The following is a 71,548-nucleotide window of genomic DNA, read 5'->3' on the forward strand; positions in this document are numbered from 1 at the left end:
CAGTTATTGTGTTTTTATTGTTGAGAATGAATGAATCAGGGTAGGAGCGGGGGAGAAAGGAGGAGAAGAAAGAGGGGGGATAAGTCAATGAGAAGTGAGAAAGAGGGGAGAAAAAGAGAGTAGACAGAGAAGGCGGGCAGAAAGTGGGAGGAGTGGGTGAGAGAGGGGGCATAGAAGGAGAAGTAAGAGGGTAAGAAAGGGAAGAATGGTGTAGAGTAGGGGAAATGTTTTAGAGAAGGGGTAGAGCTGGGGGGAAGGGAGGTGAGGGTTAATGAGAGAGGGGGAGAGTAGGAGCAAAAGGGGGTGAAGAGTAAGGGAAGTGGGTGAGAGAGGGGGCAAAGAAGAAGGGGAAGTGAGAGAAGGCAAGAGAAAAAGTTGTAAAGAAGAGGAGGAACAAGAAGGATGTAGAGTAGGGGGAATAATTTAGAGAAGGGGACAGAGGTAGGGGAGGGAAGTGAGAGAAGGGATGAAGAGAGAGGGGGCAGATAAAAAGGGAAAGTGAGAGAAGGAAGAGATGGGAAGAAGTGGATGGAGAAGGGTGTAGAGTAGGTAGAATGGTTTAGAGAGAATGGTAGAGTGGAGGGGGTGCTAGTAAGAGAAGAAGAGATGATGAGAGAGGGGCAAAAGAGGAGGAAAAGGGAAAGAAGAACAGGGGGTGGGGGAGAGAAGGGGCAGAGAAGAAGGGGAAATGAGAGAAGGAAAGGGGAAGATACGGGCAGAAGGGGAGGCAAACTATGTAGAGTAGGGGGAATAAGGTGGCCATAAGTATTAATAATTTTGCTGCCTTGAGGTGCAATTGGACATTTCCTTCCTCCTTTCCTCTCTTATGTCACCCTTGGGGTGAATTTTCAGGCAAGAACTACGGAATCTAAAAAACGGAAACCTAAACAAGGCAACAAGCAACGCCAGGCTCTAAATACGACCAGTGACAGGGTCCACCAAAGCAATAACAGGATTTATTGTACTGAACTCTCACATCCTTGAAAGATCATGTGCTTGTATATCCACAATCGTGCAGAAGACACATTGATCTGAACTTTGCTTTCAAACATTGTTGCACGAACCTCCGCCAATATTAAGGATGACCAAGTAGATTCCGGATTGGGTTGAGTATGACACCTTTATAACAACCTCTTTTTCTATACCAAGGACCAAACAGTGGTCAAGGCTGAGTTGATCGCCACCATAATTGAAAAGGTATCTCCTGCTCATTAATGGCCATTATTTGTACAAAGGACTACGCTCTGCCATCAGGCATCCTTAAGAGAACCTCTTCTTTTTTGCCAAGGACCAAACAGAGGTCAAGGCTGTGTTGGCCTCTGCCATAATTGCAAAGGTATCTCCTGTTCGTTAATGGCCATCATTTGCACAAAGAACTGAGCTCTGCCATCAAGCATCTTGATGAGAACCTCCTCTTCTTTACCAAGGACCAAATGGTGGTCAAGGCTGAGTTTACCTCCACCATAATTGCAAAAGGTATCTCCTGCTCATTAATGGCCATCATTTGTACAAAAGATTGAGCTCTGCCATCAGGCATCCTCATGAGAACCTCTCCTTAGCCTTTGACTACCACGTAAAAGATATAGTGACCTCAAACATTCTTCAAATGTCTTCCATACCACGCTGTTGTTAGAAGCTTGGTAAAACAAATTCTTTGGACTTCAGTGAACAGGAAAAGTTTATCACTTTATCCACCATTGTGGAACAGAAGTACAAGAGCACAATACTTTATGGGAACGGCTATGCCCAGAGTAAGGCAGATATGGATTCTAAAAGGAGATGGAAGGTTCTTATGGTGAACGTGTCATCATAGAACTTTCATTGGTGGTACAAAATCAAACCATGCCCAATATTAGGACTCCCACCAAGCCATAGTGGCAAAATAATTATGGCAGCTATCCTGCTGTACAAATAGCAAAGAGAAGCTCTGAAGAGAGTGCACAATTATAAAATGTGTCAGTTTCCTGATTTGTACCACCAATAAAAGTTCCTTGATGGCCTTTACACCCACCATCTATTGGATCCATTACTAACTAGCTGTGGGCATATTCTTTCCCATAAAAAATGTCTCTTCTGTTCTACACTAAAGGACCTTTTACTGTCCCTGTGCTCAAGATGAGCATCCCATAGGCACAAGGACTTCTTCAGCTTTTCTCACAGACTAAAGCCTCGTACACACGCAACGAATTTCCGCCGACCGGTCGTCCATCTTTTGTCCAGAGTGGTGTCTGTTGGTTGGAATGTGCTCTAGACTGCACACAAATTTTCCCGCACGACAGAATTCTACTTCAGAAGTGATGTCATGTGTTGGATTGCTTTGTGTTCTTTCGTCTCTGAGCATGCCTAGTCTTGCTCATAAGATTTTTCCCTGTCAAAATCTGTACCGACTGCACGAAAATCGGACGTGTTTTGATGGAGGACAAACATTTTATAGCCTGCACACCAGGATTTTTTCAGCCGAAAAGTCGGAGTCGGTTGTCGGAAGCATCATACTAACAAGCTGAAAATCGGCAGATCGGACGTCGGACAAAAATTCCCAAACCGAATTTCGACTCGTGTGTGTGAGGGCTTAAGTTAGCACCTACTGGCATCTTTTGCCTTTGCATGCTTTTGGTGTCAGATTAGCACAATATGGCTACAGCCATAAATCGAACAATAATGCTTCATATATTACCAAAGAAACAGGTCTTCTTGAAAGCTTCCCCTTCCCCTCTACCCACCCACTGGTATTCACCTTTGCCAAGGTACACTGTTCACTCTGTCCATCTATATATCAAGTGCAGAACTCACAATATATAGCAATGGTGCTAATATAAATATTACTAATCGCATTATTAGGTTCTTGAAAGTCTCAAGTGTCAAAGTCCAAAGAATGTGAACACCTCCAAAGTGTCAGAGAAGTAAACTTGCGTACGTTATTCACACACCATCCACCAGTAGTGAACTCACAGCTTCTTACCAGAATAATTTGAACCCCATTAAACTGAGTGGTCAAAAAGCACTTGAACCACAAAGAGACCTTCCAGACCTCATTTGCACAGCCAGTTCAGCAAGGCCACTTTCACTGAGCCAAATCCACACCACTAGGGAGGCCCGTAACCATTCAACCTTCACATGTACTCCGCTTGTAAAAGGCATAATTGAACAACCTCATGGTGGATAAAAACCCCAACTATTTCTTTAATAAAGTTATTCACTTACATTGTGATAGAAAAGATAAGCATGTCATAAACACCAAATGCAAATTCCCGAAAAGCTTGCGTGGTCTATAGCTCGATGATGTCACACGTCACGTAGACTTAGCCCCAAGCGTTTCGTCATATAGTGACGTCATCAGGACTGTGCATATGTTGGAACTCTAGGTCTAAACCCTGATTGAAAGAGGAGTCCATCTTTCCTGTTAAACCCATAATTGGGTTGTCAGCAAGCCCCCATCCCACCCCCATACTGAGTCCAGGGGTTCTTCCCCTGTGGGCTCCTTTCATTTTTCTTTAAATTTGGCATGGCTGCGTGTGGCCCCTCTCGCGCAGCCTCATCATTCATTTACAGGATTTTATGAATGAAAAAACTACAAGTCCCTTCTGCCCTCACAGTAGAGGGACCCATTATGGAGCACAAGCGTGGTGGCGTCACCTCCCTCGTAGTCCATTGATACCGTATATGAAGGTCTGTACCCTAATACTGAACATCAACTAGAGGAAAAGTCTTCAGGATCCTGCACATTGCACCCGCCATCCACTTATCAAAGTTGCAAGCAAAAAAAAATGAATTAACCACTTAAGCCCCAGAAGATTTTACCCCCTTCCTGACCAGGCCCTATTTTGCGATTCGGCACTGCGTGATTTTAACGGACAATTGCGCAGTCGTGCAACGCTGCACCCAAACAAAATTGATGTCCTTTTTTTTTCCACAAATAGAGCTTTCTTTTGGTGGTATTTGATCACCTGTGCGATTTTTTATTTTTTGCGCTATAAACAAAAAAGAGCGACAATTTTGAAAAAAATAATATTTTTCAAATTTTTTTTATATGAAATTCTCAAAAAAAAAAAAAGTAAAAATCAAAATGTTTTAACATTTTAGACCAATTTGTTTTCTGCTACATATTTAAAAAAAAAAAAAAAAAAAAAAAAATCGCAAATCTCAAAAAGAGTTAAATTTAACTTCATGAAAAATGAGAGCGGGTAGGAGGTGGGGAGCGGGCGGGAGGAGGTGGGAGAGCGGGTGTTAGAGAGGGCGGGAGGAGGTGGGAGAGCGGGTGTTAGAGAGGGCGGGAGGAGGTGGGAGAGCGGGTGTTAGAGAGGGCGGCAGGATGGGGCTCCTCTCCCGCCGCCCATAAAAGTGATCCCGCAGCGAATCCGCCACTGGGACCACTTTTCTCTGAAAGAGGACCGTCAGCCCAGTAATCTGCTGCCATAACCCCAATATTTAACGTCAAAGTAGCGACGTAAAACTGGGGCGGGCGGTCCAGAAGTGGTTAAGGACACACCTCAGACCTTCCTTGAACCTCACACCGGCATACCCGACCAGGACAATCTCACAGCGTTACCCAGAGGAGCACACAGATGGACCTGAAGATCCTCCATTGGTGAAACAAGCCGGTGCGGTGTGGAGGAAAGGCAATACTTTATTTCAGAAAAATTCAATAAAATAAGAAATAAACATCTCTAACCAAAATTATATTTTTACATTTTTGTATTGTGTTTTCTTTAATGGAATTGTAACTTTCTGCCGATATAAAAATCGCTCGGTGACACAAAGGGGGTCACCACAACACACGGGTGACACCAGTCCATATTGTCCAGGACGCAGGCGGAGGATCCTTCTCACAGGTTGAGGAGCTTCTCATTGAGAGCAATCTGAGATTGGGTGAGGTTGGCCAGGTAAGTGACCATGAGCAGATCCTGCGGGGAAGGAAAGAGACAAGACAGTTAGAGGACGGCACACACCGACTTATTACAAAGCCTGCCACATTAATAGAAGAGAACCTGTCATTCTGTCCTAAAGCAGTGGTCTCCAAACTGTGGCCCGGGGGCCAAATACGGCCCTTTCTGTGCCTTTATCCAGCCCTTGCGGAATATTCCTCCCAATGATAGGAGACACTACACCAACAGACATCAACAATGGGCACTATTCTTCCCACTGATACCAATGATGGGACACTATTCCTCCCACTGACATCAATGATGGGGCACTATTCCTCCCACTGACACCAATGATGGGGCACTATTCCTCCCACTGACACCAATGATGGGGCACTATTCCTCCCACTGACACCAATGATGGGTCACTATTCCTCCCACTGACACCAATGATGGGTCACTATTCCTCCCACTGACACCAACGATGGGACACTATTCCTCCCACTGACACCAATGATGGGGCACTATTCCTCCCACTGACACCAATGATGGGTCACTATTCCTCCCACTGACACCAATGATGGGTCACTATTCCTCCCACTGACACCAACGATGGGTCACTATTCCTCCCACTGACACCGATGGGACACTATTCCTCCCCCTAGTACCAAATGTGGCAATGTTTACTCCCACTGATGCCAGGAAAATTTCCACTCTTGCTGGCCACTATCTGGCCCTCCTAAATTCTTAAGGACCATACATTGGTCCTTTGTTTAGAAAGTTTGGAGACCCCTGCCCTAGAGAAGGGGACCGACAGGACCCAGGCTGAAGACCAATTCCCCCGGCTGTATGGTGACAATAGACGGGAGGTGGCGCTAAGCTTATTAGATTGGTGATAAGCCTGCGCTTATCTGTGACTGCTGCCCTGTGCACAGGCTTATCTTCTCACCAATCTAACAAGCTTAGCGCCACCTCCTGGCTGGTATCACCATGAAGCGCGGGTTGGTCTTCAGCCTGGGTTCTGGTCTCCATTGTTGACTTTAAGAATCCAGTGGTCCAGTATACAGCACAAAGTTTACTTTGAGTGATAAGAGAATAGGGATGACAGAACCCGGGCTGAAGACCAACCCGCGCTTCATGGTGATACCGACCAGGAGGCACCAATCTAACAAGCTTAGCGCCACCTCCTGGCTGGTATCACCATGAAGTGTGGGTTGGTCTTCAGCCCTGGTCCTGTCATCCCTATTCTCTTATTACTCAAAAAGTAAACTCTGTGGACTCCAGTGATGACTTTTTAAGAATCCAGTGGTCCGGTATACAGCAGAAAGTTTACTTTTTGAGTGATAAGAGAGGAGGGACGACAGGACCTAGGCTGAAGACCAACTCGCGCTTCATGGTGATACCAGCCAGGAAGTGGATACCAGCCAGGACACCAACCACCTCCTGGCTGGTATCACCATGAAGCGCGAGTTGGTCTTCAGCCACGGTCCCGTCATCCCGATTCTCTCACTCAAAAAGTAAACTTTCTGCTGTATACCGGACCACTGGATTCTAAAAAAGTCATCACTGGAGTCCTCAGAGTTTACTTTTTGAGTGATAAGAGAGGAGGGACGACAGGACCGGGGCTGAAGACCAACCAGCGCTTAATGGTGATACCAGCCAGGAGGTCGCGCTAAGCTCGTTAGATTGGTTTCTCCTGGCTGGTGTCATCATGAAGCGCGGGTTGGTCTTCAGCCCGGTCCCGTCGTCCCTATTCTCTTATCACTCAAAAAGTAAACTTTCTGCTGTATAGCGGACCACTGGATTCTTAAGTCAATACTGGAGACCAGGACCCAGGCTGAAGACCAACCCGCCCTTCATGGTGATACCAGCCAGGAGTTGGTTGGTGTCCTGGCTGGTATCCACTTCCTGGTTGGTATCACCATGAAGCGCGGGTTGGTCTTCAGCCTGGGTCCTGTCGTCCCTATTCTCTTATCACTCAAAAAGTAAACTTTCTGCTGTATACCGGTCCACTGGATTCTAAAAAAGTCAACACTGGAGTCCACAGAGTTTACTTTTTGAGTGATGAGAGGAGGGAGGACAGGACTGGGGCTGAAGACCAACCCTTGCTTCGTGGTAATACCAGCCAGGAGGCACCAATCAAACAAGCTTAGCGCACCTCGTGGCTGGCATCACCATGAAGCCCAGGTTGGTCTTCAGCCCGGGTCCTGTCGTCTCTATTCTCTTATCACTCAAAAAGTGAACTCCAGTGTTGACTTCTTAAGAATCCAGTGGTCCGGTATACAGCAGAAATACGTAGATTATCCTCCCTGCCGGTACAGAACAAAAAGGAATACTCGGTACTTCAGGGTATGGGGGAAGCATGTCACTTACTCCCTTTCCTACCATGTGACAGCACTGGCAATTGCCAATTGGCTGCTCAGGTACCCACCACTGTTACATGGGGGTGGGCAAAGAGTCCTCAGCCCTGTGTAAGCTCTAAATGACAACTTGGAGCTTACACAAGACTGAGGCCTCTCTAACTGCCCCTATACGACAGGGGCGGGGACCTGAGGAGCCAATCAGCAAGCACCAGCACTGTTAAATGGTACGTGGAGCAGTAAAGCACATGCCCCCCCCCCCCCCATACCCCAAAGTACGAGGCATTTCTCTGAGCTCTGTAACAGCAGGCAAAGTGGGCAGATAGATGAACCGGTACCTTTGACAGCATATCATGTGCTGCCGGTTTGGGGCAGTTAGGTGAACCTGTTCAAAACAAACAAGTGGAAGGCCGCACACTGTCGCAAGGAACTCCAGAACTTTCAATAATCCATTATCCACAGAAAATACATCACAGCACCAGACTTCAGGAGATGTGTTGACGCGTTTCACGCCAAGCAGCGTTTCTTAGCGTGAAACACGTCGAAACGAGTGATTATACAGACAGAAGGGGAGCTTAGTTATATACACAATCACTTGTCACCGTTTCCCCCAAATCACTGTCTGGGTAAACCATACAGGAACAGACCAGACAGCTACTGGATGCAGAGAACATTGAACGCAATCTGAACACTCTCCACCAGGGGGAGCAATTCAGATCAACAGGCAGCAGCAATACTAAGCTGAAAGCAAAGGGTTACTTCAGTCATTATACACATTAGAAGTCCTTTTTCTGCATATCTGATTGGTTGCCATGTTTAACGTGGACTTTCCTCTTTCCAAAAAAGTGGTCGTGAACTTCAGACATGAAATATGAGCAAAGCATATCCCTCTATAGCAGGGGGTCTTCAAACTACGGCCCTCCAGCTGTCGTGGAACTACACTTCCCATGAGGCATTGTAAAACTCTGACATTCACAGACATGATGGGAGTTGTAGTTCCTGAACAACTGGAGGACCATCGTTTGGAGACCCCTGATCTATAGAGTGCACTTGTCTCAATCCAGAGCATTGTGATACACTCACCCGGGACAGAGGCTTTTGGAGGGGACTGCAGGCTAGCCTCTTGCCTACTGACCATGGGCCCTTGCTTTCAAGGGAACACTACTCTTTTGGAGGTGGGTGCCTGAGGGACCCTTGGGGTGTTTCTGATGCAGATTCGTGTCTCCTCATAACACTCAGACTCTTAAAGTCTAAGCCCAGGATCAATGTTAAGGGCCTAGATGGCACCTTACCAGCCATGACTGCTCAACACTGGGAAACTCATAGCAGATGTTCATCTTAACAGCTCAACCCACCTGTCTTTCACTCATTATTAATTGTGCTAATTAACTCGTCTATTGTCTGCTAGCAAATTACTGTGGTGATGTTTACACTTGTAATAATGTGTATTGTACTTTGTGAGCTTGATGCAGGATAGTCTGACCTAGAATGAGATCTCCGATTGTCCAGGTGGCTAGTTGTTTATTCAACAATGTTTCTAGAAATTGTTGCCTAATTTGACTAACACTTGGGTGATCCTCTATGATGGGATTAGCCACGAGTCCGCTTCTACCTCATTATCGAAACCATTGCGTGATTTTTTTGGTAAATATTTGGCTTTTTGATCATGTGGTCACTGGCCTACTTCTCAAAGTGTATAAAAACAGTTCCAGATTCTCATCTTAGCTATGGTCGGCTAGTCTTGGATGGTCAGCTATAATCATGTCCAGACTGAAGGAAGCAGTATACCGATGGAAGCCCTAAAGCTGGGTGCTGGGACGGTTCCATCACAAGCTGGAGGAAGCACCAAAGCTGGGTGCTGCGAGGGTTCCGTCACAAGCTGGAGGAAGCACCAAAGATGGGCGTTGGGACGGTTCCATCACAAGCTGGAGGAAGCACCAAAGCTGGGTGATGGGACGGTTCCATCACAAGCTGGAGGAAGCACCAAAGCTGGGTGCTGGGAGGGTTCCGTCACAAGCTGGAGGAAGCACCAGAGCTGGGTGCTCTGGGACGGTTCCATCACAAGCTGGAGGAAGCAGTATACTGACGGAAGCACCAAAGCTGGGTGCTGGGACGGTTCCCCAAAAACGTACATACTCTGGGAGTCTAGGCCCCGGATCCATGTTAAGGGCCTAGATGGCACCTTATTAGCCATGACTGCTAAACACTAGGAAACTCATAGCAGATGTTCATCTCATCAGCTCAACCCACTTGTCTTTCACCCATTATTAATTGTGCTAATTAACTCACCTATTGTCTGCTAGCAAATTACTGTGGTGATGTTTACACTTGTAATAATGTGTATTGTACTTTGTGAGCTTGATGCAGGATAGTCTGACCTAGAATGTTGTTTATTCAACAATGTTTCTAGAAATTGTTGCCTAATTTGACTAACACTTGGGTGATCCTCTATGATGGGATTAGCCATGAGTCCGCTTCTACCTCATTATCGAAACCATTGCGTGATTTTTTTGGTAAATATTTGGCTTTTTGATCATGTGGTCACTGGCCTACTTCTCAAAGTGTATAAAAACAGTTCCAGGATTGTCATGTAAGCTATGGTCGGCTAGTCTTGGATGGTCAGCTATAATCTATGTCCAGACTGGAGGAAGCAGTATACCGACGGAAGCACCGAAGCTGGGTGCTGGGACGGTTCCCCAAAACTTACAGACTCTGGGAGTCTAGGCCCTGGATCCATGTTAAGGGCCTAGATGGCACCTTATCAGACATGACTGCTAAACACTGGGAAACTCATAGCAGATGTTCATCTCATCAGCTAAACCCACCTGTCTTTCACTCATTATTAATTGTGCTAATTAACTCACCTATTGTCTGCTAGCAAACTACTGTGGTGATGTGTTTATACTTGTATTAAGGTGTATTGTACTTTGTGAGCTTGATGCGGGACAGTCTGACCTGGAATGAGATCTCCGATTGTCCAGGTGGCTAGTTGTTTATTCAACAATGTTTCTAGAAATTGTTTCCTAATTTGACTAACTCTTGGGGATCCTCTGATGGGATTAGCCATGAGTCAGCTCTACCTCATTATCTAAACCTTTGTGTGATGTTTTAGGTAAATATTTGGGTTTTTGATCATGTGGTCATGTGTATAAAAACAGTTCCAGATTCTCATCTTAGCTATGGTCGGCTAGTCTTGGATGGTCAGCTATAATCTATGTCCAGACTGGAGGAAGCACTATACCAAACAGAAGCACCAAAGCTGGGTGCTGGGACGGTTCCGTCACAAGCTGGAGGAAGCACCAAAGCTGGGTGCTGGGGCGGTTCTATCACAAGCTGGAGGAAGCACCAAAGCTGGGTGCTAGGACAGTACCGTCACAAGCTGGAGGAAGCAATATACTGACGGAAGCACCAAAGCTGGGTGCTGGGGACGGTTCTGTCACAAGCTGGAGGAAGCACCAAAGCTGGGCGCTGGGACGGTTCCGTCACAAGCTGGAGGAAGCACCAAAGCTGGGCGCTGGGACAGTTCCATCACAATCTGGAGGAAGCAATATACTGACGGAAGCACCGAAGCTGGGTGTTGGGACGTTCCCCAAAACGCAAAGGCTCTGGGAGTCTAGGCCCCGGATCCATGTTATGGACCTAGATGGCACCTTATCAGCCATGACTGCTAAATACTGGAAAACTCATAGCAGATGTTCATCTCAAACCACCTGTCAGTCATTAATAATTGTGCTAATTAACTCACCTATTGTCTGCTAGCAAACTACTGTGGTGATGTGTTTATACTTGTAATGTGTATTGTACTTTGTGAGCTTGATGAGGGATAGTCTGACCTGGAATGAGATCTCCGATTGTCCAGGTGGCTAGTTGTTTATTCAACAATGTTTCTAGAAATGGTTTTCTAATTTGACTAACTCTTGGGGGATCCTCTGATGGGATTAGCCATGAGTCAGATCTACCTCGTTATCTAAACCTTTGTGTGATGTTTTAGGTAAATATTTGGGTTTTTGATCATGTGGTCATGTGTATAAAAACAGTTCAAGATTCTCATCTAAGCTATGGTCGGCTAGTCTTGGATGGTCAGCTATAATCTATGTCCAGACTGGAGGAAGCACTATACCAACGGAAGCACCAAAGCTGGGTGCTGGGACGGTTCCGTCACAAGCTGGAGGAAGCACCAAAGCTGGGTGCTGGGACGGTTCCGTCACAAGCTGGAGGAAGCACCAAAGCTGGGTGCTGGGACGGTTCAGTCACAAGCTGGAGGACGCACCAAAGCTGGGCGCTGGGACGGTTCCGTCACAAGCTGGAGGAAGCACCAAAGCTGGGCGCTGGGACGGTTCCGTCACAAGCTGGAGGAAGCACCAAAGCTGGGCGCTGGGACGGTTCCGTCACAAGCTGGAGGAAGCACCAAAGCTGGGCGCTGGGACGGTTCCGTCACAGGCTGGAGGAAGCACCAAAGCTGGGCGCTGGGATGGTTCCGTCACAAGCTGGAGGAAGCACCAAAGCTGGGTGCTGGGACGGTTCTGTCACAAGCTGGAGGACGCACCAAAGCTGGGTGCTGGGGACGGTTCCGTCACAAGGTGGAGGAAGCACCAAAGCTGGGCGCTGGGACGGTTCCGTCACAAGGTGGAGGAAGCACCAAAGCTGGGAGCTGGGACAGTTCCGTCACAAACACTAAGTGTTATTTTTGCCTACCGCCTCCTTCCTCTGCTATCAGCCCGAGTCACATCTGACAAGTTTTCCTGACACCAAGAGAAAAAAGGTGACAGGGAAGGACCTCCAGGACAGAGCCTGTGATTGACAGCCCCAGCTCTGTGTGAAGGGGAGCGCTCCCCATCCCTCCAATCAGCTCTTCTCACTAATCTCTGCATAGTGTAACTTCAGCTCCCCGCCCCCTGCTTTTCAGAGCTGAGAGATCCTGTGTAAATTCTGCCCTTTGAACGGATGTAGAGAAGAGAAGGCTGCAGATAAACAGGTACAACTTATATAGGAGGATTTGTTTCATCTCTGTGTATCACCTGAGGCCAGTCACTTCACTATGTATATGGAAGGGTTTACAACCAATAAGTCCTGCACAGTACCTCCAGTGTAAGGACCGGCATTGATCCCTCTGTCATAGACTTACATTAATGTTGCTGTTGAGCATTGCCTCAAAGTCCTCCGGGCTGATCTTGGGAACTTGGTTCACCAGGTCCATCAGGAACCTTCCCACAGTGTTGTCCGCTGTGATTTTACCGGACTGAAATATCAAACGCAATCAGGTAAGTACCCTCGATAATACGGAACCGGAAATAACTGGTTACACTATAAGGGTGGAGACCCAATAAAATGGTGGATCCACCCCAAACTCAAGGTACCCACCAGCACATCTTCCGCATACTGCAGCACGGTGGCCAGAGAATCCAGCAGGCGCGTGCCCACGGATCCCACCTGCTCGAGGTCGGTGGTCAGGCCGATGGAGCGGTTGGGGTTGAAGCAGGTTTTGGTAATCAGATCGACTGAAATGAAGAGAGAATTAGTGAGAGAAGACGAGGTTCACCGTCCAGTAAAATGTCACAAATATCACATTTTTAAAGTGACAATCAAAGCTGACATTGTTCTCCCCCCCCCTCTCTCCCCATTGTTCTCCCCCCCCCTCTCTCCCCATTGTTCTCCATCTCCCTCTCTCCCCATTGTTCCCCCCCCCCTCTCTCCCCATTGTTCTCCCCCCCCCTCTCTCCCCATTGTTCTCCCCCCCCTCTCTCCCCATTGTTCTCCATCTCCCTCTCCCCATTGTTCTCCATCTCCCTCTCTCCCCATTGTTCTCCCCCCCCCCTCTCTCCCCATTGTTCTCCATCTCCCTCTCCCCATTGTTCTCCATCTCCCTCTCCCCATTGTTCTCCCCCCCCCCTCTCTCCCCATTGTTCTCCCCCCCCCTCTCTCCCCATTGTTCTCCCCCCCCTCTCTCCCCATTGTTCTCCCCCCCCCTCTCTCCCCATTGTTCTCCCCCCCCTCTCTCCCCATTGTTCTCCCCCCCCCTCTCTCCCCATTGTTCCCCCCCCCTCTCCCCATTGTTCTCCCCCCCTCTCCCCATTGTTCTCCCCCCCTCTCCCCATTGTTCTCCCCCCCTCTCCCCATTGTTCTCCCCCCCTCTTGCCCCTATTAGACCCCAAATCTCTAAATCTCTCCTCTGGACCTCCTCTGCAGCTGATCAGACTGGTCGCTTCCAGTTTCCAGGGTTCTCCTGGGCACCTCGATGGGACCAGAGAGCCCGGGAGAGGTGGCGGGGGGGGGGGGGTGACGAGACCTCCTCCCGCCACCTGCAGAAATGATTGAGTGGCTAATTAGCCTCTCAGATCCCTTCTGCATTATAGAGAATCGTCGGCTGAAAATAATGATACCGGGATGATGCCTATAGGGGCACCTACCCTCCCAGTATACCCACCGAACCCCCCAAGGGGCACCCACCCTCCCAGTATACCCACCGAACCCCCCAAGGGGCACCCACCCTCCCAGTATACCCACCGAACCCCCCCAAGGGGCACCCACCCTCCCAGTATACCCACCGAACCCCCCCAAGGGGCACCCACCCTCCCAGTATACCCACCGAACCCCCCCAAGGGGCACCCACCCTCCCAGTATACCCACCGAACCCCCCCAAGGGGCACCCGCCCTCCCAGTATACCCACTGAACCCCCCCAAGGGGCACCCGCCCTCCCAGTATACCCACTGAACTCCAAGGATGTACAGGAATGCATATTTGGGGGAAATGGTTAATCAGCACAATGGGGGGGGGGGGGGTTGCTAATCCAAAGATTCTCCATTGGTGTCTCACCTCCGATCCTCTCCGTGTCATAGTAGATGTTTTGTACGGTCAGTGGAGTGAACATCACCCCCATCGTTTTACCGGGAACACCCATTGGAGTGCTGCAAAACGGAGGGAGAAAAAAAAATCAATGTTAAAAAAAAAAAAAAATAACAGAAAAATAAAATATAATGAATATAAAATATAATTGATCTTAAATAATAGTTAAAAAAAAAAAAAAATATATATATATATATATATATATATATATATATATATATATATATATATATATATATATATATAATTTTTTTTTTAATTATTGAGTATATGAAATATTAAGTTTTTATTAATATTTTATATATATATATATATATATATATATATATATATATATATATATATATATATATATATATATAAAATATTAATAAAAACTCAATATTTCATATACTCAATAATTAAAAAAAAAATTATATATATATATATATATATATATATATTTATTTATTTATTTTTTTAAATATTGAGTATATAAAATATTGAGTTTTTATTAATGTTTAATATATATATATATATATATATATATATATATATATATATATATATATATATATATATATATATATATATAAATAAAATAAAAATAAACCCAATTCAATATTAAAAAAAAAAAAAAAAAAGTTATAAAAAATATATAAAAAAAAAAATAAAAAAAATGAATGTTACTAACACTAATAACGCAACTCAATGTAAAAAGAAAAAAAAAAAAGAAAATAATTCAAAATTAAAAAAAAAACTATAAACAAATATAAAATAAATAAAAATCCACAATTTATTATTAGCCCCCTTTTCGCGTTTAAGGGTATTAAAGTGGAAGTGTTTTCAGCCAAGGAAGTTCACATCTTGTCCTACTCCTGATGATCACAGCGATACCTCACATGTGAATGTTTTTACCCCTAGTACAGCCCGGAAACAATACTGCACATTTACCCCCATAATTTCTTTTTATCCTCCCTCCACCTTTAAAACCATTCCTGATTTGGAGGTGGTCCCATTGTTGCCCATCTAGAGCACCAATCGCTCATACTGTTGGCGGGAAGGGGTGACCTCTTGCCAACCCGCTGACCCTACATATACTGTGAGCGGGCAGCATAGCGACATACCCGTCCCTCGGGGTGTACTTCCTTATTAGGCCGCGCTCATGCGCCCACCCCCTGCTGTGATTGGACATGGCAAGAGTTTATCAGCAGATTTCAGGCAAAGGCTGTAGCCAATCACAGCACAGGGTTCTGTGCTGACACACTCAGGGCCCTGTACAGACAGCAATCTCACTGTTTCGTCTCCCTGAAATCCCTGAGTTAGTACAGTATTATCACTGATCTCTGTATTAGTGTCACCGGTGATATCAGTGGCAGTTGGAATCCTTCCCAGCCAGTGTTAGTACAGTATTATCACTGATCTCTGTATTAGTGTCACCGGTGATATCAGTGGCAGTTGGAATCCCTCCCAGCCAGTGTTGTTAGTACAGTATTATCACTGATCTCTGTATTACTGTCACTGGTGATATCAGTGGCAGTTGGAATCCTTCCCAGCCAGTGTTAGCACAGTATTATCACTGATCTCTATATTAGTGTCACTTGGGATATCAGTGGCAGTTGGAATCCCTCCCAGCCAGTGTTGTTAGTACAGTATTATCACTGATCTCTGTATTACCGTCACTGGGGATATCAGTGGCAGTTGGAATCCCTCCCAGTCAGTGGCAGTTAGTACAGTATTATCACTGATCTCTGTATTACTGTCACCGGTGATATCAGTGGCAGTTGGAATCCTTCCCAGCCAGTGTTAGTACAGTATTATCACTGATCTCTGTATTAGTGTCACCGGTGATATCAGTGGCAGTTGGAATCCCTCCCAGCCAGTGTTGTTAGTACAGTATTATCACTGATCTCTGCATTAGTGTCACTGGTGATATCAGTGGCAGTTGGAATCCCTCCCAGACAGTGTTAGTACAGTATTATCACTGATCTCTGTATTAGTGTCACTGGTGATATCAGTGGCAGTTGGAATCCCTCCCAGCCAGTGTTGTTAGTACAGTATAATCACTGATCTCTGCATTAGTGTCACTGGTGATATCAGTGGCAGTTGGAATCCCTCCCAGCCAGTGTTGTTAGTACAGTATTATCACTGATCTCTGCATTAGTGTCACTGGTGATATCAGTGGCAGTTGGAATCCCTCCCAGCCAGTGTTAGTACAGTATTATCACTGATCTCAGTATTAGTGTCACTGGTGATATCAGTGGCAGTTGGAATCCTTCCCAGCCAGTGTCAGTTAGTACCCGCCACTCTATCATAGTCCCACCTTAAGTCACTGATATAGAATGAAAATGGAAAGATTTTATTGATTGTGGTAAAGACGGCTGGGGATGGGAGATAAAGGGATGAGAGTGCCCCCCTCCCCCCCCCCCATTACCTGATATAGGCTTTGATGTTCATGCGGCCCCCCTGCAGGCTGGTGTCTACAGTCAGGTGGATGGGATTGGTGGCCTCCCGGCTGTAATACTCGTGGATGAGTACGGAATGTTCGGTGATGTCATTTCCTGTGGCGTACCTGCGGGGAGGAAGTCAGTTATAAATTCCATATGGGCCCAATGGTGGTCAAACCCCGCCTCCATCTTCAGGGGGAACTCCACCCATAAACACCCCGCCTCCATCTTCAGGGGAGAACTCCACCCATAAACACCCCGCCTCCATCTTCAGGGGGAACTCCACCCATAAACACCCCGCCTCCATCTTCAGGGGGAACTCCGCCCATACACACCCCGCCTCCATCTTCAGGGGGAACTCCGCCCATACACACCCCGCCTCCATCTTCAGGGGGAACTCCGCCCATACACACCCCGCCTCCATCTTCAGGGGGAACTCCGCCCATACACACCCCGCCTCCATCTTCAGGAGAGAACTCCACCCATACACACCCCGCCTCCATCTTCAGGGGGAACTCCACCCATACACACCCCGCCTCCATCTTCAGGGGGAACTCCACCCATACACACCCCGCCTCCATCTTCAGGGGGAACTCCACCCATACACACCCCGCCTCCATCTTCAGGGGGAACTCCACCCATACAAACCCCGCCTCCATCTTCAGGGGGAACTCCGCCCATACAAACCCCGCCTCCATCTTCAGGGGGAACTCCGCCCATACACACCCCGCCTCCATCTTCAGGGGGAACTCCGCCCATACACACCCCGCCTCCATCTTCAGGGGGAACTCCGCCCATACACACCCGCCTCCATCTTCAGGGGAGAACTCCACCCATACACACCCCGCCTCCATCTTCAGGGGGAACTCCACCCATACACACCCCGCCTCCATCTTCAGGGGGAACTCCACCCATACACACCCCGCCTCCATCTTCAGGGGGAACTCCACTCATACACACCCCGCCTCCATCTTCAGGGGGAACTCCACCCATACACACCCCGCCTCCATCTTAAGGGGGAACTCCACCCATACACACCCCGCCTCCATCTTCAGGGGGGGAACTCCACCCATACACACCCCATGCAGCACCGCTATTAGATCATTTCTACACATCACTCCATCTAAAACTGGTGGGCTCAGCCAATCACTGGCTTCCTTTACTTCTCAAGAACCCGCCCCCACCAAGTCTCACTCGCTCCGGAAATAAATATTGATAAAGAAGGGGAGGAGTAGATGTGACAGATGGGCGGGGCCAGAGGAATCGTGGTTAAGCCGGCCAATGCACCACACAAATCAGATTGTAGAACCTCCGGCAGAGGTCAGCGTTAGCGGACACATTGCTATTGGATGGGCGGCCAATGGGATGGTTCCTATACTGGCCATCCAATCAGGGGGAGTCGCGCTCGAATCATCCAATCAGAGGGGGAGTCGCGCTCATTCATCCATCCAATCAGAGGGGGAGTCGCGCTCATTCATCCAATCAGAGAAGGTAGAAGATGATCTCACCAGCCCATGATCTGCTCAGTGGAGGTGACTTTCTTGTGAAGCTCGTACATATTTTTGGCAAATTCCATGTCCACCGCCACCTGCAGAGATCAGAGAGACGTCACATACAGAGGAAGAGGGGGTAAGGGGGGGGATGAGAATGATGGGGGAGGGGGGCATACCTCGTCCTCGGACTCATTGTGTGGGACGGAGAAGCAGTTGGTGATCTCCACTGAATGTTTATCCGTCGTTCCTGAAAAACAAACGCAACGTCCCATGGTCAGCACACCAACGTCCCATGGTCAGCACACCAACGTCCCATGGTCAGCACCCCAACGTCCCATGGTCAGCACACCAACGTCCCATGGTCAGCACACCAACGTCCCATGGTCAGCACACCAACGTCCCATGGTCAGCACACCAACGTCCCATGGTCAGCACACCAACGTCCCATGGTCAGCACCCCAACGTCCCATGGTCAGCACACCAACGTCCCATGGTCAGCACACCAACGTCCCATGGTCAGCACACCAACGTCCCATGGTCAGCACACCAACGTCCCATGGTCAGCACACAGAGGTCACATCCCTTGTGATAGGATGGGCCATTAAAGGTCCTTTTTATGGAGAGATCCAGGATCTACAGTGAGGGGACCTATTTCAAAAAAGATATAAATTAATTTGCATTTTAATGATTGAAATAAATATTTGACCCCTTCGCAAAACATGACTTAGTACTCGGTGGAGAAACCCTTGATGGCAATCACGGAGGTCAGACGTTTCTTGATGTTGGCCTCCAGGTTTGCACACATCTCAGGAGGGATTTTGTCCCACTCCTCTTTGCAGATCCTCTCCAAGTCATTAAGGTTTGGAGGCTGACGTTTGGTAACTCGAATCTTCATCTCCCTCCACATATTTTCTATGGGATTGAGGTCTAGGCCACTCCAGGACCTTAATGTGCTTCTTATTGATCCGCTCCTTTGTTGCCTTGGCCGTGTGTTTTGGGTCATTGTCCCATTTTCAAAGCCCTGGCTGAGGGAAGGAGGTTCTCACCCAAGATTTGATGGTACATGGCCCCGTCCATCGTCTCTTTGATGCGGTGAAGTTGTCCTGTCCTCTTAGCATAAAAAAACACCCCCAAAGCCTAATGTTTGCACCTCCATGTGTGACGGTGGGGGATGGTCTTCTTGGGGTCATCGGCAGTGTTCCTCCTCCTCCAAACACTGTGAGTTGAGTTGATGCCAAAGAGCTTGATTTTGGTCTCAACACTTTCACCCAGTTCTCCTCTGAATCATTGAGATGTTCATTAGCAATCTTCAGAGGGGCCTGAATATGGGCTTTCTCCAGCAGGGGGCGCTGCAGGATTTCTGTCCTTCACGGCGTTCTGTGTTACCAATTGTTTTCTTGGTGACGATGGTCCCAGCTGAGATCATTGAGAAGATTCTCCCGATTTCTCACCGTTCTCCATCATTGAACCTCCACGAGGTGAGATCTTCCATGGAGCCCCAGACTGAGGGAGACTGACAGTTATTTTGTGTTTCTTCGCACCAACTGTTGTCACCTCCCACCAAGCTGCTTGGCGATGGTCTTGTAGCCCATTCCAGCCTTGTGTAGGTCTCCAATCTTCTCCCTGACATCCTTGGACAGCTCTTTGGTCTTGGCCATGGTGGAGAGATTGGAATCTGATTGGTTGCTTCTGAGGACAGGTGTCTTCTATACAGGTAACAAGCTGAGATTAGGAGCACTCCCTATAAGAGAATCCTCCTAATCTCAGCTTGTTACCTGGATAGAAGACACCTGGGAGGCAGAAATCTCACTGATTGTTTGGGGATCAAATACTTATTTCACTCAATAAAATGTAAATCAATTTATAACTTTTCTGAAATGCGTTTTTCTGGATATTTTTGTTGTTATTCCGTCTCTCACTGGTAAAATAAACCGACCAATAAAATTACAGACTGATTGTTTCTTTGTCAGTGGGCAAACCTACAAAATCAGCAGGGGGGGGGGGGGGCAAATACTTCCCCCCCCCCCCACTGTATTCGATCTCTGACCTCTCCTCCGGCTTCAAATGCACCAAAACACAAAGAGATACAACAGGGCCAAATGTACTGCAGGGGCCCCAGAATATGATCAGTACAGTACAGCCCCCCCCCCCCCATATGATCAGTAAAGTACAGAGCACCCCCCCCCCCATATCATCAGCACAGTACAGGGCCCCCCCATATGATCAGTACAGTACAGAGGCCCCCCATATCAGTACAGTACAGACCCCTCCCCCAATATGTACAGTACAGGGCCCCCCCCCATATGATCAGTAAAGGGCCCCCCCCCATATGATCAGTAAAGGGCCCCCCCCCATATGATCAGTAAAGGGCCCCCCCCATATGATCAGTAAAGGGCCCCCCCCCCATATGATCAGTAAAGTACAGAGCACCCCCCCCCATATCATCAGCACAGTACAGGGCCCCCCCATATGATCAGTACAGGGCCCCCCCCCCATATGATCAGTAAAGGGCCCCCCCCCATATGATCAGTAAAGGGCCCCCCCCATATGATCAGTAAAGTACAGAGCACCCCCCCATATCATCAGCACAGTACAGGGCCCCCCCATATGATCAGTACAGTACAGGGGCCCCCCCATATCAGTACAGTACAGACCCCTCCCCCAATATGTACAGTACAGGGCCCCCCCATATGATCAGTACAGTACAGGGCCCCCCCCCCATATAAGTACAGGGCCCCCCCCCCCATATCAGTACAGGGCCCCCCCCCCCATATCAGTACAGGGCCCCCCCATTTGATCAGTACAGCCCCCCAATATGATCAGTACAGAGCCCCCCCATATCAGTACAGCCCCCCCCCCCCATATGATCAGTACAGGCCCCCCCCCATATGATCAGTACAGGCCCCCCCCATATGATCAGTACAGCCTCCCCCCCCATATGATCAGTACAGCCTCCTCCCCCCCCCATATGATCAGTAAAGGGCCCCCCCATATGATCAGTAAAGTACAGAGCACCCCCCCCATATCATCAGCACAGTACAGGGGCCCCCCCATATCAGTACAGTACAGACCCCTCCCCCAATATGTACAGTACAGGGCCCCCCCATATGATCAGTACAGTACAGGCCCCCCCCCCCAATATGTACAGTACAGTACAGGGCCCCCCCACCATATCAGTACAGGGCCCCCCCATTTGATCAGTACAGCCCCCCAATATGATCAGTACAGAGCCCCCCCCCCCCCCCCCATATGATCAGTACAGCCTCCCCCCCCCATATGATCAGTACAGCCTCCCCCCCCCATATGATCAGTACAGCCTCCCCCCCCCATATGATCAGTACAGTACAGGGGCCCCCCCATATCAGTACAGTACAGACCCCTCCCCCAATATGTACAGTACAGGGCCCCCCCCCATATGATCAGTACAGCCTCCCCCCCCCCATATGATCAGTACAGTACAGGGCCCCCCCCCCCATATGATCAGTACAGTACAGAGCCCCCCCATATGATCAGTACAGTACAGGGCCCCCCCATATGATCAGTACAGTACAGGGCACCCCCATATGATCAGTACAGAGCCCCCCCCCTCCCCCACACGCAGGGCACACATGTGATGTGATGAGACAATGTCCTCCCCTCCCCCTCACCCAGCAGAGTTCCGATCACCCGGATCGCCCCCTCGTTCCTCCGCTCATAGCTGTCCACTATGGAGGCCAAAACCACCGGGTGAACCTTCACCGCCGGCCCGTTCAGAGCCACCGGAGCCCCGGAACTCGTCCCCGGAGCCGCCATCACTGTGTGCCGGAGAAAGAGAGAGAGAGGGGGCGGAGCCGGGACACGTCACACTAAGCGCCGGCCCGGGGATTGGACGGAGAGGGGAGGAGGCTGCGCGCGCCGCTCTGTGTCAGCCCTGAGCTGTGATTGGCTGGAGATGGAGAAGAGTTTTTCTATGGAGAGATACAATGTGTCCGATCTGATCACTGCTAATACCACGCTGACCGTATATGGAATGGGGCAGCGCCCTCTGGTGGGTAATAAGTATATATAAGAAAATGAGAGATCTCGACTTTTACCTGTAGATGGCTCCATAGCTCAGGGGTTAGAGCACTGGTCTTGTAAACCAGGGGTCGCGAGTTCAAATCTCGCTGGGGCCTTCACCCTTTTATATCATCCTAGAGGGAGGGGAAATTAGAGTGTGAGCTCCTGAGATCACCGAGATCGCTGTGTGTATGTCACAATCGTCCAATCGCTGTGTTTTGGAACGCGGTACGCCTGTTACCGGAGCTTTGGGGGTGGGGTTTGCCTGTGATGACATCACAAGTGCGGCACAATTCCGAAACGCGTCGCTCCTTCAACTTGTCTGACATTCCGGAAAAAAACGCCGCGCCCACCGCCCATAGACTCCGCCCCCTTCACTGGATGGTCAGCTTGTCCCACATTCCAGTAATAAACGCAGCCTGACGCCGCGCCCACCAACCATAGACTCCGCCCCTTCACTGGAACCTGAGACTCCTCCTACCAGGGTGACACCATCAGAAGGGTGGGGGTTGATGGATGACATCATGGGGAGAGGAGGGGCTGGGGGGGGCACCATGTTTCACCATAGAGGTGAATGACCTTTTAGATCTTTCGTATTTTTCGACTAAGACATCCAATCCCAATACAGATCCATTAAACGATCGTTTCTAATCGATTGTCTCTGATCAGGTGGCCATACACCTAACAATCCGATCGAACGATCCTTCACAGGAGGCATCCAATGCCCTTTGAGGTCTTTCATATTTGTGTATTGGACAACCAATCCCAATACTGATCCATTCAACGATCGTTTCTAATCGATCGTCTCTGATCAGGTGGCCGTTCACCTAACAATCCGATCGAACGATCCTTCATAGATCACTATGATTATCGGTGTATGGGGCATCCAATGACCTTTTATACCTTTTCTATTTGTGCGTCGGACAACCAATCCCAATACAAATCGATTTATCGATCGTTTCTGATCGATTGTCTCTGATTGTGTGCCAATACACCTAACAATGGAACCCAACGATCCTTCTTTACAAATCAATCCAATATGATTGATAAGTGTATGGCGCATCAAATGTCCTTTTAGATCTTTTGCATTTGTGCATCGGACAACCAATCCCACTTCAACGATCGTTTCTAATCGATTGCCTCTGATTGTGTGCCCATACACCTAACAATCCGATCCAACGATCCTTCACAGGGCGCATCGAATTCCCTTTTAGATCTTTCATATTTGGGCGTCGGACAACCAATCCCAATGCAAATAAATTCAATGATCGTTTCTAATCGATTGTCTCTGATCAATCTGATCAAACAATCGTTCACAGATCAATCCAGACGCGGATCGATATGATTGATAAGTATTTAGCGAATCGAATGACCTTTCAGATCTTTCGTATTTGCACGTCGGACAACCAATCCCAATACTGATCCACGAACGATCGTTTCTAATCAATTGTCTCTAAATGGGTGGTCATACACCTAACAATCCGATCGAACGATATTCCACAGATCAATCCAGACAACAAATCCAATCACAGGAAAGCCGATCGATATGATTGATAAGTGTATGGCACATCGAATGCCCTTTTAGATCTTTCGTATTTGAGCGTCGGACAACCAATCCCAATACAAATAAATTCAACGATCGTTTCTAATCGATTGTCTCAGATCAATCTGATCGAACAATCCTTCACAGATCAAACCAGATACCGATCGATATGATTGATAAGTATTTAGCACATCGAATGACCTTTCAGATCTTTCGTATTTGTGCATCAGACAATCAATCCCAATACTGATCCACTGAACGATCGTTTCTAATCGATTACCTCTAATTGTGTGCCCATACACCTAACAATCTGATCGAACGATCCTTTACAGATCAATCCGGATGCCAAATCCAATCACAGGAAAGCCGATCGACATGATTGATAAGTGTATGGCGCATTGAATGACCTTTTAGATCTTTCGTATTTTTGCTTCGGACAACCAATCCCAATGCAAATCAATTGAACGATCGTTTATAATCGATTGTCTCTGATTGTGTGCCCATACACCTAACAATCCGATCGAACGATCCTTCACAGGACGCATCGAATTCCCTTTTAGATATTACATATTTGTGCGTTGGACAACCAATCCCAATACAAATAAATTCAACAATCGTTTCTAATCGATTGTCTCTGATCAATCTGATCGAACGATCCTTCACAGATCAATCCAGATAACGATCGATATGATTGATAAGTATTTAGCGCATCGAATGACCTTTCAGATTGTTTGTATTTGCACGTTGGACAACCAATACTGATCCACTGAACGATCGTTTATAATCGATTGCCTCTAATTGTGTGCCCATACACCTAACAATCTGATGGAACGATCCTTTACAGATCAATCCGGATGCCAAATCCAATCACGGGAAAGCCGATCGATATGATTGATAAGTGCATCGCAGATCGAATGCCCTTTTAGATCTTCTTTTTTGAAACAAGACAACCGATCCCAATACAAATCGACTCAGCGATCGTTTAATTATCTTTGCCCAGGTGGGAACGCACATACCAATCCGATCCAACGATCGTTCAATTGTCTCTCCCCAGGTGGCCACTCACATACCAATCCGATCCAACGATCGTTTAATTGTCTCTGCCTAGGTGGCCACTCACATACCAATCCGATCCAACAATCGTTTAATTGTCTCTGCCCAGGTGGCCACGCACATACAAATCCGATCCAACGATCGTTCTATTGTCTCTCCCCAGGTGGCCACGCACATACCAATCCGATCCAACGATGGTTTAATTGTCTCTGCCCAGGTGGCTACGCACATACCAATCCGATCCAACGATCGTTCTATTGTCTCTCCCCAGGTGGCCACGCCTATACCAATCCGATCCAACGATCGTTTAATTGTCTCTCCCCAGGTGGCCACGCACATACAAATGCGATCCAACGATCGTTTAATTGTCTCTGCCCAGGTGGCCACGCACATACCAATCTGATCCAACGATCGTTTAATTGTCTCTCCCAGGTGGCCACTCACATACCAATCTGATCCAACGATCGTTTAATTGTCTCTCCCAGGTGGCCACTCACATACCAATCCGATCCAACGATCGTTCAATTGTCTCTCCCAGGTGGCCACTCACATACCAATCCGATCCAACAATCGTTCAATTGTCTCTGCCCAGGTGGCCACTCACATACCAATCTGATCCAACGATCGTTTAATTGTCTCTCCCAGGTGGCCACTCACATACCAATCTGATCCAACGATCGTTTAATTGTCTCTCCCAGGTGGCCACTCACATACCAATCCGATCCAACGATCGTTCAATTGTCTCTCCCAGGTGGCCACTCACATACCAATCCGATCCAACGATCGTTTAATTGTCTCTGCCCAGGTAGCCACGCACATACCAATCCGATCCAACGATCGTTTAATTGTCTCTGCCCAGGTAGCCACGCACATACCAATCCGATCCAACGATCGTTCACAGATCAATCCAGACGCCAAATCCAATCACGGGAAAGCCGATCGATATGATTGATAAATGTATCGCAGATCGAATGACCTTTTAGATCTTCTTTTTTTAAACAAGACAACCGATCCCAATACAAATTGATCCATCGATCGTTTAATTGTCTCTCCCCAGGTGGCCACTCACATACCCATCCGATCCAACGATCGTTTAATTGTCTCTCCCCAGGTGGCCACTCACATACCAATCCGATCCAACGATCGTTTGTCTCTGCCCAGGTGGCCACTCACATACCAATCCGATCCAATAGTAGAAAATCAGATCGATCGATCTGATTGTTAGGCGTATCGATTGATCTTTTCCGATCGTCTTTTTCTCCTGGACAATAAACTGATCGACAATACGATTGTATATAAAATCGCCACCATTCAATCGATCCCCTATCTGTTACAATGTCCTCTATAATAAAGTTACAATGCAGATTGCTGATCTCTGATTGGAGGAAGATAAATGTTTGGCCACACCCAGGTACAGAGCACTGAGCTTCCCATTCATCCCACCATCAGCCAATCAGCAGCAGTGGGAGGGGGATGTGAGTGGCAGCTCTGGCCCCACCTCCCCTGGTGACCGTTGCCTGGTAACAGGAGAGTACACAGATAGAGGAGAAGGGAGAAACATGGCCACACACTACAGTGCCAATCAGGTACATCGATCGCCTCCGCCGCCTGTACAATCGTCTCTGTATGTGGGGGTGTCTGTGGGGGGAGGGCATACAGGGGTGGGGGAGGGGAATTTAAGAGAAAGGGTGCTCATGAATGATCACTGCGAGGGATTGGGGGGGCTGAGTGTAGAACGATCGCCTCAAGGCTGGCAGTGCGGGACAACGCATGCGATTCGGATCGGAGTCGCACCCAATTCATTTTGAATGGGTTCAATTCGCACTGCGCCGCACCAAAAAGGTGCCAGCGGTTTTTTTTGGGGGGGGGTTCTTTTTTTTGGGGGGGGTCTTTTTTTTGGGGGGGGTTCTTTTTTTTTTTTTTTGCCGCTGCATTGGATGCAGATCGCATCTGATTCTCGAAATCGCACTGTGTTTTCGGGGTGTCATCGATTAAACATGGACAGCGGCGGGAGATCGCATGACGGAAGTGCGATTCCAGCGCTCAGGATTGGCTGCGTACATGGGAAGGATCCGCCCACTTCTATAGGTTCAGCCGGTCACATACACTATATATTCTGTATATATATATATATATATATATATACACTATATTACCAAAAGTATTGGGACGCCGGCCTTTACTCACACATGAACTTTAATGACCTCCCAGTCTTAGTCCGTAGGGTTCAATATTGAGTTGGCTCCGCCCTTTGCAGCTATAACAGCTTCAACTCTTCTGGGAAGGCCGTCCACAAGGTTTAGGAGTGTCTATGGGAATGTTTCACCATTCTTCCAGAAGAGCATTTGTGAGGTCAGGTACTGATGTTGGATGAGAAGGCCTGGCTTACAGTCTCTGCTCATAGGTGTTCTATCGGGTTGAGGTCAGGACTCTGTGCAGGCCAATCAAGTTCCTCCACCCCAAACTCACTCATCCATGTCTTTATGGACCTTGCTTTGTGCACATTTGGTGGAGGGGGGATTATGGTGTGGGGTTGTTTTTCAGGGATTGGCCTCTTAGTTCCATTGAAGGGAACTCTTAAGGCGTCAGCACACCAAGACATTTTGGACGATTTCATGGCCCCAACTTTGTGGGAGGAGTTTGGGGATGGCCCCTCCCTGTTCCAACATGACTGCACACCACTGCACAGAGCAAGGTCCATAAAGACATGGATGAGCGAGTTTGGGGTGGAGGAAGTTGACTGGCCTGCACAGAGTCCTGACCTCAACCCCATAGGACACCTTTGGGATGAATTAGAGCGGAGACTGCGAGCCAGGCCTTCTCGTCCAACATCAATGCCTGACCTCACAAATGCACTTCTGGAAGAATGGTCAAACATTCCCATAGACACTCCTAAACCTTGTGGACAGCCTTCCCAGAAGAGGTGAAGCTGTTATATATTCAATTATATTGATCTGAAGGGGCCTCAAATAAATTATAAGTAACGATTGTTTCTTGTTTGCAGTATCAGAGTGCGTTCAACCCCCAGAAACTGCAGAACTGGACCGTCCCGAAACCCTACAAACAGGTAACACCCTCTCCGAATGTCCCCTCCCACTGCTTGTAATAGCAATCGAGCTGCTAGTAAGCCACTCTGATTGCTATTACAAGAGAGCCAACCGCCGGCTCTAAAAATGATACTCGGGTGATGCCCGCAGCTGCATATCATCCTGGTACAGGCGCCGCCCCCTTAAAAGATGCCGCCCCAGTAAAACGCCCCATGTCTGTCTCTGCAATGTACTAATTAGGGATGCACCCATAGTCGTGTGCATAGGGTGTGCCACGTGTGCCTGGGCACACCCCAATAACCCTGTGCAGTGCTTCCTGGTGCCCCCTGTCTTTCCCGTTCCGAGATGCCGGACTCTCTTCTCTCCTCTCCTCTCCTCTCCTCTCCCAACAGCTGCTGCGGGGGGTGTTTAAGGATCCCTCCTTTTCTGAACAAACACAGTGAGTGATCTGTACCGGTCACTCCGGTGTTCATTCTTAACTGAAGCATAGTCAAATTTATTTACTAGGCTTCAGTTTTTGAATGAACAGGAAGTCGCTCAGCACAGAACACTTCCCATGCATTCACTGTCCAGTGCAGCTGAGGCTGCAGAGAAAGGGACAGGGGGGATCTCTGTCCTCAGTTCCTTTCTCTGTCTTCACGGTTGTAACATGACAAAATGTGGAACAATTCAAGGGGTATGAATACTTTTTCAAGTCACTGCTTTCTCTATATCAGCCTTTTTCAACCAGGGTGCCCAGGCACACTGGGGTGCCTTGAGGCTTCTTCAGGGGTGCCTTGAGGCTTCTTCAGCGGTGCTTGGAGGCTTCTTCAGGGATGCCCAGGCACACTGGGCTGACTTGAGGCTTCTTCAGGGGTGCCTTGAGACTTCTTCAGGGATGCCTTGAAGCTTCATCAGGGGTGCCTTGAAGCTTCTTCAGGGGTGCCTTGAGGCTTCATGAGGGGTGCCCAGGCACACTGGGGTGCCTTGAGGCTTCTTCAGGGGTGCCTTGAAGCTTCTTCATGGGTGCCTTGGGCTTCTTCATGGGTGCCTTGGGGCTTCTTCAGGGGTGCCTTGAGGCTTCTTCATGGGTGCCTTGGGCTTCTTCATGGCTGCCTTGGGGCTTCTTCATGGGTGCCTTGCGGCTTCTTCATGGCTGCCTTGGGGCTTCTTCATGGGTGCCTTGCGGCTTCTTCATGGGTGCCTTGAGGCTTCTTCAGGGGTGCCTTGAGGCTTCTTCATGGGTGCCTTGGGCTTCTTCATGGGTGCCTTGGGGCTTCTTCAGGGGTGCCTTGGGCTTCTTCATGGGTGCCTTGGGGCTTCTTCAGGGGTGCCTTGGCAAAATTTCTACAAATTTATCAAAAATTGTATACAAGCCAGCAGGTGGATGGATTCTGCATTTTAGGTATAGAAAGCAATAGGTTTTCATTATGCGCCATCACGACTTTCTAGACACCAATGATGTTATCAGTTGATAAGGAGAATGTCTGTTGCCTTCACAGCATCCTTGTTTGGCCCTCCTCTGCCCCTCTCTCTCAGCACTGGGGTGACATTAGCTGACTGAAAAATTGAGGGAGAAGAGAAACATTGGAATACTAGTCAGTACCAGTGTGCAAAAGTGTATTTGCTTTGGAAGAAAACATCACCTCTAACGTTGGGTGTCCTTTGTGTGGATGTTGCTGCATTATGTAAAACTATTAGAATAGTTTTTTACATTTTAGAAAGGGGTGCCCCAAGACTGTACATCATTTTAAAGGGTGCCTTGACTGAAAAAAAGTTGAGAAACACGGCTCTGTATACCACTTATGGTGTTACTGCACCTAGGACAGCAGAGGGCGCTGCTCTCCCCACAATTGTACCAGGCCTGTTATCTGAAGACAAAGTGTAAAAATAAAGTTGTTTCAAATCTGTAACAAGCAGAAGAAATAAAATATTTTATTTTTTCCTCTGACAAAAAATCTCACATTTTTACTAAAAACTTTATTTATTCTTAGCATGACACTACGACAACTGAAATGAAAAAATTTAAAGGATATGTACATTATTTTTTTTTTTTTTTTTAAATAGCAATTTTCCCAGAAAAACAGGCAAGTCAGGTGTTCTTAGCTCCGCCCATTGTGCAGTATCATATGACAAGGGATGGCAGTGTATGGGAGGACAGGTGGATGTCCTGGATTGTGGATACTAGCACACTTGCAATGTTTGCTGGATATATATATATATATATATTTTTTATTGATCTTGTATTTTGATTGTTGCGTCTCTTGGTAACATTGTGCGTCTGTTTCAGAGTCCTTCCACCCATGACGGCTTCACTCAGTTTATCGCCAATGACAGAGGTCACCTGCTTCCCGGAGTGCCAAAGGCCAAGGTAACCTTCCCGGATATGTCAGAAGTCACCCCAAATGAGACCTCCCCCCCGTAAAAAGTGACCATGACAGAGGTCACCTCAACTAAGACCTTCCCCCAAAAAGTGACCATGACAGCGGTTACCTCCAGTAAGACCTTCCCCCGAAAAATTGACAAGGACAGAGGTTACATCAACTGAGACCTTCCCCCGTAAAGTGACCATGACAGAGGTCACCTCAACTAAGACCTTCCCCCGAAAAGTGACCATGACAGAGGTCACCTCAACTAAGACCTTCCCCCGAAAATTGACAATGACAGAGGTCACCTCAACTAAGACCTGTCCCAGAAAAGTGACCCCAACAGAGGTCACCTCAACTGAGACCTTCTCCCAAAAAGTGATCATGACAGAAGTCACCTCAACTGACACCTTCCCCCAAAATGTGACCATGACAGAGGTCACCTCAACTGAGACCTTTCCCTGAAAAGTGACCACAACAGAGGTCACCTCAACTGAGACATTCTCCCAAAAAGTGATCATGACAGAGATCACCTCAAATGAGACCTTCTCCCGAAAAGTGACGATGATAGAGGTCACCTCAACTGAGACCTTCCCCAGAAAAGTGACCATGACAGAGGTCACCTCAACTGAGACCTTCCCCAGAAAAGTGACCATGACAGAGGTCACCTAAACTGAGACATTCTCCCGAAAAGTGACCATGACAGAGATGACTTCAACTGAGATCTTCCCCCGGAAATTGACCATGACAGAGATCACCTCAACTGAGATCTTCCCCCGAAAAGTGACCACAACATAGGTCACCTCAACTGAGACCTTCCCCCAAAACGTGACCATGACAGAGATCACCTCAACTGAGATCTTCCCCAGAAAAGTGACCACGACAGAGGTCACCTCAACTGAGACCTTCCCCCGAAAAGTGACCGTGCCAGAGGTCACCTCAACTGAGACCTTCCCCCGAAAAGTGACCGTGCCAGAGGTCACCTCAACTGAGACCTTCCCCAGAAAAGTGACCGTGCCAGAGGTCACCTCAACTGAGACCTTCCCCCGAAAAGTGACCGTGCCAGAGGTCACCTCAACTGAGACCTTCCCCCGAAAAGTGACCATGACAGAGATCAGCTCAACTGAGACCTTCCCCTGAAAAGTGACCATGACAGAGGTCACCTAAACTGAAACCTTCCCCTAAAAAGAGAGCATGACAGAGGTCACCTCAACTGAGACCTTTCCCAGAAAAGTGACCACAACAGAGATGACTTCAACTGAGACCTTCCCCTGAAAAGTGACCAGCACAGAGGTCAAGTGAGGTTGCAGAGAAAGAGACTGATAAATCTATGTCATTAGTTACTGTTAGACAGAGGGGCCCTGTCAGGTAGGCTGTATGGGGCCCCGTGATTTCTAACAGCAGCCCTGTCAGTGCCTGACCTCACAAATGCGCTTCTGGAAGAATGGTGAAACATTCCCATAGACAAACTCCTAAACCTTGTGGACGGCCTTCCCAGAAGAGTTGAAGCTGTTATAGCTGCAAAGGGGCGGAGCCAACTCAATATTGAACCCTACGGACTAAGACTGGGATGCCATTAAAGTTCATGTGTGTGTAAAGGCAGGCGTCCCAATACTTTTGGTAATATAGTTTGTATATTAAACTCTCTCTTTCAGACCAGCCCCTGGGGAACGTTCCTGGGGACATGGGACATGCCTCTGAAGATCCCTCCTTCCAAACTGAGTCTCACCTCCCGCTCAGCAGATGCATCGAAACATCTGACGGAGTGGATTGAGAAATCGGACCCGCTCATCAGCGCCTCCAACGGACTGAGGCCCACCATCACCGGCAAGGTCTGTCCCACCACCGTCTATTCACAATAACAAGGCTGGATAGGATGAATAGCTGAACTCCAGGGGGTCGGGGGAGTGGAAATTCTTGAGTCCTCAACAGGTATACAGTATCTCACAAAAGTAAGTACACCCCTCACATTTCTGTAAATATTTTATTCTATCTTCTCATGTGACAACACTGAAGAAATGACACTTTGCTACAATGTAAAGTAGTGAGTGTACAGCTTGTATAACAGTGTAAATTTGCTGTCCCCTCAAAATAACTCAACACACAGCCATTAATGTCTAAACCGCTGGCAACAAAAGTGAGTACACCCTTAATTGACAATGTCCAAATTGGGCCCAATTAGCCATTTTCCCCTCCCCGGTGTCATGTGACTCGTTAGTGTTACAAGGTCTCAGGTGTGAATGGGGAGCAGGTGTGGTAAATTTGGTGTTATAGCTCTCGCTCTCTCATACTGGTCACTGGAAGTTCAACATGGCACCTCATGGCAAAGAACTCTCTCAGGATCTGAAAAAAAGAATTGTTGCTCTACATAAAGATGGCCTAGGCTATAAGAAGATTGCCAAGACCCTGAAACTGAGCTGCAGCACGGTGGCCAAGACCATACAGCGGTTTAACAGGACAGGTTCCACTCAGAACAGGCCTCACCATGGTCAACCAAAGAAGTTGAGTGCACATGCTCAGCGTCATATTTAGAGGTTGTCTTTGGGAAATAGATGTATGAGTGCTGCCAGCATTGCTGCAGAGGTTGAAGGGGTGGGGGGTCAGCCTGTCAGTGCTCAGACCATACGCCGCACACTGCATCAAATTGGTCTGCATGGGTGTTGTCCCAGAAGGAAGCCTCTTCTAAAGATGATGCACAAGAAAGCCTGCAAACAGTTTGCTGAAGACAAGCAGACTAAGGACATGGATTACTGGAACCATCTCCTATGGTCTGATGAGACCAAGATAAACTTATTTGGTGTCAGATGGTGTCAGGCGTGTGTGGGGGCAACCAGGTGAGGAGTACAAAGACAAGTGTGTCTTACCTACAGTCAGGCATGGTGGTGGGAGTGTCATGGTCTGGGGCTGCATGAGTGCTGCCGGCACTGGGGAGCTACAGATCATTGAGGGAACCATGAATGCCAACATGTACTGTGACATACTGAAGCAGAGCATGATCCCCTCCCTTCAGAGACTGGGGGGCAGGGCAGTATTCCAACATGATAACGACCCCAAACACCTCCAAGACGACCACTGCCTTTCTAAAGAAGCTGAGGGTAAAGGTGATGGACTGGCCAAGCATGTCTCCAGACCTAAACCCTATTGAGAATCTGTGGGGCATCCTCAAACAGAAGGTGGAGGAGCGCAAGGTCTCTAATATCCACCAGCTCTGTGATGTCATCATGGAGGAGGGGAAGAGGACTCCAGTGACAACCTGTGAAGCTCTGGTGAACTCCATGCCCAAGAGGGTTAAGGCAGTGCTGGAAAATAATGGTGGCCACACAAAATATACACACTTTGGGCCCATTTTGGACATTTTCACCTAGGGGGTGTACTCACTTTTGTTGCCAGTGGTTTGGACATTAATGGCTGTGTGTTGAGTTATTTTGAGGGGACAGCAAATTTACACTGTTATACAAGCTGTACACTCACTACTTTACATTGTAGCAAAGTGTCATTTCTTCAGTGTTGTCACATGAAAAGATAGAATAAAATATTTACAAAAATGTGAGGGGTGTACTTACTTTTGTGAGATACTGTAAGAAGCCAAAGGTCACCCCAACCAGATGATGGGCAGTTGTAATTGAAATACCATTCATGCTGAGCTTTAGGGCTCCTATAGGAATGCACACCAAAGGGCAAGTACATTCATTCTGTGTTATTAGGGCAAAAAAAAAGGAATGTTTTTTTATTTTGTATTATTTATATTTTGTATTTGGCTTTTTCCTGCCCTGGACGAATATTTTTCTTTGATTTACTATAGAAAATACCACATTTGACCATTAGATGGCCCTACGCATCATAGACAATGATTATTAGTGACATCTAGTGGCCAAATGCAGTATTTTCGATTTTTTTTTTTTCCAATCAAATACATTTTATTGAAAATATTTTCCATTTTAAACCTTTTAAAGCATTTGGCCACTAGATGGTGCCAAATACCATAGGACATTGTTATGATTCTTGTCGCCATCTAGTGGCCAAATGCAGTATTTTCAATTTTTATTTTTTCAATCAAATACTTTTTATTGCATTTGGCCACTAGATGGTGCCAAGTACCACAGGACATTTTTATGAGTCTTGTCGCCATCTAGTGGCCAAATGCAGTATTTTCAATTTTTCAAATACTTTTTATTGCATTTGGCCACTAGATGGTGCCAAGTACTATGACATTGTTATGATTCTTGTCGCCATCTAGTGGGCAAATGCAGTATTTTCAATTTTTATTTTTCAATCAAATACTTTTTATTGCATTTGGCCACTAGATGGTGCCAAATACCACAGGACATTCTTATGATTCTTGTCGCCATCTAGTGGCCAAATGCAGTATATTCAATTTTTCAAATACTTTTTATTGCATTTGGCCACTAGATGGTGCCAAGTACTATGACATTGTTATGATTCTTGTCGCCATCTAGTGGCCAAATGCAGTATTTTCAATTTTTATTTTTCAAGCAAATACTTTTTATTGAAAATATTTTCCATTTTAAACCTTTTAAAGCATTTGGCCACTAGATGGTGCCAAATACCACAGGACATTCTTATGATTCTTGTCGCCATCTAGTGGCCAAATGCAGTATTTTCAATTTTTAAAATACTTTTTATTGCATTTGGCCACTAGATGGTGCCAAGTACCATAGGACATTTTTATGACTCTTGTCGCCATCTAGTGGCCAAATGCAGTATTTTCAAATTTTCAAATACTTTTTATTGCATTTGGCCACTAGATGGTGCCAATTACCATAGGACATTGTTATGATTCTTGTCGCCATCTAGTGGGCAAATGTAGTATTTTCAATTTTTATTTTTCAAGCAAATACTTTTTATTGCATTTGGCCACTAGATGGTGCCAAGTACCACAGGACATTTTTATGAGTCTTGTCGCCATCTAGTGGCCAAATGCAGTAATTCTGTATAAAATCAATGAAAAACACTCGACCAGCACAGGAAATATCTGTCCTTTTGTTTGTTTTTTCTTGTTTAGCACAGAACGAATGTAGATGCACTTATTGGGTAAATTGCTATGCATTTTTTTTTAATACATCCCTAAGTGTCATATTTTTTCTAAGTGTTTGTCGGGCCAATATTTAAAACTTTAAACGTAATACATTTCTGCAATACATGGATACATCCGCATGATTTGTCCCCCATGAAATGTCTGCTTTTTGCTTGGACTGACCCTTTAAATCCCTTTTGCATCTGACCACTTTGTTTCAAATAGGTTCTCATGGAGAAAGAGGGGTCACGGAAACCGAGTCCGGCCCCCAGCCAGAAGAGTGGGCGTGCCACGGGGAGCCCAGAGAAGATGGGAGAGATGGCGGCACGGAGATGTGCAATTGTCAGCCCAACCGGCTCTCAGAAAGATGGTCGCAGCAGTCGGCAGGCCCCAGAGGAGGCGGGGAAGGAGGAGGAGGTGGAGCACTGTGGCAGTAGACTGATATCCCAATGTGACGCTTAGAAAGAATATTGACACCATTCCATGACACCTTCGACCTGCAACTAGGATCTAATGAACAATAAAAAATGTCCTTCGAGGATAGAAAACTTTAATGGTTGATGATTAAAAATTTGATTTCCTTTCCAAAGACCTGAAAATTGTACAGACTGATGTATGGATGTCCCATTAGGTGTGCAGAACAATAAAGGACATTATGAGGAGTTCTCACAATCCCTGTGCACCTAGTGTGCCCATTATGAGAGGTTCCCACCATCCCTGTGCTGAGTTCCAGGGTCTGTACACCCGCTGTGCCCATTATGAGGGACTCCCACCATCCCTGTGCTGAGTTCCCAGGTCTGTACACCTGCTGTGCCCATTATGAAGGGTTCCCACCATCCCTGTGCTGAGTTCCCAGGTCTGTACACCTGCTGTGCCCATTATGAGAGGTTCCCACCATCCCTGTGCTGAGTTCCCAGGTCTGTACACCTGCTGTGCCCATTATGAGGGGTTCCCCCCATCCCTGTGCTGAGTTCCCGGGTCTGTACACCCGCTGTGCCCATTATGAGGGGTTCCCACCATCCCTGTGCTGAGTTCCCGGGTCTGTACACCCGCTGTGCCCATTATGAGGGGTTCCCACCATCCCTGTGCTGAGTTCCCGAGTCTGTACACCCGCTGTGCCCATTATGATGGGTTCCCTCCATCCCTGTGCTGAGTTCCCGGGTCTGTACACCCGCTGTGCCCATTATGATGGGTTCCCACCATCCCTGTGCTGAGTTCCCGGGTCTGTACACCTGCTGTGCCCATTATGAGGGGTTCTACCATCCCTGTGCTGAGTTCCCGGGTCTGTACACCCGCTGTGCCCATTATGAGGGGTTCCCACCATCCCTGTGCTGAGTTCCTGAGTCTGTTGACCTGCTGTGCCCATTATGAGGGGTTCCCACCATCCGTGTGCTGAGTTCCCGGGTCTGTACACCTGCTGTGCCCATTATGAGGGGTTCTCACCATCCCTGTGCTGAGTTCCTGGGTCTGTACACCCGCTGTGCCCATTATGAGGGGTCCCCACCATCCCTGTGCTGAGTTCCCAGGTCTGTACACCCGCTGTGCCCATTATGAGGGATTCCCACCATCCCTGTGGTGAGTTCCCGGGTCTGTACACCTGCTGTGCCCATTATGAGGGGTTCCCACCATCCCTGTGCTGAGTTCCTGGGTCTGTACACCTGCTGTGCCCATTATGAGGGGTTCCCACCATCCCTGTGCTGAGTTCCCGGGTCTGTACACCTGCTGTGCCCATTATGAGGGGTTCCCACCATCCCTGTGCTGAGTTCCTGGGTCTGTACACCCGCTGTGCCCATTATGAGGGGTTCCCACCATCCCTGTGCTGAGTTCCCGGGTCTGTACACCTGGGAGGCTTTTTTGGTTTTATTTTTACCTCTTGGTTTGTTGAGGGCTTTTATTTTTAGAATGTTGTAGGCTAAAACCTAGAAATAAAAAAAATATATATATATAATTTTTGTGTGGGGGGGGGGTTGGGTGTATGTAGGCTTTATTTGTTTTTTTTTTTACCCCTTGGTCTGTGGAGGGCTTTTTTTCTTTTAGGTTTTTGTAGGCTAAAACCTAGAAATAAAAAAATATATACTATATATATATATATTTTTTTTTTTTTTTTTGTGTGTGGTGGGGGGGGGGGGTGTATGTAGGTTTTTTTTTTTTTTTTTTTTTTTTTTTTACCTCTTGGTTTGTTGGGGGGCTTTTATTTTTTGAATTTTGTAGGCTAAAACCTAGAAATAAAAAAAAATATATATATATATATATTTGGTGGGGGGGGGGGGTTGGGTGTATGTAGGCTTTATTTAGGTTTTATTTTATTTTTTTACCCCTTGGTCTGTGGAGGGCTTTTTTTCTTTTAGGTTTTTGTAGGCTAACCTAGAAATAAAAAAAAAAAAATTATATATAATATATATAATTTTTCATTTGTTTATTTTGTGTGTGTGTGTGTGTGGGGGGGGGGGGGTGTATGTAGGCTTTTTTTTTTTTGGTTTATTGTTTTTTTTTTCTACCTCTTGGTTTGCATAGGGATTTTTTATTTTGGGGGGGGGGGGGGTTTGTATGTAGGCTTTTCTTTGGGAGGGGGGGGGGTTGTTTTTTTACCTCTTGGTTTGCAGAGGGCTAGGGAAAAAAAGCGCCCCTAAGAAACGAGGTTAAAAAAAAACCTAAAAAAATTTAAAAAAATAATAGAACCCTTTCTACAAGCAATAGAGACAATGTTTCGAATTTTCTTTCATGTCTGGCACCCACCATCCCTGTGAGTCCTGAAGAGTCAGTCCCTGGGGTGGTCCATACGGTGGTGGGAGAGCAGCATTCTATATCAGCAGACAATTCCTTTGTCTTCCATTGGCTGTGAACAATAGGACTTGTGTTGTAGGATATGGAAGAATCACGAGCTGCGCCCCCGATGAACGATGACAACTCACAAATTATTATTTAAGAATAGATTTTTATTGAATTATACAGAAGGCGATCTCGCTTGTATGCCGTATAACAATGCGGGAAATGTTTGATTGCAAAAGAATATATAAATATAGCTAATATTATATATTCACTGAGAAATTTGGTTTTGGCAATTTCCGCCATTATTAGGGCGGGGTCAATGGACATAAAACGGTTTGGACACTGGGAGATGGATGGAGGACGGCGTGAATGAACGATCTGTACAGAGGTTACGTAATGTGGAGATAAATTCCCTTTCTCGAAGGATGAAGATGAGGAATGGGGGATAGGAGATTCCCTTCATGTAGAAAATAGAACCAGAAAACTCAGAACGTGAGACCATGGGGGTACAAGAAGATCACTGAGCGATGGTTGGTTGGTGGGGAGGACAAGGACTCTAGAATAAACTCAGGACCGGTATAAGAGGCCATCTCCGGTAGGTTGGGTCATTGGTGTAGGGTGGGGAGAACAGATAAACAACGCTAACCACTGACCCTCATCATAAGGGTCCCTAAAGCAAGGATAGGCAACTTCCGCACTATAGCTGCTGTAGATCTACCAAGTCCCACTGCAAGACTGAAAGCCACCGGCGTGACTCCCGTTAGAAGAGGCATGATGGGGTTTGTAGCTTCACCACTGCTGAGGCTGCCTATCTATAGCTAAAGGGTAAGTTGACCTTTTCATGATTAAAGGTCAACTTGGACACGCCCACCCTTCACATGGTGGTGATCCCCCCCAACAGACAGGAACGACCTCCTGGAAGTCCTGTATGAAATCTCCAACATCTGAGGACATGGGTGCAGGTGGAAGATCCCAGAGGTGCTCACAGTACCCATCGTAACTCACAATAAACAAGTGTTTAATGGTCAGCACAGGCATGGGACTATGCTGACCAAATGAGAAGTGCATCCGATGCTTCCTCCGGTAAGGAGTCCCAGAAGAAAGAAGCTCTTCTGATTGGTCAGTGTGCTTGCCATTATGATACTCACTCCAGGGCTGTGTAGGACCACCACCCATCTACACCTTTGGCTTTATTAGATAGACTATGGGCACCTCTTGGATCTTCTAGCGCCACCCATAGCCCTAAATGTTAAGATTTCGTACAGGACTTCAACTTCTAGGTTGTTCCCTTCCTTCCCCCAATTTTAAAGTGGTAGTAAAGTCAGTTTTTTCACCTGTACCTACAGTGAAGTCTAAAATAAGACTTACCTGTAGGTATAGTGAAGATCTAAACGTGCAATGTTCAGGAGATGTTCACATTTGTAGCAGTCGGTGATGTGAGCGGCACATACGCACTGCGCTCTGAATGGAGAGGGTGTGCCGCCACCGTGACGTCATCGCGGCCCGGCCATTCAAATGGCTGGAGCCTGTGAACCCGGAAGGAAAACCAGGTCAAGATGGAGCCCTGTCAGCAGTGAGGGATCCATGGTGTCAGAATGTACTAGCACAGCATGTGAACCCGGAAGGAAGACCAGGTCAAGATGGAGCCCTGTCAGCAGTGAGGGATCCGTTGTCAGTCAGAATGTACCGCTGGCAGGGCTCCATCTTGACCTGGTCTTCCTTCCAGGTTCACATGATGTGCTAGTACATTCTGACAGACAGTGGATCCCTCACTAGCACAGTATGTGAACCCGGAAGGAAGACCAGGTCAAGATGGAAGCCTGTCAGCAGTGAGGGATCTGCTGTCTGTCAGAATGTACTAGCACAGCATGTGAACCCGGAAGGAAGACCAGGTCAAGATGGAGCCCCGTCAGCAGTGAGGGATCCACTGTCTGTCAGAATATACTAGCACAGCATTTGAACCCAGAAGGAAGACCAGATCAAGCTGGAGCAGTCAGCAGTGAGATCCGTTGTCTGTCAGAATGTACTAGCACAGCATGTGAACCCGAAAGGAAGACCAGGTAAAGCTGGAGCAGTCAGCAGTGAGGGATCCGTTGTCTGTCAGAATGTACTAGCACAGCATGTGAACCCGAAAGGAAGACCAGGTAAAGCTGGAGCAGTCAGCAGTGAGGGATCCGCTGTCTGTCAGAATGTACTAGCACTAACATTATGACATTAACCTGCAGAAGGACCTTATTTTAAGGATAGTTTCCTAACGATTTATTACATACATTAAATCCTGCAGTCTTCTGCCCAGTCTGCAGACATCACTGGCCGTGGGCAGTCCTATCTCCTGAACCTAGCAGCGCTGATGTATTGGTATGGTCCAGGAGTATTGTGAGCCCAAGCAGTCATGGTTATCGTCACCCCTAGGGGGTAAGTCCATGACACCCTGGGCTCAGAGGAAGTGGACCGTTCTCCAACCAGGAAGTGCTGACATCTCCTGAACTTAGTTCTCATGTATTGGCATGGCCCAGAAGTACTCTGAGCCCGAGCCACACGGGTATTTGCCCCCAACCATGCTGATTCGGGGTCAGAGTACTCCTGCCTTAAGAGGGGCAGGCCCATGACACCCTGGGGAGAGACATAGAGTACTCCTGCCGGGGGGGGGGGGGGGGGGAAACGTCATCGCGGCCTGGCCATTCAAATGTCTGGAGCCTGTGAACCCGGAAGGAAGACCAGGTCAAGATGAACCCCTGTCAGCAGTGAGGGATCCATTGTCTGTCAGAATGTACTAGCACTGACATTATGACATTAACCTGCAGTGCGACCTTCTTTTAAGGATAGTTTCCTACCGCTTTATTACATACCTTAAATCCTGCAGTCTTCTGACCAGTCTGCAAACATCAATGGCCATGGGGCAGTCCTTCCTCCTGAACCTAGTAGTGCTCATGTATTGGCATGGTCCAGGAGTACTGTGAGCCCAAGCTGTCATGGTTATTCTCAGCCCTAGGGGGTAGATCCATGACACCCTGGGCTCAGAGGAAGTGGACCGTTCTTCGGCCAGGAACTGCTGACATCTCCTGAACCTGGCGCTCATGTATTGGTATGGTCCAGGAGTACTGTGAGCCCAATCTGTCATGGTTATTGTCACCCCTAGGGGGTAGATCCATGACACCCTGGGCTCAGAGGAAGTGGACCATTCTTCAGCCAGGAACTGCTGACATCTCCTGACCCTGGTGCTCATATATTGGCATGGTCCAGGAGTAAGTACTCTGAGCCCGAGCCACATGGTTATTTACCCCCAACCATGCTAGCTCGGGGTCAGAGTACTCCTGCCCTTAGAGAGGGGAGGGCCCATGACACTCTGGGCAGAGACGTAGAGCGAGTCTGACCATCCAGAGTACTCCTGCCCACGGGAATGTCATCTAAACCAGGCCATTCAAATGGCTGGAGCCTGTGAACCCGGAAGGAAGACCAGGTCAAGCATTTCCAATACACCCTGGGCAGAGATGTAGAGCGAGTCTGACAATCCAGAGTACTCCTGCCTGGGGGGGGGGACGCCATCGCGGCCCGGCCATTCAAATGGCTGGAGCCTGTGAACCCGGAAGGAAGACCAGGTCAAGCAATTCCAATACACCCTGGGCAGAGACGTAGAGCGAGTCTGACCATCCAGACTACTCCAGCCCGGGGGAACGTCATCTAAACCAGGCCATTCAAATGGCTGGAGCCTGTGAACCCGGAAGGAAGACCAGGTCAAGCAGTTCCGATACACCCTGGGCAGATTGGGCAGATCGGAAGTGGATCGAGTCGGACCATCCTTCAGCCAGGAACTGGCGACCTCTACTGGCAGAAAGGAAATAACGCATGGGAAAGGTCCAGATTCAGGGCTTTTATATATTACTCCTGGCCATTTTGTCTTTAGAATGGAGTTTCGCTTTAAGCCTACAGATGATAATTTTCTGACTAACTCAGCTGGATTTTTTTTCTTCTTTTTTAGACGACATTTATCTGTTCTCCATTACATTTGCCCTTTCGGTAATTCCCACGCAATCTGAAGAATTCTAAATGCCGCTTCCCACCATCCACCCAGACAAGAGGAGCCATTGTGTGTGAACAGAGAGGGGCTTCATCCACAGACAGCTAAGAAAAGTCTGATTGAAGCAGAAACTTGTTGACGGCTCAGAAATAGACTGACGGGCCGCCCTGGAGAGGTCTATGAAGATCCTGCGAGTCTGAAGGGTGCCGAGCTAAAATTGGGATCAGCCACCATACAAAGTAGATGTAAACCCCAACGGAATGACAGTCTGCTCTGTCTATTAAAAACCATTAAAGTTCTTGTTTTTACAATTTATTCCTAATTCCATCTCAGTGATCTCCTGCAGCCGCTTCCCAGACACTTCCTGTTTACATTCACTCCAGTGACGGCTGCATGGCATTTCTCAGGGTGGGCTTCCTGATGGTGACAACAGTGGACCATGTCTGTGTAATGTGTGTGGGGACATCCACTTAAAGTTCTCATCAGAAGCCCTGTGTGACAACATAGGAGCACAGTTGAGACAGGGACAGAACGTTGTCACCCTCCTTCCCCTCCTGTAGTCTCCATTAGAATTCCTTGTGACAAGGTGACAACGTAGGAGCACAGTTGAGGTACAGAGCGTGGTCACCCTCCTCCTGAAGGCTCCATTAGAATCCCATGTGACAAGGTGACATCGTAGGAGCACAGTTTAGAGACAGGTACAGAGCGTGGTCACCCTCCTCCTCATTTTCATGTAGTCTTCATTAGAATCCCATGAGAAACGGACAGAACTTTGTCACCCTAGGCCAGCAAAGGTCAAAGCGTTGTCACCCCAGACCAGCAAAAGTCAGAGCGTTGTCACTCTAGACAAGCAAAGGTCAAAGCGTGGTCACCCTATCCCAGAAAGCCTGGGACACAGTGCTGTCACCCTATACCAGCAAAAGGTCAGAGCATTGTCACCCTATAACAGGAAAAGGTCAGAGCTTTGTCACCCTATAACAGGAAGGGTCACAGCATTGTCACCCTATAACAGGAAGGGTCAGAGCGTTGCCACCCTATAACAGGAAGGGTCAGAGCGTTGTCACCCTATAACAGGAAGGGTCAGAGCGTTGTCACCCTATAACAGGAAGGGTCAGAGCGTTGTCACCCTATAACAGGAAGGGTCAGAGCGTTGTCACCCTATAACAGGAAGGGTCAGAGCATTGTCACCCTATAACAGGAAGGGTCAGAGCGTTGTCACCCTATAACAGGAAGGGTCACTTGTGTGATTCACCCTTGCAGCATCCACCCAACCCTGAACTATGAGATCTTGGCGGACCGACCATTCATTACTATAAAATCTGATGTAACACTGAACCTTTCCAGCCACAAATGAAGCAAGGACTGTGGAAAAAGAAAAATCACAAAGACGGGTTTCCCTTTAAATGCTGCACAGCCATTGGTCAGGGTATTGAAAGGCACAGATTCCATTCCCAAAACGTCACAAGGGCGGAGCTGAACCTTCGTCTCCATGAAAATAACTACAAAGTGATCCTGTCACAAAGAGGAGACAACAAAGTCCTGACTTTGATCTTCTTAGCTGGAACCGTGCGCCTCTCTGAAAATCACTTCCCATAGATAATGGCGCCCCCCCACCCGGAAGCCTCCTGTCCAGTAAGAGCTGCTGAAGTGCTCTCACTGGACAAATAGAGGGCGGCTGGGCGGGGCTTAGCCCATAAGTGAAGGTAAATTAAGAGGGGCACGGAAGAGGATTTTGTGGCTAATAAAAGCATAAGCAGGCAACTTATGGCACCTGGTCTTTGGGTTGCAAGTCCTTATAATGGCTGACATGTTCACTTTAAAGGTGAATTCCAGAAATCCAGCAGGCTGTGAGAGAGGGGAGAGAGGCACACAGAGCAGCTATGCCAGCCCTTCCCCTCCTTTGCCTATTCACAGAAGCCTTTGCATTTTTTGCATGGAGTTCACATAATACAAAGGCCCGGTGCCTATTCACAGAAGCCGTTGTATTTTTTGCATGGAGTTCACATAATACAAAGGCTTCTGTGAATGGGCAGAACTGAGGCCACAGTGAGCAGGGGCTCCGAAAGTTCCTAGAGCACACTAAACCTGTCAGATGTGCATAATAGAGAGAAGTCTATGAGGTGACAGGCACCCTATTGGACTTAACTCACGGTATGCCTAAAAAGCAGCCTAACTGCTGGAATTCAGCTTTAAGGAACGCTTGCCTCCTTTTACAAAATTGAGGAGGCCACATTGGTGATGTGAGCCGATATCTCAGAGAGGACAGCCTAGCCATTAACTGGGAGATATTTATTACCAAATCAGACTATGAGCCAATAACAAGCCTAGAAATAGTGACCTGTCTGTGGCTTGACGCACCCAGTGCCTCCCTCCAATAGTGAATTAGGAGGCTGTAAGGTTCAGCTCAGCTACCTTTTCCACCGCTATAAGACGGGTGCTCTTGATTAGTTCTAAAAGGCCATTTCCAGCATCTGTGAAAAGCAAACGGGGTGGGGGGGGGGTTAAGACGCTGACCCTGATGCAGCTTTCATTCTATGAACACAAACTTTGGTAACTTTGTTTGGCCAGACAGGTTTCGACACGTCTGAAATGATGTTTCCATGGACATCGGAGGGAGGGGGGGGGATCTGTACTGGAGGCTCCAAGGAAGACTGGGGAACCTTTCTCTCAAGTTAAGATTTGGAAATGAAGCATCAATGGGTGATGTCCCAGCAGCGAGGGTCCTAATTACATGGCGGCAATGCCGGCTGAGGATAGGAGGGTGAGGGCCAAGACGAAGTAACCGGTTTGGGAGACTTGAGGGATCTTGAAACCTTTTCCCAAGTCCCAGGCCTGCGAAGACAAAGAGGAAATGATGGTTAGGAAGAGATGGAGACACACTGAGGGGAATTTACTAAGGTTGGAGAAATGGTGCATGGCAACCAATCAGCTTCTAGCTTTCATTTTCAAAGCTTAAAGTGTATCTATGATCAAATTGTACAAATCCTATTCATTTCCACATTGTATCTCAAGCCTTCCCCCTACTGTATGTTGGTTTCATCCTCCTACCCCTATGTCACTGCGGAGTCCTATAGTGAGGAAGGGGTGGTAGGGTGAAACCACAGCGGGGGGGGGGGGGGGGGGGCACAGGTACCGGACACTCCTGAAAAAGTGTCAAAACCCCAAGGTGGTGAGTTCTCCATGCAGATCCATTTACATTTGAACGCCCCTCCCGGGCACGCGCCCACGACTCACCAAGTGTCTGATGCCGTTCCAGGAGTGGTATGCGAAGGGGAAGGCCAGGGCAAACTTTGCAGCGTAGATGAGCGTCGGGCCCAGGCTAAGGGATTTTACAAACTCCAAATGTGACGCAAAATCCCCGGGGAGAAACAGGGCTGCCAGACCGAACAGCGACACGCCTGAGAATGAGAAAATCAGACTGATCAGTTACAGACTAACACTTACCTAAACTCCACCCACCTCCTATAATACTCTATATACAGGGGTCTCCAAACCTATGGCCTCCAGTTCAGGAACTACAATTCCCATCATGCCTAGTCATTGTCTGTGAATGTCAGTTTTGCAATGGTCTATTGATGCTGGCTGCCGGGGGCTCTATTCGGGGGAGGGGGGAGGTCTACTGTTGATGGGACAGATCTACTGTTAATTTATTGTTGCTGGAGGTATTTTGCTGTGGAGGGATCCACGATTGCTTGGGGGGGGGGGGGAGGTGGGGAAGATCCATGATTGCTGGGGGGGGGGGGCAAGACCCATGATTGCTGGGGGGGGGGGGCAAGACCCATGATTGCTGGGGGGGGCAAGACCCATGATTGCTGGGGGGGGGGCAAGACCCATGATTGCTGGGGGGGGGGGGGCGCAAGACCCATGATTGCCCTGGGGGGGGGCGCAAGACCCATGATTGCCCTGGGGGGGGGGGCGCAAGACCCATGATTGCCCTGGGGGGGGGGGCGCAAGACCCATGATTGCCCTGGGGGGGGGGGGCGCAAGACCCATGATTGCCCTGGGGGGGGGGGGCGCAAGACCCATGATTGCTGGGGGGGGGGCGCAAGACCCATGATTGCTGGGGGGGGGGCGCAAGACCCATGATTGCTGGGGGGGGGCGCAAGACCCATGATTGCTGGGGGGGGGCGCAAGACCCATGATTGCTGGGGGGGGGGGCGCAAGACCCATGATTGCTGGGGGGGGGGGCGCAAGACCCATGATTGCTGGGGGGGGGGGGCGCAAGACCCATGATTGCTGGGGGGGGGGGCGCAAGACCCATGATTGCTGGGGTGGGGGGGCGCAAGACCCATGATTGCTGGGGGGGGGGGGGCGCAAGACCCATGATTGCTGGGGGGGGGGGGCGCAAGACCCATGATTGCTGGGGGGGGGGCGCAAGACCCATGATTGCTGGGGGGGGGGCGCAAGACCCATGATTGCTGGGGGGGGGGGCGCAAGACCCATGATTGCTGGGGGGGGGGGGCGCAAGACCCATGATTGCTGGGGGGGGGGGGCGCAAGACCCATGATTGCTGGGGGGGGGGCGCAAGACCCATGATTGCTGGGGGGGGGGGCGCAAGACCCATGATTGCTGGGGGGGGGGGCGCAAGACCCATGATTGCTGGGGGGGGGGCGCAAGACCCATGATTGCTGGGGGGGGGGGCGCAAGACCCATGATTGCTGGGGGGGGGGGGCGCAAGACCCATGATTGCTGGGGGGGGCGCAAGACCCATGATTGCTGGGGGGGGCGCAAGACCCATGATTGCTGGGGGGGGCAAGACCCATGATTGCTGGGGGGGGGCAAGACCCATGATTGCTGGGGGGGGCAAGACCCATGATTGCTGGGGGGGGCAAGACCCATGATTGCTGGGGGGGGGGGGTGCAAGACCCATGATTGCTGGGGGGGGGGGGCAAGACCCATGATTGCTGGGGAGGGACAAGACCCATGATTGCTGGGGGGGGGGGGCAAGACACATGATTGCTGGGGGGGGGGACAAGACCCATGATTGCTGGGGGGGGGGACAAGACCCATGATTGCTGGGGGGGGGACAAGACCCATGATTGCTGGGGGGGGGGGGACAAGACCCATGATTGCGGGGGGGGACGACAAGACCCATGATTGCTGGGGGGGGGGGGGGGACAAGACCCTTGATTGCTGGGGGGGGGGGGGGACAAGACCCTTGATTGCTGGGGGGGGGGAAAAGACCCATGATTGCTGGGGGGGGGGGGGACAAGACCCATGATTGCTGGGGGGGGGGGACAAGACCCATGATTGCTGGGGGGGGGGACAAGACCCATGATTGCTGGGGGGGGGGGACAAGACCCATGATTGCTGGGGGGGGGGGGGACAAGACCCATGATTGCTGGGGGGGGGGACAAGACCCATGATTGCTGGGGGGGGGGACAAGACCCATGATTGCTGGGGGGGGGGACAAGACCCATGATTGCTGGGGGGGGACAAGACCCATGATTGCTGGGGGGGGACAAGACCCATGATTGCTGGGGGGGGGACAAGACCCATGATTGCTGGGGGGGGGGACAAGACCCATGATTGCTGGGGGGGGGACAAGACCCATGATTGCTGGGGGGGGACAAGACCCATGATTGCTGGGGATGGATCTATTGCTGCTGGGGGATGCGTTGTTGCTGGAAGGATCTATATTAGTTACTTTATATAGCACCCTGCCCCCATACTCCTCTCACAAGCCCTCTGTCTGATGCGAGCAGTGGGAGAGGTTCTGCAAATTTTAAAATGCCTTAATGGGCGGGTCCAAGCCTGGAGGAGTGGGCGTTCCTAGGCAGACTGTCTTTGCAAAGGAAACACCTTTGACGTGTGACGCTGAGCCTCCATAATTGAAAAAAAAAATAAAATAAATGAACTCTAATGAATGAAAAGGGGCGGGGTCAGGGACAGTCATGCTGAGGAGCAAAAGGCTTCTGGGTGCTCAACCTGTGGCCCTCCAGCTGTTGTGGAACTACAAATCCCATGAGGCATTGCAAGGCTGACAGTTACAAGCATGACTCCCATAGGCAGAGGCATGATGGGACTTGTAATTTCTCAACATCTGGAGGGCCACAGGCTGAGCACCCATGCAGCTAGGTGATGCTGCTGGGAAATGAGGCGGGCTCTGAGTTGCTGCAGTTTCCAACGCACATTGTGAGAAGCTCACAGTGTGCAGTGAAGTCAGAGCAAGCTGTGTCAGTCCAGGGGAGGAGCCGCTACCACTGAAGGTCAAACGTCATTGTCCTGGCAACTAAACGACGTGACCTTCAGCCACTGTACTGTCTCAGAGCCGTTCCTATTTAGGCTCCGCCTCCTCCTGTGTCATGGTGAGAAGCCGGTCCTCTTCCTCTACCATAGGCAGTCCTGGGGGGGGGGGGGGGGTTCATCAGTCTGTTGTATCAGGTAGTAGAATGTGGAATAATTCTCACCCGCGCTCAGGGCAACGCCGGTCCCTCTGTGTGTGATGGACATGAACATCGGCAACGACCATCTGCGGGAGAGAAAACAAGAAATGAAGGTCAGCCCCGGGCAATGGCAGGACGTCAGAGGAAGTTATCTTCAGTACAGGAGAGAGCGGATCTCTATACGGGGGGGGGGGGGGGGGGGGGGGGGCACAGAACACTCAGAGCAAACACCACAGCCAAATCCATCCAACTCCATGTATGGAGAGCAACCCAATACTAAATCCCCGAATATAAAGTCTATAGAGGGCGCCCCACCCATCATAGAGGTTTCACTGGTATTCTCTGAATTCCATTATGTGCCGATTCTTCATTTATATTTCATTCACACCTTCCAAATTCCTAATTCACCAAACACCACGGGACTTTTTTGGGGAGATTTTCCTTCAGTTGTGGTCAGGAACAAAATATTTGTTCCTACTTGCTGTGCAGGGCAATTGTGTAATCAGCCTTTACAGGGGGAGGAGATCATCAAATTATGACCCTGGAATTATCGCTCTTATGGCAATACCGCACATTTCCATATATGCAAGGGGTTGGGGTGCTTTTACTTTTTACTACTATTCTTTTCCCCTTCTACACTCTCATTTAATATTCGTTTTATTTAAACTTTTTTTTAAACACTTTAATTTTTTATCATTTTTTTTTAGCTTTTTTACATTAGTTTTTCATTTAATCATACACACACTAATATATACACATACATGTATGTATATATACACACATACATATTATGCAGCCAGGGCCCTGTAATAATCACGTGCTGTAAGGACATGTGTATATGTGCGTTGGGCAAGAAGTGGTTAAAGCAAAAAAACAACCCAACCACAACGATCTCCTGTGATCTTCCATCGCACTCATTTCAAAAGTTCTTTATTTTCAATCTTTTCAAATCTGCGGATTTTATAGATGTGGAACTAAACTTGGATTTAACGCTTTCTCAAAAGAATGCTAAAGTTAGAAATTTTCAGTAAATGGGATTAAAACCTTAAAAGCCGGACTTTGACACGTTTGGCATCTATTTACTTAGCACAGTTTTTTACATTTTCCCAAAAAAAAAAAAAAAATAAAATAAAAGGGTATTGTGTCTATTAAAATATTTTTTTAATTTAATTTTTGCGGCAAATATGTGCTTTAAAAACAGCAATGCAAATATTGAAAAAAAAAAAAAATAAATATATATATATATATATATATATATATATATATATATATATATATATATATATATATATATATACACACACACACACACACACACACACATATATATATATAATATTATAAAAATAATAAAAAAAATTTATATATATATATATATATATATATATATATATATATATATATATATATATATATATATATATATATATATATATATAATAAAAATGTAACGCTACCACCATTTTATTCCCCTGGGCCTCTGCTTTTAGAAAATATATACAGTGGAACCTTGGTTTACGAGTACCTCTGTTTACGAGCGTTTTGAAAGACGAGCAACATTTTTTTAAAAAAACTGTCTTGGTATACGAGCACTGTCTTGATATACGAGCAGTTTTATACTCTAAAAGCATGCCATCCCCTCTGTAAATGCACTCTCTCACATACCATTATGTGTCCCAGCGCTTGTACACTGTATAAACATGCCGATTTATATTGTTTTAGAGTGTCCCTGCACTTACTGTATGTATATGTCTCCTCGTTTCTCTGCCTCGCTCTCACCTCGTCTCCCTGCTCTACCCGGCGGGAGGGGCCGATCACTCCTTCTGACGTCATCTGAGGAGGAGGGGAGGAGGAAGCAGAGGGCTGCAGTGTTGTGAGTGAACAGCCAGACAAGCACTAATAAAGAATAATCGGCATCTGTTATGTAGTACAGCACGAATACAGGGACACATAATGTTTAACAAAGGAGATGGCATACTTATACTGTACAGTAATGTACTACTTTATATATAACAGCATATATTTATATTACTATAAATGCTTGTGGAACGAATCATCTGAGTTTCAATGCTTTCCTATGGGAAAACTTGCTTTGATATACGAGTGTTTTGGATTACAAGCAAGCTGCTGGAACGAATTATACTCGTAAACCAAGGTTCCACTGTAGTTGTTTGGGGAATTCTAAGTCATTCTCTACTGAAAAAAAAATATAAATAAAAAAAAGATTATTAACATGCCAAATTGTAAAACTTCCCCGGATGCAAAGCGGTTAAATGTTGTATAATGAGTAACCGACATATCACTGCACTTCACCTCTCCTCCAGTATTAAAGACTGGGCCCAATCAATATATACAAAGGTCAATGGTTTTCTTGATATCTGTGCAAATCAAAGTTTCACAGGATGAGAGTGACATCGTTCACCTATCACACTGTACTCGTAGCAGATTATTGGATCCCGTTCCACACCTCCGGGTAATATCAGGAAGTTGCTCCCCTCCATGGACATTTGTGTCTATCTGTGATGCTGGATAAATAGTCCCCGCTCCCAATTAGCATTTCAAATTTACCTGAAAAGGTAAGTAGGGATCACACACCGAACTAGCCATGCCGGTATGTAAAGGTACCATGTAGGACAGCAAAACATACAACGGTATATATAACAAATGTTGAAAACCATGTATCATTTTCCTTCCACTTCACAATTATGTGCCACTGTGTGTTGGTCTATCACAGTGATGGTGAACCTTGGCACCCCAGATGTTTTGGAACTATATTTCCCATGAGGCTCAACTACAGTACAGAGTGCATGAGCATTATGGGAAATGTAGTTCCAAAACATCTGGGGTGCCAAGGTTCTCCATCACTGCTCTAGCACATAAAAACCCCAAAAAATACATTTACATTTTTGGGTGCAACATTTCAAGGGGTATGAATACTTTTTCCAAGGCACTGTATTATAAAAGGGATGTATCTGCATTGGGGTTCCGTTGTTAAAAAAACAGCAACATCAGGATCCATAAATAGGACATCCAGCAATAAAAGTTGCCTGGCTGCCTCTCCTCTATAGGCCGCATTGATGAAGCGCGGGGTGGGCAGCGCTGGCACCGACTTTCCCGTATAGGGCAGAGTTAGCACATTCTGAGAGGGAATTTGTCAGGAATGTATTGAGGGGGAGCCGCAGAGCCGTGTGCTTATCTTCACCCCTTGTGTCCAGATAGCGGCGTTATTCATGGAGCTGCGGGGCTCTGGTATGTGAGCGGGCGGAGGGGAGGACGGCGCTGGCAACGACTTGAAGACTAAAACAATACGCAGCGGCTGGTGGCAGGAGGGTCGGCTTTCCCTGGCGAGAAAACGCTGAAAAGAAGCCCACTGTGGTGGAATGTTCACAGGGCTGTGATCTGATACAGACACTCCATTCATAAATAGAGCATTCGCTGGGGACCGGGACTTAAAGGGAAATGGATGTTTTACAAAATGGAGTCTTCCCTCATCGCTAGAACTCAAACTGACATTGAACCCGCGAAAGGCGAATACGCATACTTTCCTTCATTTACTTTGGGAGCCATGGCTGCCCCGGGGGGGGGGGGGGGGGGTATCAGGTGCCCGGTTTGCCGCACTCAAATTTCTCCATCGGGCTTCAATGTTAGCCCTGTGTCCTATAATGATATAGAACTCTGGGGTGGGTTTTGAGGAACGCTTAGTGCAAAACTCACATCACTAAAAAAAAAGTCTCATAGAAGGCACTCCTGGGTCCTCCCCACTGCTGAGTGCCACCATAGCAAGCCGCTTGCTATGGGGGGCACTTGTGCAGGCTTGCTATCGACACACAGGCCACTGACACACAGGCCACTGACACACAGGCCACTGACACACAGAGGGTGACTCATCCCCGCTCCCTCACTGGTGGCGATTAAAAGCAGCGGGAGCAAGTGGCTCCAGCTGCTGTCTCTGAGCCAATGAGGAGGGAAGAGAGTGGCTGTTCTCATGCACATCACTGGACTGAGATCAAGCTCAAGTCAAGTATGGGGGACTGTGAGAAGGTTGAGGCCAGGGGACTCTGCAGTAGGCTTGGTGGCCCTATAGGGAAAGAGGTTTCTGAAGTGAGCTGGGATCACAGTGAGGGGGAAGGATGGGGCCAGGAGACTCTGCAGTAGGCTTGCTGGCCCTATAGGGAATGAGCTATCTGGAGGGGGATGGGGACAATGTGAGAGGAAGGGTGGGCTAGGGGGACTCTGCAGTAGGCTTGGTGGCCTTATATGGAATGAGGTTTACGGAGGGGCACGGGGGCACTGTGAGGTGAAGGATGAGGCTAGGGGACTTTGCAGTAGGCTTGGTGGCCCTATAGGGAATGAGGTATCTGGAGGGGGCTTTGAGGATGATGCTAGGGGACTCTGCCATAGGCTTGGTGGCCCTATAGGGAAAAGAGGGTTTTGGAGGGGGCTGGGATCACAGTGAGGGAAAGGATGGGGCTAGGGGTCTCTGCAGTAGGCTTGGTGGCCCTATATGGAATGAGGTTTTTGGAGGGGGCACTGTGAGGTGGAGAATGGAGCTAGGGGTCTCTGCAGTAGACTTGGTGGCCCTATATGGAATGAGGTTTATGGAGGGGGCTGGGGGCACGGAAAACTATGAAGAGCTGTAGGCTCTGAAGCAGGCTGGGCAGCAGTGTGGGAGGTGTGTGAGGGTGTCAGGATTTTGTTGTGTTGATACCAAGCACGTCAACCCTAAATATTGGGATGAGAAAACTACATTACCGGATACAACCTACAGGTGGCGTTATATAATCCTTTCCTATAATGAACGTCTCTAGAATTCTCTCTCTCATTTCGGCATTGAAGCGATACCCAGTGTGTTACCCAACTAACACTTACATAAACACGCATGTTCTGGGTGTGCATTTTTTCCAGTCTCAGCTGCCCAGGTCTCCCCTCCTCATTGGCTAAGACAGCAGTGTGGCACGATTGGCTCCCGCTGCTGTCAAAAATCAGTAAACCAATCAGGAGATAGAGGGGGAGGGCCCGGTCACAGCTCTGTACCTGAATGGACACAGTAAGCTGTGACTCGGCCCGGGTGCCCCCATAACAAGCTGCTTGCTGTGGGGGCACTCAACAGGAGGGAGGGGCCAGGATCACAGAGACGGGACCCGAGAAGAGGAGGATCCGGGCCACTCTGTGCAAAACTGACTGCATAGAGCCGGTAAGTAGAAGAGTGTTTTTTTTTTTTTTTAAATATGAGACGTTACTGTCACTTTAAACCCGCATAGCTTACAAACCGAGTACAATAAAAAGTTGCTTTTCTGTTAAAATGCCTTCCCCATCCACTGCAGTTTACAATTTTCAATGCTGCCGACTCCTGTTTTACCAGTGCTGCTTCCCTGAACTTCCGGTCTTGACAGGAAAGAGTTATAGTGAAGGGAGAGCGGAATAGAGAAGTAGCAAAAGAATGGAAGAGCAGGAGGAAGGAGGAAGAGGAGGATAATGGAGGAGCAGGGGAAGGAAGTGGGGGGGATTGAGGATGAGGAAAATGGATGAGCTGGAAAAGGATGGTAGAGGAGGAGAACGGAGGAGCAGGAAGGAGGAGGAGGAGAACGGAGGAGCAGGAAGGAGGGAGGAGAACAGAGGAGCAGGAAGGAGGGAGGAGAACAGAGGAGCAGGAAGGAGGGAGGAGAACAGAGGAGCAGGAAGGAGGGAGGAGAACAGAGGAGCAGGAAGGAGGGAGGAGAACAGAGGAGCAGGAAGGAGGGAGGAGAACAGAGGAGCAGGAAGGAGGGAGGAGAACAGAGGAGCAGGAAGGAGGGAGGAGAACAGAGGGGCAGGAAGGAGGGAGGAGAACAGAGGGGCAGGAAGGAGGGAGGAGAACAGAGGGGCAGGAAGGAGGGAGGAGAACAGAGGGGCAGGAAGGAGGGAGGAGAACAGAGGGGCAGGAAGGAGGGAGGAGAACAGAGGGGCAGGAAGGAGGGAGGAGAACGGAGGAGCAGGAAGAGGGAGGAGAACGGAGGAGCAGGAAGAGGGAGGAGAACGGAGGAGCAGGAAGAGGAGGGAGAATGGAGGAGCAGGAAGAGGAGGGAGAATGGAGGAGCAGGAAAAGGAGGGAGAATGGAGGAGCAGGAAAAGGAGGGAGAATGGAGGAGCAGGAAGAGGAGGGAGAATGGAGGAGCAGGAAGAGGAGGGAGAATGGAGGAGCAGGAAGGAGGAGGAGGAGGAGGAGAATGGAGGAGCAGGAAGGAGGAGGAGGAGGAGGAGAACGGAGGAGCAGGAAGGAGGAGGAGGAGAACGGAGGAGCAGGAAGGAGGAGGAGGAGAACGGAGGAGCAGGAAGGAGGAGGAGGAGAACGGAGGAGCAGGAAGGAGGAGGAGGAGAACGGAGGAGCAGGAAGGAGGAGGAGGAGAACGGAGGAGCAGGAAGAGGAGGAGAATAGAGGAACTGGAAGAGGGAGGGGAGAAGGAGGAGAACAGGGCTCAGGAAAAGGATGGAAGAGCAGAAGCAGGAGCAGGAGCAGGAAAAGGGAGGGGAGAGGAGAAGGAAATGGATGGAAGAGCAGGAGCAGGAAGAGAGAGGGAGCAGGAAGAGGGGACAGAAAGGAGGAGAATTGAGGAACTGAAAAAGGACGGAAGAGCAGGAAGAGGGAGGGGAGGAAAAGCAGGAATGGAAAGTGGAGGAGCGGGGAGCAGGAAAGGGATGGAAGAGAAGGAAGAGGAAGGGGAGATGAGGAGAAGGAAGGAGGGAGGGAGTAGGAAGAGGGAGGAGAATTGAGGAGCAGGAAGACGGAGGGGAGATGGGATAGAAGACGGAGGGGAGATGGGATAGAAGACGGAGGGGAGATGGGATAGAAGACGGAGGGGAGATGGGATAGAAGACGGAGGGGAGATGGGATAGAAGACGGAGGGGAGATGGGATAGAAGACGGAGGGGAGATGGGATAGAAGACGGAGGGGAGATGGGATAGAAGACGGAGGGGAGATGGGATAGAAGACGGAGGGGAGATGGGATAGAAGACGGAGGGGAGATGGGATAGAAGACGGAGGGGAGATGGGATAGAAGACGGAGGGGAGATGGGATAGAAGACGGAGGGGAGATGGGATAGAAGAGGGAGGGGAGATGGGATAGAAGAGGGAGGGGAGATGGGATAGAAGAGGGAGGGGAGATGGGATAGAAGAGGGAGGGGAGATGGGATAGAAGAGGGAGGGGAGATGGGATAGAAGAGGGAGGGGAGATGGGATAGAAGAGGGAGGGGAGATGGGATAGAAGAGGGAGGGGAGATGGGATAGAAGAGGGAGGGGAGATGGGATAGAAGAGGGAGGGGAGATGGGATAGAAGAGGGAGGGGAGATGGGATAGAAGAGGGAGGGGAGATGGGATAGAAGAGGGAGGGGAGATGGGATAGAAGAGGGAGGGGAGATGGGATAGAAGAGGGAGGGGAGATGGGATAGAAGAGGGAGGGGAGATGGGATAGAAGAGGGAGGGGAGATGGGATAGAAGAGGGAGGGGAGATGGGATAGAAGAGGGAGGGGAGATGGGATAGAAGAGGGAAGGAGCAGGAGAATGTGGGCGGGGGGAGAATGTGGATCAGGGGAAGTGACAGCAGAGCAGTTGAGTGCCTTGGCATTCTAGGCTATGAGGCTGAGTGTTTCTATAGTGACGCAGACTGCCTCAGCCAAAACGAGGAGTTAATGGACCAGGAAGTGGGTCTACAGCAATGATGTGGCAGAAAGAGGCTGCAGGAGATCAGCAGCACTGAGGTTTTTATAGAAGACAAGGCAAGAGTTAATAATCCATACAACAGAGAAAACAAAAGGTCATCCAGTTGACATTTAGGTGTGCTTTGGTTTTCAGAACCACCTCCACACCTCAGACCTCCACACCTCAGACCTCCACACCTCAGACCTCCACACCTCAGACCTCCACACCTCAGACCTCCACACCTCAGACCTCCACACCTCAGACCTCAGACCAGGATGGTGTCACTTACTGATAAATGGTTATGTGGGGTGACACGGGGCGATTCAGGTGGGTGTTCTTCTCCCAGAAGCGGTCCATCTCCTGCTTGGCTGTAGTCCCCATAGGGAGAGCGCTGACAAAATGAAGATAAAAGTCATTAAGAATTGTAACCAATGAGGAGACACGAATTCCTGAACAAGTCTCTACATCTCATTTCCTTAAAGCTGATGACTTTACCTCCCTTGGTTCCCCCCCCCCCCATACCCTTGAAATTTTTAATTAAAGCCTTTCGTTTTTTATTACATTCCTTATTTAATCTCATTACTGGGTCTCTGTGCATCTCTATGCATTGCAGGCAGATCATGGCTGCTGGGAGGGGCCGGTAGGGGGCTGTACATTGCAGGCAGATCATGGCTGCTGGGAGGGGCCGGTAGGGGGCTGTACATTGCAGGCAGATCATGGCTGCTGGGAGGGGCCGGTAGGGGGCTGTACATTGCAGGCAGATCATGGCTGCTGGGAGGGGCCGGTAGGGGGCTGTACATTGCAGGCAGATCATGGCTGGTGGGAGGGGCCGGTAGGGGGCTGTACATTGCAGGCAGATCATGGCTGGTGGGAGGGGCCGGTAGGGGGCTGTACATTGCAGGCAGATCATGGCTGGTGGGAGGGGCCGGTAGGGGGCTGTACATTGCAGGCAGATCATGGCTGGTGGGAGGGGCCGGTAGGGGGCTGTACATTGCAGGCAGATCATGGCTGGTGGGAGGGGCCGTTAGGGGGCTGTACATTGCAGGCAGATCACGGCTGGTGGGAGGGGCTAGCAGGGATCTGTACATATCTTCCTGAAAACATCCACAGCACCCCGCCTCAGCATTCCTCTCCAGAGCCCTGAAGCAAAGAGTGGGAGGAGTTATGCAAATGTCAAAATGCCTTGGTGGGTGTGAGTATTCTAGGAGTGGGCGTTGCCTAGGAAGGCTGTATTTGCATGCAGACCGCCCACCTGGGATGCTGAGCTCCTCTGTACAGCTGATGGCAGCGGGTGCAGTGCATTGTGGGAGGTGGGAGAAATGCGCCCCCTGCACGAGGTCTCATGGTGTCCGCAGTCACTGGGTGACGGGTTCTATCGCAGGAGAGTGAAGGAAGGAGGAGGTGATCTGTTGCCACGGGCAACTAAACCGCCTCTTCTCAGAGGTCACATGACTGGTCTGTATGTTATTCATAGAAGTGTGACCTCTCCTCTGATTGGTGTAGAAGATCTGGAATTCCATGCTATGGGGGGGGGTTGGACAATGGGGGCTGTGTGTTGGGGGGGGGACAGTGGGGGCTGTGTGTTGGGGGGGGGGGGGGGGGGGGGGACAGTGGGGGCTGTGTGTTGGGGGGGGGGGGACAGTGGGGGCTGTGTGTTGGGGGGGGGGGGGGACAGTGGGGGCTGTGTGTTGGGGGGGGGGGGGACAGTGGGGGCTGTGTGTTGGGGGGGGGGACAGTGGGGGCTGTGTGTTGGGGGGGGGGACAGTGGGGGCTGTGTGTTGGGGGGGGGGGACAGTGGGGGCTGTGTGTTGGGGGGGGGGGACAGTGGGGGCTGTGTGTTGGGGGGGGGGACAGTGGGGGCTGTGTGTTGGGGGGGGGGACAGTGGGGGCTGTGTGTTGGGGGGGGGGGGACAGTGGGGGCTGTGTGTTGGGGGGGGGGGGGGGGGGGGACAGTGGGGGCTGTGTGTTGGGGGGGGGGGGGGACAGTGGGGGCTGTGTGTTGGGGGGGGGACAGTGGGGGCTGTGTGTTGGGGGGGGGGGGACAGTGGGGGCTGTGTGTTGGGGGGGGGGGGGGACAGTGGGGGCTGTGTGTTGGGGGGGGGGGGGGACAGTGGGGGCTGTGTGTTGGGGGGGGGGGGGGACAGTGGGGGCTGTGTGTTGGGGGGGGGGGGACAGTGGGGGCTGTGTGTTGGGGGGGGGGGACAGTGGGGGCTGTGTGTTGGGGGGGGACAGTGGGGGCTGTGTGTTAGTGGGGGCTGTGTGTTGGGGGGGGGGAGTGGGGGCTGTGTGTTTGGGGGGGGGGGGACAGTGGGGGCTGTGTGTTGGGGGGGGGACAGTGGGGGCTGTGTGTTGGGGGGGGACAGTGGGGGCTGTGTGTTGGGGGGGGGGGGGGACAGTGGGGGTTGTGTGTTGGGGGGGGGACAGTGGGGGCTGTGTGTTGGGGGGGGGGGACAGTGGGGGCTGTGTGTTGGGGGGGGGGGGACAGTGGGGGCTGTGTGTTGGGGGGGGGGGGACAGTGGGGGCTGTGTGTTGGGGGGGGGACAGTGGGGGCTGTGTGTTGGGGGGGGGGACAGTGGGGGCTGTGTGTTTGGGGGGGGGGACAATGGGGGCTGTGTGTTTGGGGGGGGGGACAATGGGGGCTGTGTGTTGGGGGGGGGGGGGACAATGGGGGCTGTGTGTTTGGGGGGGGGGGCAATGGGGGCTGTGTGTTGGGGGGGGGTTGTCATGCTATCACTCACCTCCTCATACAGAAGGTCGGTCTGAGCTGGGAGAGGAGACATTGCCGAGCCGAGTGCCTGAAAGAAAAAAAAGAGGGGGGAGGGGGATCATTATCTACTGCAACCAGAGCCCCCCCACCTCCGCACTCATATCTTCTACACCAGATGATCTCCCCCCCCCCCCCAACTACACACCCCAAATTCAGGTTAACAGCCCCCATCTCCAACAACATACCCCTCTTACACCAGCACACTAGGTGCCCCCCCCCCCCTAACACCCCTACACCAGGTGACACCCCTCTTTCCTCAACCAGATGACCACCCCCTCTCCTCCAACCTCATACTTCCTACATTGCCCACATGAGATGACCCCCCCCCCCCCCAAAAAAAAACTAACACCCCTACACCAGGTGACACCCCCTTTTCTCAACCTCATACCCCCTCACCAAGACCACCCCCCCCCCAACCTTATACTTTCTACACTGCTAGATGACCATCAACCCCCCCCAACAAGGTGATCCTCCTCCGCAACCTTATACACCACCACAAACTAACACCCCCCACACCAGGTGACACCCCATTTCCTCAACCTCACCCCCCCCCCCCCAACCAGATGATCACCCCCTCTCCTCCAACTTCATACTTCCTACATTGCCACATGAGATGACCCCCCCACAACAGGTGACACCCCCTTTTCTCAACCTCATATCCAACACCAAGACCCCCCCCCCCAACCTTATACTTTCTACACTGCTAAATGAACACCCTCCCCCCCACAAACAAGTTGATCCTCTCTCGCAACCTTATACACCAGCACACTGGTTGAACCCCCCCCCAATCTCACACCCCCACACCAGGTGACACCCCTCTTTCCTCAACCTCACCCCCCCCCAACCTCATACTTCTTACATTGCCACATGAGATGACCCCCAACCCCTCAACCTCATATCCCCCACACCTCCACACTTTTAGTGGCCCCCCCATACCTCCTACACAGGTGACCCCCCCCCCAACTGTAACCTCATTCCCCCTTCACACTGGGTGACCCCCAAAATAACACCCCTACACCAGGTGACACCCCCCTTTTATCAACCTCACACCCCCCCCCTCTCATTCAGCCTCATATCCCCCTACACCCCCCTGATAACCTGGAGCCCCTCTGACACCCCCCATCCCCCTCTCCCGTCCCCGGTACAGCCAGAAAGTCACCTCAATAACAGCGCCGCCATCTTTACTCTGACCATGTGACGTCACCTACCACGTGATATTCCTAATATCCCTCCCCCTGCCGCTCTCAACAGGGAGGGAGGCGTGGTCCCCTCCCCGACGTCACACGCAGGCTGAGCGGAGAGGAGTGGGCGTGTACAGTTATTTGAATACAGTGAGGCTCCGCCCCTTCCAGTGTCCCCAACCCAGATTAGATAAGATTTTAGTACGGGGGAACTTCGTACAGAGAGAGAAGAGGGGGGCGGGGCTCCTCCTTCTTCATCATGTTGGGTGGAGCTGGATCTCTTCATAGAACGTGGAATTAAAAGTGACCCTCCCCCAGTGTGTGGTGTTGTGTCAGTGGGGGAGGGGAGCATTACCTAGCCAGGTTCACCTGTACATAAAGAGCCACTCCGGCTGGAATACTCCCCTCCCCCCCACAGACAGAGATTACATGTCCAGCATCATCCAACCCCTTCCTGTGAGCTCAGGGGGTCATGGACACGCCCCCTAGGGGAAAGATATCACTATGACCTGGGCTTAAAGGGGAATGATCCTTCTTTCCTCCTGGGCTGAGCAGTGGAGGTGGGCGGTCCTTCCTCCTGGGCTGAGCAGTGGAGGTGGGCGGTCCTTCCTCCTGGGCTGAGCAGTGGAGGTGGGCGGTCCTTCCTCCTGGGCTGAGCAGTGGAGGTGGGCGGTCCTTCCTCCTGGGCTGAGCAGTGGAGGTGGGCGGTCCCCCTCTTGGGCTGAGCAGTGGAGGTGGGCGGTCCTTCCTCCTGGGCTGAGCAGTGGAGGTGGGCGGTCCTTCCTCCTGGGCTGAGCAGTGGAGGTGGGCGGTCCTTCCTCCTGGGCTGAGCAGTGGAGGTGGGCGGTCCTTCCTCCTGGGCTGAGCAGTGGAGGTGGGCGTCCTCCTCTTGGGCTGAGCAGTGGAGGTGGGCGGTCCTTCCTCCTGGGCTGAGCAGTGGAGGTGAGCGGTCCTTCCTCCTGGGCTGAGCAGTGGAGGTGGGCGGTCCTTCCTCCAGGGCTGAGCAGTGGAGGTGGGCGGTCCTTCCTCCTGGGCTGAGCAGTGGAGGTGGGCGGTCCTTCCTCCTGGGCTGAGCAGTGGAGGTGGGCGGTCCTTCCTCCTGGGCTGAGCAGTGGAGGTGGGCGGTCCCCCTCTTGGGCTGAGCAGTGGAGGTGGGCGGTCCTTCCTCCTGGGCTGAGCAGTGGAGGTGGGCGGTCCCCCTGCTGGGCTGAGCAGTGGAGGTGGGCGGTCCCCCTGCTGGGCTGAGCAGTGGAGGTGGGCGGTCCCCCTCTTGGGCTGAGCAGTGGAGGTGGGCAGTCCTTCCTCCAGGGCTGAGCAGTGGAGGTGGGCGGTCCTTCCTCCTGGGCTGAGCAGTGGAGGTAGGCGGTCCTTCCTCCAGGGCTGAGCAGTGGAGGTGGGCGGTCCTTCCTCCTGGGCTGAGCAGTGGAGGTGGGCGGTCCCCCTCTTGGGCTGAGCAGTGGAGGTGGGCGGTCCTTCCTCCTGGGCTGAGCAGTGGAGGTGGGCGGTCCCCCTGCTGGGCTGAGCAGTGGAGGTGGGCGGTCCCCCTGCTGGGCTGAGCAGTGGAGGTGGGCAGTCCTTCCTCCAGGGCTGAGCAGTGGAGGTGGGCGGTCCTTCCTCCTGGGCTGAGCAGTGGAGGTAGGCGGTCCTTCCTCCAGGGCTGAGCAGTGGAGGTGGGCGGTCCTTCCTCCTGGGCTGAGCAGTGGAGGTGGGCGGTCCTTCCTCCTGGGCTGAGCAGTGGAGGTGGGCGGTCCCCCTCTTGGGCTGAGCAGTGGAGGTGGGCAGTCCTTCCTCCTGGGCTGAGCAGTGGGGGTGGGCAGTCCTTCCTCCTGGGCTGAGCAGTGGAGGTGGGCGGTCCTTCCTCCTGGGCTGAGCAGTGGAGGTGGGCGGTCCCCTTCTTGGGCTGAGCAGTGGAGGTGGGCGGTCCTTCCTCCTGGGCTGAGCAGTGGAGGTGGGCGGTCCTTCCTCCTGGGCTGAGCAGTGGAGGTAGGCGGTCCTTCCTCCAGGGCTGAGTAGTGGAGGTGGGCGGTCCTTCCTCCTGGGCTGAGCAGTGGAGGTAGGCGGTCCTTCCTCCAGGGCTGAGCAGTGGAGGTGGGCGGTCCTTCCTCCTGGGCTGAGCAGTGGAGGTGGGCGGTCCTTCCTCCTGGGCTGAGCAGTGGAGGTGGGCGGTCCTTCCTCCTGGGCTGAGCAGTGGAGGTGGGCGGTCCCCCTCTTGGGCTGAGCAGTGGAGGTGGGCGGTCCTTCCTCCTGGGCTGAGTGTTGGAGGTGGGCGGTCCTTCCTCCTGGGCTGAGCAATGGAGGTGGGCGGTCCCCCTGCTGGGCTGAGCAGTGGAGGTGGGCGGTCCTTCCTCCTGGGCTGAGCAGTGGAGGTGGGCGGTCCTTCCTCCTAGGCTGAGCAGTGGAGGTAGGCGGTCCTTCCTCCAGGGCTGAGCAGTGGAGGTGGGCGGTCCTTCCTCCTGGGCTGAGCAGTGGAGGTGGGCGGTCCTTCCTCCTGGGCTGAGCAGTGGAGGTGGGCGGTCCCCTTCTTGGGCTGAGCAGTGGAGGTGGGCGGTCCTTCCTCCTGGGCTGAGCAGTGGAGGTGGGCGGTCCTTCCTCCTGGGCTGAGCAGTGGAGGTAGGCGGTCCTTCCTCCAGGGCTGAGTAGTGGAGGTGGGCGGTCCTTCCTCCTGGGCTGAGCAGTGGAGGTAGGCGGTCCTTCCTCCAGGGCTGAGCAGTGGAGGTGGGCGGTCCTTCCTCCTGGGCTGAGCAGTGGAGGTGGGCGGTCCTTCCTCCTGGGCTGAGCAGTGGAGGTGGGCGGTCCTTCCTCCTAGGCTGAGCAGTGGAGGTGGGCGGTCCCCCTCTTGGGCTGAGCAGTGGAGGTGGGCGGTCCTTCCTCCTGGGCTGAGTGTTGGAGGTGGGCGGTCCTTCCTCCTGGGCTGAGCAGTGGAGGTGGGCGGTCCCCCTGCTGGGCTGAGCAGTGGAGGTGGGCGGTCCCCCTCTTGGGCTGAGCAGTGGAGGTGGGCGGTCCCCCTCTTGGGCTGAGCAGTGGAGGTGGGCGGTCCCCCTCTTGGGCTGAGCAGTGGAGGTGGGCGGTCCCCCTCTTGGGCTGAGCAGTGGAGGTGGGCGGTCCCCCTCCTGGGCTGAGCAGTGGAGGTGGGCGGTCTTTCCTCCTGGGCTGAGCAGTGGAGGTGGGCAGTCCTTCCTCCTGGGCTGAGCAGTGGAGGTGGGCGGTCCTTCCTCCTGGGCTGAGCAGTGGAGGTGGGCGGTCCCCCTCTTGGGCTGAGCAGTGGAGGTGGGCGGTCCCCCTCCTGGGCTGAGCAGTGGAGGTGGGCGGTCCTTCCTCCTGGGCTGAGCAGTGGAGGTGGGCTGTCCTTCCTCCTGGGCTGAGCAGTGGAGGTGGGCGGTCCCCCTCCTGGGCTGAGCAGTGGAGGTGGGCGGTCCTTCCTCCTGGGCTGAGCAGTGGAGGTGGGCTGTCCTTCCTCCTGGGCTGAGCAGTGGAGGTGGGCGATTCCCCTCCTGGGCTGAGCAGTGGAGGTGGGCTGTCCTTCCTCCTGGGCTGAGCAGTGGAGGTGGGCGGTCCCCCTGCTGGGCTGAGCAGTGGAGGTGGGCGGTCCCCCTGCTGGGCTGAGCGGTGGATGTGGGCGGTCCCCCTCTTGGGCTGAGCAGTGGAGGTGGGCAGTCCTTCCTCCAGGGCTGAGCAGTGGAGGTGGGCGGTCCTTCCTCCTGGGCTGAGCAGTGGAGGTGGGCGGTCCCCCTCTTGGGCTGAGCAGTGGAGGTGGGCGGTCCCCCTCCTGGGCTGAGCAGTGGAGGTGGGCGGTCCTTCCTCCTGGGCTGAGCAGTGGAGGTGGGCTGTCCTTCCTCCTGGGCTGAGCAGTGGAGGTGGGCGATTCCCCTCCTGGGCTGAGCAGTGGAGGTGGGCTGTCCTTCCTCCTGGGCTGAGCAGTGGAGGTGGGCGGTCCCCCTGCTGGGCTGAGCAGTGGAGGTGGGCGGTCCCCCTGCTGGGCTGAGCGGTGGAGGTGGGCGGTCCCCCTCTTGGGCTGAGCAGTGGAGGTGGGCAGTCCTTCCTCCAGGGCTGAGCAGTGGAGGTGGGCGGTCCTTCCTCCTGGGCTGAGCAGTGGAGGTGGGCGATTCCCCTCCTGGGCTGAGCAGTGGAGGTGGGCAGTCCTTCCTCCTGGGCTGAGCTCAGGCCCTTATATTATATAGTTGTTGGTAGATCTGAAGTAGGATGTGCAATCAGATTGTTACATAGTTAGTCAGGTTGAAAAAAGACACAAGTCCATCTGGCTCAGCCAATAAAACCAGATGGATTGTATAGTGTATGTCCAGTATAAAGGAGGTTGTACAATCAGATTGTGTAGTGTATGGCCAGTAGACAATCAGATTGTATAATGAATGGTCAGTGGACAATCTGTTACTAGCTTAAATGACATTTTACAGTCAGATTGTAACTTGTGTGGCGATCATAAAAAGGATTGTATATAGACTGTACAATCAGATTGTATAGTGTATGGCCAGCTTGGAGTGGATTGTATGATGTATGGTGATTGTCCGGTGTATGGCCAGCTTGGAGTGGATTGTATGATGTACGGTGATTGTATAGTGTATGGCCAGCTTGGAGTGGATTGTATGATGTACGGTGATTGTACGGTGTATGGCCAGCTTGGAGTGGATTGTATGATGTACGGAGATTGTACGGTGTATGGCCAGCTTGGAGTAGATTGTATGATGTACGGTGATTGTATAGTGTATGGCCAGCTTGGAGTGGATTGTATGATGTACAGTGATTGTAGGGTGTATGGCCAGCTTGGAGTGGATTGTATGATGTACGGTGATTGTAGGGTGTATGGCCAGCTTGGAGTGGATTGTATGATGTACAGTGATTGTACGGTGTATGGCCAGCTTGGAGTGGATTGTATGATGTACGGTGATTGTACGGTGTATGGCCAGCTTGGAGTGGATTGTATGATGTACGGTGATTGTACGGTGTATGGCCAGCTTGGAGTGGATTGTATGATGTACGGGGATTGTATAGTGTATGGCCAGCTTGGTGTGGATTGTATGATGTACGGTGATTGTATAGTGTATGGCCAGCTTGGAGTGGATTGTATGATGTACGGTGATTGTACGGTCTATGGCCAGCTTGGAGTGGATTGTATGATGTACGGTGATTGTACGGTGTATGGCCAGCTTGGAGTGGATTGTATGATGTACGGTGATTGTATAGTGTATGGCCAGCTTGGAGTGGATTGTATGATGTACAGTGATTGTACGGTGTATGGCCAGCTTGGAGTGGATTGTATGATGTACGGTGATTGTACGGTGTATGGCCAGCTTGGAGTGGATTGTATGATGTACGGGGATTGTATAGTGTATGGCCAGCTTGGAGTGGATTGTATGATGTACGGTGATTGTATAGTGTATGGCCAGCTTGGAGTGGATTGTATGATGTACAGTGATTGTACGGTGTATGGCCAGCTTGGAGTGGATTGTATGATGTACGGTGATTGTACGGTGTATGGCCAGCTTGGAGTGGATTGTATGATGTACAGTGATTGTACGGTGTATGGCCAGCTTGGAGTGGATTGTATGATGTACAGTGATTGTACGGTGTATGGTGATCTTTGGGTCCCTGGGTGCTGATACAGATTGATTAACCCCCGCTGTGCCTTTCTCAGTTTATCTCTCAGTAATTTGGTGTCCAATCTGATTGCCTGTCACCAGCAGTGAGAGATTTGCTGGATTTTGTGCTGTCTGAGTTGAGTCCATTGAATGTCTGTTGGCAGTCCCCCCCCCTCAACCCCGGGGAACAATCGCCCATCATTGTCCAGGCCGTTCCTCAGACTTCTCTCCCTGTCAGCTTCAGCACCCACTGCCACGGCCCTGCCTCCTGATTGGTCAGAAGTTCAGCAGCACCCTCTGAGTCCCGCCCCTTGGGGTTTATAAACCAGAATCCCCTCCATCCCGTATTCCATCTTAGAAGGAATCAGAGGGTTTCTGGGGCTCCAAATCGCCCCCCACAATTCGGGGAATCTCACCATACCAGACGACCAATGGAAGCCCCCAAGAATCCGCGACACCTGCTGGCCCTGGCCGCCATCTTCGCTCTCAGTAAGTTCACGTTTCTCCGTTCCGTCGCCATTTATGGTTCAGTTTCTGCGCTGTCCTCTCTTTAGGCGACCGGTCGGTTGGCATTTTGCATAGGAAGCCAGGTGCCTTGTGGCTGGCAGAGGGCAGAGGAGGGGGCCATTGTCTGTCCATGGCACTGGGGGGCAAACAGTGTGCCATGGCAGGGGGTGCAGAGGATTCTGGGAGATGAGGATTTTTCATATCAAAAAAGTCAGAATCCTAGAAGTCAGAGGAGGAATTCTGACTTTCCCTCCCTGATCCGTGTACATGTGACTCCGAGGGTTCAATCTAGAGGGTCAGGATAACAGCCAGGCGATGGGCATTTCCAGAGGAGGTCAGGAGCCCGACCCCATGTCCTATACACCGTACCCCAAATCTGTCCTATAAAGAGGATGTGCCACCTCCTGAGCCAATCACAGGGCAACTTTATATATTATAATAATCTTCATGTGTGATATAATATTTATTATATATCAGCGTATACAATGTATATTATTTATTATATATCAGTGTATATAATGTATAATATTTATTATATATCAGTGTATATAATGTATAATATTTATTATATATCCGTGTATATAATGTATAATATTTATTATATATCAGTGTATACAATGTATAATATTTATTATATATCAGTGTATATAATGTATAATATTTATTATATATCAGTGTATACAATGTATAATATTTATTATATATCAGTGTATATAATGTATAATATTTATTATATATCAGTGTATACAATGTATAATATTTATTATATATCAGTGTATACAATGTATAATATTTATTATATATCAGCGTATATAATGTATAATATTTATTGTATATCAGCGTATACAATGTATAATATTTATTATATATCAGTGTATATAATGTATAATATTTATTATATATCAGTATATACAATGTATAATATTTATTATATATCAGCGTATATAATGTATTTTATTTATTATATATCAGCGTATATAATGTATTATATAAGATTTATTATATATCAGCATATACAATATATTATATACTAGACATGTATAATATTTATTATGTATCAGTGTATATAATGTATTATATGATAGATGTGTATAATATTTATTATATTATCTTAGTGTATACAATGTATTATATAATAAATATGTAGAAAATTTTCTATATGATATCAGCGTATAAAATGTATTATATGATAGACATTTATATAATTTATTATATAATGTCAGTGTATACAATGTATTACGTACTAGAAATGTATAATATTTATTATATGATATCAGTGTATACAATGTATTATATAATAGACATGTAAAATTTCTTATACATACTATAACTGTAGAATATTTATAATATATTATTAATTATAATGATATAATATTATCATAATATTGTATTTTATTCATTACAATATTTACAGGATCTTCTGTATTATATAATATAAATGTATACAATGTATTGATTGATATAAATGTATAATATTTATTATATGATAGAGCTGTAAAATATTTATTATATAACATAAATGTATTAAATTATATAACATAACGGAATAATGTGTATTATATAATAAAAATAATATATAATAACATAAAGTATGAATTTAAATAACATATATATATGTATATATATATATATATATATATATATATATATATATATATATATATATATATATATCTATAACATTTGTCATAGGCTTTAATTGTAAACTATCTATTTGATAACTTAAATGCATAAAATCTATTATATGATATAATGTTCAAAATATAATGTAACTGTATGCTGTTAAAATATATAATATTCTGTATATTACACAAAATGTGTAAAATATATTATATTTATTATATGATATAAATGTAAAATATTCAAAAAATTATATGTATTATAACATAAATCTTTATAATATTTATTATGTAAAATACATAAAAAATATTTTTTAGACATTAAAAATGGATAATGTTTATTAAATAATATACATGTATAATATTAATTATATTATATAAATGCATAATATTAAAAAAAAGTATTATTATTATTATTATTTTTATTGTATATGATTGTCTTTGGTCCTCCTTCTCCCAAGTGGCCTCCAAAGCCCCTACTTTTTTTTTCTCCTTTTTTTCATATATATATATATATATTTGGGGTATGGGCCTACCTACACAGTAAATTTGGTTTATACATTTATAATATTCATTGTGTAATGTAAATGTAAACGATATTGTTTAGATAACATAGATAGTATTTATATAATATACATGTATAATATTCCTTATATAATCTAAATGTTTAATATTCAATAAATAATAAAAAATATAAAATATATATTGTACATGTATAAAAATATTTATGTAACATAAATGTATAACATTTATTTGATAAGGGTAACATGTTTATTAGATAATATAATCCTATATTATTTATTATATAACATATTTGTGAAATAATTATTTTAGAATATAATATAATATAGTAAAATATAAATGTATAATATTAGATCATTTAAATGTAAAATATTTATTATATATCATTCATTGTTTAATATTTATTGTATAATGGAAATTTATATTATTTATCAAATAATATAAATAAATGTATAGTATTTATTATATAATTTACATGTAAAAAATCCGATATATAATTTAACTGAAAAATGTTTATTTGCTAAAATAAATGTATTATACCTATCCTATAATATAAATGTAAAATATTAATAATATAATATAAACGTTTTATACCTATCCTATAATATAAATGTATAATATTCATCATATAAAATAAATGTATTATATCTATCATATATTATAAATGTATAATGTTCATATTATGAAATAAATGTATTTTACCTATCATATATTAAAAGTGTTTAATATTCATAATAAATTATAAATGTTTCATACCTATCCTATTAAATAAAGGTAAAATATTAATATAAATATTTTATACCTATCATATAATATAAAGGTAAAATATTAATAATATAATATAAATATTTTATACCTATCATATAATATAAAGGTAAAATATTAATAATATAATATAAATGTTTCATACCTATCCTATTATATAAAGGTAAAATATTAATAATATAATATAAATATTTTATACCTATCATATAATATAAAGGTAAAATATTTATTATGTAATATAATATATACTGTATGTAGGGTATTTATTATTCTTGTTAATTTGTCAATGGGGACACTTGCTCTGGTGACAACTGTACTCACTTTAGAGATCTCTTCTCACTTCTTAGTGAATGGTTTCATGCAGCCATTGCTGAGTAGCCAGCAGTGGAAAACCCAGCAGCGTTGTTGACTTATACTCAGTTTTATATGGACTGCGGAACTCAGAGCTCTATGGGAACGGTGACACCATCAGTAGATTTAGTATTGTCCTGTAATATTTGATGAGCAGCCAATCAAAAGTGATATTTCATGTATAGGGGGGGACATGATGTGCTGACTCACCTACCTTTGGTTTCTGGCTCTGGTACCATCTACCTTGAAGCCATACTCATCTTCCTAGCACAGGGGCAGACCCGGGAACTCAGCACAGGGATGGTGGGAACTCCTCATAATGGGCACAGCAGGTGTACAGACCCAGGAACTCAGCACAGGGATGGTGGGAACCCCTCATAATGGGCACAGCAGGTGTACAGACCCGGGAACTCAGCACAGGGATGGTGGGAACCCCTCATAATGGGCACAGCAGGGGTACAGACCCGGGAACTCAGCACAGGGGTGGTGGGAACCCCTCATAATGGGCACAGCGGGTGTACAGACCCAGGAACTCAGCACAGGGATGGTGAGAACCCCTCATAATGGGCACAGCAGGTGTACAGACCCGGGAACTCAGCACAGGGATGGGGGGGGGGGTGACTCCTCATATATCTAGGGTTTGATCTGCATCCATATGATTTATTTTTGTCTTTCTAACGTCTTTTCAATGTTTTCCCCCATCCTCAGCACTTTCCCCGGCCCTGGCCATTGAAGTATACACTGATCAGGAGATTTATGGCACTGTAGGGACGAAGGTCCGTCTGTCCTGCACATTCTGGTCCAGCGAATGGATCTCAGATGACATCTCGGTAAGCTGGCACTTCCAGCCGGACAACGCCCGGGACACGTATTCGGTAAGGCCACCACCAAATTATGGAACACAACCCTCATTTTCCAACATGGCGGTACAGAGTCAGGTGGGGGGCCAAGTGTTTTTCAGTGACAGGTTCTTCTAAGGGCCCGTTCCCACCGCTGTCTTGTGTGGTGATGTGCGTTGGTAACATGTGGCGCACACGCATCATGGTGGGCATCCTATTCACTTCTAAAGGACCCCCAATGCCAACACAGCAACATCCCTGACCCCCCAAAATATGCCAAGGTGGGTTGACCTTTGTTGGGGTCCAACAACATCCCTTATCCCCAATATAGGCCAAGGTGGGTTGACCTTTGTTGGGGTCCAACAACATCCCTTATCCCCAATATAGGCCAAGGTGGGTTGACCTTTGTTGGGGTCCAACAACATCCCTGATCCCCAATATAGGCCAAGGTGGGTTGACCTTTGTTGGGGTCCAACAACATCCCTGACCCCCCAATATATGCCAAGGTGGTATGACCTTTGTTGGGTTCCAACAACATCCCTGACCCCCCAATATAGGCCAAGGTGGGTTGACTTTTGTTGGGGTCCAACAACATCCCTTATACCCAATATAGGCCAAGGTGGTATGACCTTTGTTGGGGTCCAACAACATCCCTGACCCCCCAATATATGCCAAGGTGGGTTGACCTTTGTTGGGGTCCAACAACATTTCTGACCCCCAGTATAGGCCAAGGTGGGATGAGCTTTGTTGGGGTCCAACAACATCCCTGACCCTCCCAATATAGGCCAAGGTGGGTTGACCTTTGTTGGGGTCCAACAACATCCCTTATCCCCAATATAAGCCAAGGTGGGTTGACCTTTGTTGGGGTCCAACAACATCCCTTATACCCAATATAGGCCAAGGTGGGTTGACTTTTGTTGGGGTCCAACAACATCCCTGATCCCCAATATAGGCCAAGGTGGGTTGACCTTTGTTGGGGTCCAACAACATCCCTTATCCCCAATATAGGCCAAGGTGGGTTAACCTTTGTTGGGGTCCAACAACATCCCTTATACCTAATATAGGCCAAGGTGGGTTGACTTTTGTTGGGGTCCAACAACATCCCTTATACCTAATATAGGCCAAGGTGGGTTGACTTTTGTTGGGGTCCAACAACATCCCTTATACCTAATATAGGCCAAGGTGGGTTGACTTTAGTTGGGGTCCAACAACATCCCTGATTCCCAATATAGGCCAAGGTGGGTTGACCTTTGTTGGGTTCCAGCAACGTCCCTGACCCCCCAATATAGGCCAAGGTGGGTTAACCTTTGTTGGGGTCCAACAACATCCCTTATACCCAATATAGGCCAAGGTGGGTTGACTTTTGTTGGGGTCCAACAACATCCCTGATCCCCAATATAGGCCAAGGTGGGTTGACCTTTGTTGGGGTCCAACAACATCCCTGATCCCCAATATAGGCCAAGGTGGGTTGACTTTTGTTGGGGTCCAACAACATCCCTGATCCCCAATATA

General features: G+C 48.9%; 4 protein-coding genes across 6 annotated transcripts in view; 2 read left to right on the forward strand and 2 right to left on the reverse strand.

Moving 5' to 3' along the window:
• Window positions 1–4,607: 4,607 nt before the first annotated feature.
• Window positions 4,608–21,808, reverse strand: EIF3F (eukaryotic translation initiation factor 3 subunit F). Its single transcript, XM_082242547.1, has 8 exons — window positions 21,630–21,808; window positions 18,159–18,229; window positions 17,998–18,077; window positions 16,477–16,614; window positions 14,034–14,125; window positions 12,581–12,717; window positions 12,345–12,458; window positions 4,608–4,901 (listed from the first exon to the last, which is right to left on the reverse strand). The coding sequence occupies exons 1-8, from the start codon at window positions 21,772–21,774 to the stop codon at window positions 4,824–4,826; spliced, it is 855 nt and encodes a 284-aa protein (XP_082098673.1). The 5' UTR covers window positions 21,775–21,808; the 3' UTR covers window positions 4,608–4,823.
• A 4,301-nt stretch (window positions 21,809–26,109) lies between these two features.
• Window positions 26,110–35,505, forward strand: CFAP126 (cilia and flagella associated protein 126; the record flags this gene model as incomplete). Its single annotated transcript, XM_082275897.1, has 5 exons — window positions 26,110–26,202; window positions 27,621–27,683; window positions 29,933–30,013; window positions 31,664–31,840; window positions 35,269–35,505. Exons 1-5 carry the CDS (start codon window positions 26,176–26,178, stop codon window positions 35,503–35,505), a joined length of 585 nt encoding a protein of 194 aa, XP_082132023.1. The 5' UTR covers window positions 26,110–26,175.
• Window positions 35,506–44,460: 8,955 nt separating this feature from the next.
• SDHC (succinate dehydrogenase complex subunit C) lies at window positions 44,461–59,909 on the reverse strand. Its single transcript, XM_082242931.1, has 6 exons — window positions 59,818–59,909; window positions 58,630–58,686; window positions 56,181–56,282; window positions 48,241–48,302; window positions 45,065–45,228; window positions 44,461–44,662 (listed from the first exon to the last, which is right to left on the reverse strand). Exons 1-6 carry the CDS (start codon window positions 59,850–59,852, stop codon window positions 44,558–44,560), a joined length of 525 nt encoding a protein of 174 aa, XP_082099057.1. The 5' UTR covers window positions 59,853–59,909; the 3' UTR covers window positions 44,461–44,557.
• Window positions 59,910–65,803: 5,894 nt separating this feature from the next.
• The window catches only part of MPZ (myelin protein zero), a 14,292-nt gene continuing 8,547 nt past the window's right edge, over window positions 65,804–71,548 (forward strand). For all 3 annotated transcript variants that reach the window (XM_082275071.1, XM_082275070.1, XM_082275072.1), the window contains exons 1-2: window positions 65,804–65,922; window positions 69,906–70,072. In XM_082275071.1, the coding sequence (XP_082131197.1) occupies window positions 65,865–65,922; window positions 69,906–70,072 (225 nt within the window). In that variant the 5' untranslated portion in view covers window positions 65,804–65,864. The remainder of the gene's footprint in view (window positions 65,923–69,905; window positions 70,073–71,548) is intronic.

The sequence above is a fragment of the Pelophylax lessonae genome, assembly GCF_965119305.1.
Source record: "Pelophylax lessonae genome assembly, chromosome: 13".
Classification (NCBI taxonomy): Eukaryota; Metazoa; Chordata; class Amphibia; order Anura; family Ranidae; genus Pelophylax; species Pelophylax lessonae.

What these genes read in the sequence shown, in the direction of transcription:
- EIF3F (XM_082242547.1), bottom strand. Translation starts at nt 21,774, where the DNA reads ATGGCGGCTCCGGGGACGAGTTCCGGGGCTCCGGTGGCTCTGAACGGG. An exon ending in AGTATGCGGAAGATGTGCTG is followed by an intron (nt 12,459 to 12,580) that starts GTGGGTACCTTG and finishes TTGATATTTCAG; the next exon opens with TCCGGTAAAATCACAGCGGA. An exon ending in TGCTCAACAGCAACATTAAT is followed by an intron (nt 4,902 to 12,344) that starts GTAAGTCTATGA and finishes CCTTCCCCGCAG; the next exon opens with GATCTGCTCATGGTCACTTA.
- SDHC (XM_082242931.1), bottom strand. Translation starts at nt 59,852, where the DNA reads ATGGTCAGAGTAAAGATGGCGGCGCTGTTATTGAG. An exon ending in ATGGCGGCGCTGTTATTGAG is followed by an intron (nt 58,687 to 59,817) that starts GTGACTTTCTGG and finishes TTTTTCTTTCAG; the next exon opens with GCACTCGGCTCGGCAATGTC. An exon ending in GGAACGGCATCAGACACTTG is followed by an intron (nt 44,663 to 45,064) that starts GTGAGTCGTGGG and finishes TTGTCTTCGCAG; the next exon opens with GCCTGGGACTTGGGAAAAGG.